Source organism: Parasteatoda tepidariorum, chromosome 9 (assembly GCF_982258835.1).
Source record: "Parasteatoda tepidariorum strain Cologne lab strain chromosome 9, Ptep-v5.0, whole genome shotgun sequence".
Lineage (NCBI taxonomy): Eukaryota > Metazoa > Arthropoda > Arachnida > Araneae > Theridiidae > Parasteatoda > Parasteatoda tepidariorum.
Window position 1 is genome coordinate 350150 of NC_141763.1, and position 72089 is coordinate 422238.

Below are 72089 nucleotides of genomic sequence, written 5' to 3' on the forward strand. Positions count from 1 at the left end.
AACTTTCTTTGTATGTTTGAGAAATCGCACGATCTAATTTATGAACTGACTCTTGAAATATTTTTTGAGCAATATTAAAAATGTGTTAGTATTTAAGTGCTTCCATTATTTTGTCCAACTCTTGTATCTAAAGTACTAATACAAAATATTTGCTACTATAAAGAAAAAAATATATTTTCTGAAAATACAGAAATTCTCTAGTACCTGGAGATATGTTTACAATGTACGACAAAAAAATGTGATGGCTCTCTTGTTTCAATGCTCAGTACCCGTTCAGTTTTAAAAGATAAATGAATAATAGCTTTTGAAAAATCCTAATTTAATTAATTATTTCAATCAATATAACTAAAAAAACATAAATGACATTTCTACACAAAATTCCGATTTGAAAGACAAAACCATGATAGTTCAAAGTTTATTCTTATTATTAATTTTTTATTAAAAAATTGTCAATACTTAAATGATTAAAATATATTTTGCAATGAAAAATAATAGTCAGAATAAAGTAAATGTTTTTTAAAGTAATATGTTTATTATTGCAACAAAGTATTTGCACATTTCTAGGTTTTAGAAGAAGTTCGATGAGTTATTATTTATATGATTGTGTGGCAACAGCCTCGACAGTGGTGTACTTGTGCCAAACACTCCTTGATTCCAGATATTAAACTAATTCGTGAAATATTATATTTAAGATCAGTGGTCTGAAACACTACATTATTTTTGTAGTTTATTGCAACCGCAACTACTTTGTTGCAAATGTAATTAACTGCAATTACAACTACTTTTTTTAATATGTAGTGACTGCAAACCACTTTGAAATTGTATTAATTACATCACAATTTTAAGGAGAAGAACTTAATTTACACCTATGTTAAAAATGGTTTTTAGTAACAAATTGGCTTGCATAAAATATAAGGAAATAATTAAGAAATACTTATTTATGTTTACAAGAGTGAGTTTTTTATTCCGAAACATCTTTTCGACTTCTTAAACAAAAATGGCATGAATTTAAAGTATGAAAATTAGAACAATACTTAACTGGGGGCGCTTAGGGAATAGCGTGCTTGCGTCTCAATGGACGTGACCCAAGATTGGATCCCAGAAATTATTGGTCTCTACAAATTCTGTTCCCACTACAGTACTTGCGTAAAATATCAACGGGTCACTGACTAGAATCCACTCGACGTCGGGATTACTGTTTTCCAGGAAGATCAATTTGTTCCAATGCTCTTATCCCCTTGTCCTCTGGATTTGGTTCAAAACTGCTAAACATCAGATTTGGATTATTTGCCAGTTGTAAAAGGATGCGCAACCATTAGGAATGAGTTTGTCTGTATAAACTATAGCGTAATACCTGTCTGAATTGGGTGTTGGAAAAACATGTGAGTGAATACTTTTGTTCAAGGCTTATGGGCATTTATACGCGTTTGTTGAGAGTGAGCATATTTCCTTTGAGTTGTGCAACAAAAATAGTTAATTTTAAGATTTACATAAAACAAACTGTCAATACCATTAAATAACTTTAAAATATTTAATTTTCATTCGTTTCTCTTCGGTCAGGATTAGTTTTCTTAATGTTCCTCTGTAATGTGTGTAAGTTTGATTTACAATCAAATTTTATTCTAAGAATTAGTGTACTGAGAATGAACGCAATTGGGGGGTTGTTAACTTCCACCGGCGAATGTTGACAATCATATAGTCTCTTTAGTAAGTGTCAGAAATATACAGGGTGTCTCAGCTAAGCGTTTCAGAACTTCTAAGAGGGGTAGGGGGCATCCTGACGACTTGAAATCATACAGCAATGTGGGATCGGAAATGCTTTCCTGAAGCGGTGACGTACACAGAAGCACCATAAAGAAAAGAGACCGTAAGTGAAAAATCGTTTTAATAATACATTGAAAAAATTATATGGCCTCCTCGGTCACCCGACCTATCATGTCTTGATTTCTGGGGTCATATGAAAACACTGGTTTATGACACCCCTGCTGACAATGCTGAGGAGTTGGTTGCCAGAATCGCAGTAGCTGCCGGAGAAATTCAAGATATGCCTGGAGTATTGCAGAATGTTCGGATGTCCATGCACCCGAGATGTGAGGTGTACATTGTAGCCGGTGGCAGAAACTTCGAACACTTAGTTTGACCCATGTGCCTAATGCTTCTTTCAATGTATTATTAAAACAATTTTTCACTTACGGTCTCTTTTCTTTATGGTGCTTCTGTGTACGTCACTGCTTCAGGAAAGTATTTCCGACCCCACATTGCTGTATGATTTCAAGTCGTCAGGATGCCCCCTACCCCTCTTAGAAGTTCTGAAACGCTTAGCTGAGACACCCTGTATACTAAGAATAGTTAAGTGTAAAAATGTGTACAAATAATGAAATTTTATTGCCGAGTGATATTATTTTTGAATGTTAGTTGCCAGCATGCTGATGGACAAAAGTGATTTTGGGCACTTTCAATTTATGCAATCTTCTATCAATAATCTATGCATTTTTCTGCAAGTTTATATATAAAACTGTGTTATAAAATGTATTTAGTTATTAAAAGTTTAAGTCATCTGTGAAAAATTAAAAATAAAAATATATATTCCACAATATTATATGCCAAAAAATACAGACCAGTCTTTCACATATGTTTTTCAAAATGTTCTAAGCTATTCATCCTGCTGAAAAATGCTATTGCTTTTGAGGGAAATTTTATAGGCCACATTTCTTTGGTTAAGCTTTTTCACTGTTGCATTTGTCGGATTTTTCATTTAAGACACTTAAGGAGAACTCCAACATGATCCTTGCCCATAATTGTTGGAAAATATTAACGCAGGAAATTTGTCTTACAATTCTGAGAAATTAAAAAAAAATTAAAATTGGGTTATTGCCAGTTATAAAAGGATACGCAACCATTGGGAATGAGTGTGTAAACTACGGTGCAATACCCATCCGAATTGAGAGTTGAAAAACTCCAATCATTGTGTGAGTGAATTTTATTTCAAGTTTATACTGAAATAGGCATTCATACACACCTGCAGTGAAATGTGAGTGAGCATATTTGTTTTGAGTTGTGTAATAAAAATAGTTATGTTTCAATTGGAAGATTTACATAAAATGGTCAATTCCACTGAATAATTTTATAACATTTAAACTTCATTCGTCCAGCTAGTCAGCCTAGTTTGAGTTCATCTAAATATTCCTTTTTGATGTGTGTTGGTTCGATTAGTAAGTTCGATTTGCAAACAAATTTTATTTTAAAAATTAGTATACTGTGAATGACCGAAATTTGTGGTTGTTAACTTCCATCGGTGAATGTTGACAATTATATATCCGCTAGTAAAAGTTCGAAATACTTAATATAGTTCGTCTAAAGTAAGAATTCCCCTCGTCTTTTGTCTGCACCCATGGTGGTGACTATGGTAACGAGGTATAACTATTTTACGTAGGGGTGTAGGGTCACTGTTTAGGACAGGTTTTGACTCGGGTCGACTAGAGAAAAGGAATCTTTTTTTCTTCGGTCTATTATGTCAGCCCTAAAGAGAATAGAAGCTATTCCGCACTGAAATGCGCTATTCTAGTTTCGTTGCAGAAGACGGCCTCAGACTCTGTAGTGGGGGAGTTATTACCATAGACAAACTAAAGTGCCTACATCCATGTTTTTTTAAGGTCAAGGTTGAATTTGCACTACTAGAGTTTAGTCTCAGTTTCTATATTTATTTTTGATATGAAGCAGAATAATGGTTTTCATGGAAATGAAAACAAATGCTATAAACGTTATAGATATATGTTGCTATGAATGACGGAAATTGGTGATTTTGAAGTTGGCAGTCACATAGTCTGTTGGGCAAATGTCCGAATTTTAAACTAGGTCTAGTTTATTGCCTCTACCCGGTATACATTTGTCCGGTATGCCCTATATCATTGTTTTTTTTTAAGGTCAAGTGCCACTTCCTAGTATGCATTTTACCGGTACTCCAAACACTGATGTTTCTCCAAATCTATTTTCATCAGATATTAAAATATCAAATTCATATAATAATACAAACGAATAAGTTAATATGAAATCGGATATAGGAAATATTTCGGACAATCACCAACATGACTATGTGATTGTTGACATTTACTAGTGAAAGTCGACATTCTCTTGATTTTGATTATTCAGGGTAACATATATATGCAACCTTAATTAATGATTCTTACTTGTTGTATCATAAAAATAACTTTACCGACTCCCATCTGTATCATATCTTATTGAACTCGTAAATTTTAGAGTTGTTGAATACCAAAATGGTGGTCCAGAACTATCTTTGGTTCTTTGTGTAGCAAAGCACTTAGGTACCAAGAGTTATGTACAGTGATTCACTTTGGTGTAAAGTAGTAGCCACCATTTTCGGTATTGAGATGATTTTAGCTCTATACAAATCAAAATTTTAATGGTTTTCCATTGATGGAACAACGTAATCTTGATGGTAACCATCAATAATTTTGTCATTAATCATTATATTTTTTGATAGTAATCAACATAAGTAACTATCACCTCAATCTAGGAATTCGATGATGTTCCAACATAAGAATATCAACTTGTTCTCATGGTTTGTTCCTTTTTAGCCATCCGTCGAATGGTTTGTTCCTTTTGAGCCGAATTTCCATCACAGTATGTTGGAAATCAAATGTTGGAACGATCATGAACAACTGTCACCTAAATGTAGGAATTCGGACAGATTTATGATGGTCCAAAGTAAAAAACCCAAATTGTTTTGATGGTATTTTCCTGAGAAAAAACAAGAATTCCCATCAGCCCATCAAGAAAATGTATAGTTGAAAAAATCACGGATCATCATGAGTTGTTGATCCATGAGAGTTATACTTCTCTTGATGGTTAAGCGTCATAGTACTAAAGTATTAGTTTCCATCATAGAATGATGGAAGTTTGTTGGTATATCGAAAACCGTGAACATGTAATGGAAAATCTTGGATGATGGTGACCATTAAATGATGTTGGACCATCATGAATCACACTGAAACTATAAAAAAAAAATTAATGCGACCATCAAAAATTTTGATATGGGAAAATTTGTAACAGAAAAACGATGTCTCTTGCAGGATAAATGGTTGTTGCAGTTGGAGGGAAAAGATGACAAAATTTGTCCTTCTCAGTGTGTTTTTATAGAGTGAATAAGAAGTGGTTGACTCTAACACGTGCACCTTTTGCTATCATCAAGCATGTCAATAGATATCACAGGTAAATATAAATATTTAAATAAATCTTTAAAAAAATTTTTTTTATTTCGAGATTTTCCTTAGAAACATTCAGGACCTTTAAATATTCTAATTTGGAGCATTTTTTTAATGGCGTGCACTTGGGCTTATTTCCTATTGGCCTCAGAATTGCTCCTCACTTATCGCTACCCATTGGGCATCTGTATCTAAGCCTCGACGGTGGAGTATCAACGTCCATGTCATTGAACCACAAATCCGTTTATAGAACTGTTTACATTTTATATCCGTCGTTGAACAGCCGACCCAATTTTGTGGGTTTACGACTACCAATGTTCAACTCCGTAGCCTTGTAATTTTGAGCCCAATCCAGAAGACTAGGGAACTCCTGGATCGAGTATTGGGAGAAATTTGCCTTCGTGGAGGACTTTTTAATGGAGCTAACCAGCATTTGTGTTACATGGAGAGAGAGACCCGAGAACCTCCCACGGTTAGCCTTACGGCAAGGGGACTCTAACCCATGATCCGTCTACCATTGAGGATATTTCACGTTAGCACTGTGGTCGGTGCAAGCCGGATGCGGAATTCGTATCGACTAGGATTCGAACCCGGTTCGCCTCATTGGATATCGCGCTATTTCCTGAGCCATCGCCGCTTGGCTGGTTACATTCACACAATCACTCAGAAGAAGGGACGGGATAGCCTGGTTGGTAGGGCACTGGATCCATGTCCAATAAGACGTTGGTCCGATCCCCGCCCGTCGACGACTCTCCATGTAGTAAATGGTGACTAATGCACGTTAAATCTGTCTAGTCACAAAGTCCTCCCTGTTCCCGTAACAAATAATACTTCTAGGGATACAGATCCAGCAGTCTCCTTGTCTTCTGGATTGGTTGGAAATTACAAGGTTACGGAGTAGAACATTAGTAGTCGTAAACCTAAATTTGGCTCGTCAGCTGTTCAACAATGGTCATAAAATAAAATAAAATCGCTTAGAAGAAAGGACATTAGAATACAGGGAGAGAGAAAGTTGTATCCATTCCTATCGTGATATTCAAACCCACAGCAACTCGCCCCTTAGCTCAGTACAGTAACCACTTGACCAGTAATCGGCAATTTGGAGTGTTATTAAAAAAAATTTTTTTGCTAACATAAAAATGCTCTTCATGAAAGTGTTAACCCTGTAGTACTAGCAGATGTTACTGTATGATTTACCAACATTTTAAAGACTCCATGTGCAGGTTACTACACAGGCAATACTAAAAGAAAACACAAATATTTTTAATTCTAAATAGAAAAAACTTCTTTGAAAAAAAAATGCGCTAAAAAACAGCAGAAATTTCAGAAAAAAGTAGTAATAAAGAAAAAGAAAATGAAGGAAATAAAAATGAAAATATGACCACCGAAGCCGACGTCTTCAGGGGGTTCAAACTAAAACCTAAAGATAGTTTTTTCTTTTCATTCGGCTTGCCTGAGAAATTGATGTCTGACCTGTGAATATGTGAGTTTTTATTTTTCAGATGATTTTGTTTGAGTTTCTTTTCTCAATTTGTTATTTATATTGCGTGTTTTTTTTCCTGGACTTCTATGCAAAACCATCGGGGGAGTGAAAGAGTTAATTTAAGCATTTGCTTCTCCCTCAATTAGAAATGGTTTTGTTTTTATGGCTACCGGGGCCAGTACCCCCTGAAGACGCCGGCTTCGGTGGTCATATTTTCATTTTTATTTCCTTCATTTTCTTTTTCTTTATTACTACACAGGCATTTACTGTTAGTGTCTAAATTTTCTTTAAGAAATAAATGTACACTTTTTATTTTCTTTAAGAACACTTTGTGTCGACAATATGAAATGAAAAAAAAATATGTAATTAAAAATTATCATGTTTTATTTCAGATTTACAATTTTTATTATATTATTTGCTAATTTAAACATAATGTAAGCTTCTAATCCGTTTGTTTAAAAAATTAGTGAAAGAGATAAGATTTAGTGTTGAAGATGAGGCTAGAGGGGACATCTTAAATAATTTTTTTTTTAATTATAGGTCAAATTTCTTCTGTGAGATATTTTAGGTAGGCAATAAAGAAAACGGACCATTCTAAATAACTTTTCATTTAATGACCGAATCTTCACGTTCTAGGACCCAATCTTAATGGTTCGAGGGGGTGACCTCAAATATGCTAATTAATTAGTGCAGACGATTTTGAGTTACGAAATCAGACTGGAAAACGTATTCGTTTTATAAATATACCTCTTTTTTTTTATACGGATTTGGATTTCTGTCCTCTTAAATATATGTGGTGGCAACAACCTGAGAAATATGGTCTTAATATTTTGATCAGGAGAACGGTGCAATTTGAACCCCTTAATGTACGGGTTCACAACCTTTTTGAGTGATGGGCCACTTTCACAGGAGGTTGACTAACGAAGGGCCGCACATGTATTTAGACATGTTGATGGCAAATGTACTAATATTTATTTTAAGATTAGTGCTCTAATTTTTTTATCAATAAACTTAGCAATATATTTGTAGAAAATTAAAGGTGTTCAATTATTAGAATTCATTCAAAAATAGATTTATTGAAATAAATAAACATTAAAGAAAATAAATGCTTTTTTTTATCATATTATGCAATACAAAAATTCATATCAAAAATAAATTCTAATAAGAAAAAAACTTCAATGCTCACAGAGTGAAAGTAGGAAAAAATTTTGTACATATTACAGGGTGCGTAGCGTTTTTAAAAAGTGCTTAAAGGTGCTTATTTTCAATTTTCGTTTTTTAAAAGCCCTTAAAGGTGCTCTTTTCATTGGATGATTTTAAAAAGTGCTTAATTTTCCCCTTTTTAAAATGAGATTTTTCCTTTACTAAGTTTATTTTCGCTTCGAATTATGTAAAAAGACACATTGACCAACACATTGACCATTATGTTCACATTGTTCTACGTTTTTACAATTCATTCAATCCTAATCTATTTCGGCGTATTGACAGTCCGTAGAGTATGAAAACGCTATTTGTTTTACGTGATTCAAAATTTCATTGATATTTGACAATTATCAAAAACAATGCCAAATCGCTTTTTTTTTTTTTTTTTTTTTTTTTGACACGACGGTTAAAACAAGATAAAACCGTCGATTGTCAAAAACTTTCCAACCCTGCCTAGTTATGATATTTTTTTAAAGTGCTTAAAAATATTTTTGAGTGCTTGAAAAGTGCTTTAAAGGTGCTTATTTTTTGTTGAATAATTCGGGTGCGCACCCTATATTAAGTAATGCAAATTTAAATTAAATATTTCAATTGAAGAAAATTTATAAGGTTTAAACAAAAGCTTAAAATAAAAGCAAAACTTTTATAGTTCAAAATAAAATTCAATACTTATTGTACTTTTTTTTTATTGAATATTAGATTTTTTTTTATATAGTAAACGTTTTCTTTCTTTTTACCAGAAAAGATCACAACAAGCAACAAGAAATTAAAATCAAAATTACAAACAGTGAGCAGTTTGAAAATTCCCATTTTTCACCACTTTGTGAATTTCTCAGCCTGCAATAACATTGCATTTAAAGTAATGAGTATTTGGCCCTTTTGTCAAACTTTAGTTGGTCAAATGATCGGCAAAATATTCAACACAGTATTTTTTAGGAAAGTATTTTTCTAACTTTTTTTTGAATTTGTATAGATATGATAAAGAATAATATAAAACCTTATTTTTAACTATATTATAGTATTGTTTATTATTAGAAATAATTTTTATACAAATTTGTTAAATTTAATGTCCATGTTTCTGAACATGGCTTGCAAATTTATCTTCTAGATGACAAGTGGAAAAACAAAATTTGAAGAATTGAAACTAGATTACTTTATAGTGAACTCAGGTTTTTGCATTTCTGCTTTTTCTTAAAAAAAAATATATTCAGATAGGTCCATTTCGTCATTTTTTCGATACTTTTAGTTCTAAGAACTGATTTAAAAAATTTTCACTTAAAAAATCTTATGTTTTTCGACATTTGTACACTTTATGTTTTTGTTTCTATCTAGCATTTCTTTTTCTCTTTTTAAAGAAAAATCTTTTTATGGACGTTTTTATTAAAACGTGTCAATTTTTAACAGCATTTCTGTTGGACTTATTCTTTTTTCTGTACTTTTTCTGGTAATTGGAAAACTGAGATGTTCAGCCTTAAAATTTTCTTTCGAAAATTAAGATCAATTTTTATTTTCTTTGCTTCCCTTTTGTATGCAAACATAAGTTTTTATGATAAGTGCGGCATTTTCAAAAGCGTTTCTGATAGGACTTATTTTTTAGCTTTGTTTTCTAAATACGTTTTCCCAGAAAATATTATACTTAGCAATGGAATTTTGGTTTCAATGTTGCTATGCTGCTAAAAAATGTCGCTATTTGGCCTCGAATATACAGTATTCGGTAGATTTTTTTCCCGCCGAATATTCGGTATTCGACCAAATCACAATTCATTACGACATTCGAACAAATCAAATTCGTTGCCGAAGAAACGAAGGAAAAATAATTAGGATTTACGATAAAACTGTACCGAAATAAAGTAACGTCCGATTAGAAATTCACGTGTCGTAATAACATCGTAATTAAATAACGGGATAGTCAAAATCACGTGGAAAAGTATAAAATAATTTTTTAAAAAATCACTTATATTTATGCTGAACTCTGCATGAATAAAGCATGTCAAATGCGCGATTGAAAATTCGCATGTCGTAATAAAATCATCGGAATTTTTTATACTATGTGGGAATGTATAGCAATAACTGCCGAAAAAAAGAAAGATAAGAAGTCACTTAGATTTACGATGAAATTGACACAAATAAAGTGAGCCGAAAGTGTTTATTTAAATGGACGATCTGAAACTCGCGTGTCGTAATAATATAGTAATCAAAATTCGGAATTTTCGAAATTACGTTGAAAAGCGTTAATACTGATTAAATAATCATCTAGATTTACGATAAAATCGGCTTAAAGCAAGCGTGTTAAACATTTACTATAGAATCTGTAAAAATTGAGTGCGTCAAAACGTGATGACTCAAAAGTGCGATTAAAAATGTTCGAAATTTTTTGATTATTTTTGAAATTTTCGCTTATTTTTAATTGTGTTTAGAAGCTCTCGCGGGCCGCACTTCCTTAGTCGGAGGGCCGCATTTGCCCCGCGCGCAGCAGGCTGTGCTCCCCTATCTTAATGTTAATTTTACTTTCATGCGTATTTCGCCACCTTTCGATTACAGCTCGTACCGGTTTCGGTTTCGCAGTTACAGCTCGTATACAGTTCTATCCATTAAGAAAATAACTTTTTGTAAATATTTAATATTTTATATTAATTTATTAAACATAAGTCTGAAACGTTTCGAACTGTAAAGTATATAATTTTTCACACCACTTTAAAGGATGTAATTTTACTTGCCAAAATACAAATTTTGAGCAAAATTGGTCGAATAGTTCTTGAAAAATCGAATTTTAAAAATATGACCTTTTCAAAATTCGATTTCTCAGTAATCATTAAATAATTGTTAGCATACCCCTCAAAAAGAGTTATGATCAAATTAAATTTTAACTAACTTATCCTCCTAAAATCTGAAACACCATAAACCATTCAACCAATAACACTGTCTGCCGTCAAATTTAAGTTTACTGTAAGAAACCGTTATACTACCAAAAAAAAATCCGTGAAACCTATCTTCTGAATAATATTCAGTAAAATATATTTTTTGCTTAACTGCGAAATAGACAAATGTAGAATTGAATCTCGCCTTAAAACATAACCCGTTATAGGAACTCGTTTAACGTATAAAACAATGCGTGTGCGACCACTGTTTAAGTTATCTTCTGCATAACTAAGAAATTCTACTGTTATTCTTAAAATTTCTGCATGTTCTTCAAAAGAAGGCACCTTTTGTTTACCACACATCTATCATGCAACCTTAAGGGATCGTGAGGATTTTTCCTTGCAAAAGTTTCGATTTTTTGAGAAGAAAAATACGTGTTATAACCTGTTTTATTCTGAGCAATTTAACCCAAGTATAAAAAAATTATCTTAAGTTACAGCAAAACTACTGTAACCCATTTAAATCTAAAGAAAATTAATTTATAAAAAGTTTATAAAATTTATAATTTATAAAAATATTTATAAAAATATTATAATATTTATAAAATTATTAAAAAATATTTATACTATTTATAAAAATTTATAATTTATAAAAAACATAACACCATAAATAATTTTTGATCTAATAATCAAACCTTCACTTTCTAAAACTCAGTCTTAATGGTTCAAGGGAGTGACCTCAAATATGGTATTAAATTTGTACAAAATATTCCTTAAGTTACGAAATCAGACAACAAAATATACTTTCACTGAAAAAACATGCCCCTTTTTTTCGTATTTCTGTCCCCCTATATATAAGGGGTATTCATTATCTAGGATATATGGTTCATATAGTTTGCTCAGGGAAGCTCTCAAAATCTTGAGCCCCTTAATATTAATTTTATTTGTTGATTCTTATTCTATATCTCGAATTTTTTTAACAAATTTCTATATTTTAAACAGAAATAGCTAGCTAAGTTTTTAATATCTTTTTGTTATTTGGTTTCAAAATTTCACGCAACGTTTTATTATCAGTAATAATCTTAAAATTTTTTAATTGTCTTAACCAAAGTTGTCTCCAAAGTTGTACCATTTTTTACACAAATTATCATTAATAGTTACAATTTTTTAATTTTACGCACCAGTCATGGAACAGTTTTTTTTAATAACTTATTGGAGATTCTAACTCTCTTAAGATCTCCCAAAAGACGCTCTCCTTAAAAGCACCATCCTTAGTGCAAAAGGATTTTCACCTCCCCCCCCCGTCTACTTTTTAAAGAAGAAATTATTTTTAAAAATGATCACAATCAGAATTTTTGAACTCCATATAAATTCTATTAGTAGTTTATTAGTAATTTCTTCAACGATTACCCCTTATATATTTTTTACTATAATTCTTCTTAAACTTTAAGCAAAATATTATACAACATTAACATAACTAATATTTCAGAGAAGAGAAAAAAAATTTGGTACAATTGAATTGAAGATGGTACTAACTGAAAAATCAAAACATGTTTGAATGCCGTAGGAAAGAATGAGTAGTTTGAATGTGATTTAGAAACTCCTCCTAGTTCAATCAGGTACTGGTCTAGATGTTTTTCATATAACTTTTGATTCGGCAGTTTTCTTTCTTTTTCGCTTAAATAATTATGTGAGTCCACTAATATTCATACATAGTTACTTCATTTTTGGCAAAAAATTTTAAAATCAATATTTAAGGTGGTGACTATGGCAAATTACAACACAACAATCTTCTAAACTTTACAACTCCTTTATAAAAAATGCTTTACAGCTTTGGCATTTTAAAGAAGGAATAATTAACTAATTATTTAATTAGTTTTGCAGTATATATATATATATATATATATATATATATATATATATATATATATATATATATATATATATACTCAAAATCTAACTCATCATACTCAAAATCATACTCAAAAATCTAAAGATAATAGATTAATTTTGAAAAACACACAGAATAATTTTTTTAAAGAATATTTTGTCCTTCCGAGTAACAATCCACTTCCTACATAAAACATAAAATTTGTTCTTTACAATATTAGTAGAAAATTGGTGAATTTTCGCAGTAGCCATCCATATGCTTGATTGTAGCAAATAAATAAAATGAAAAAATAATGCCTTACGTTTTAACTAATATTAAAAAATGTAATAAAGATTCAGAGCATTTGTGTGATTCGAGTAAAATTTTCATCTTATTAACAAAAAACAATAGTAGACTATTCATTGTGTTGTAATAAAAATGATAAATTTGCAAAAAAATTTAAAGCAAATCATGTTTTTTGCTCTTAGATAGTTTACATATGATTATTTATGCATTAGGATATATTTAGGATTATGATTTACAGTATATTGGCACTACTATATCCAAATCTTACTAATGAAGCCAATTCTAAGCTCACAACGTTTTTATTCTTCAAAAATATTCAATATATCCTCCTATAAAGTTTTACACACTTATCCAATGGCACTATTTATTTTTCAGATAATCCATGCTAATTTTAAAAACAATTCTAAATAATTTTGTAATATTTAGTTTCTGCTAAACAAGCATTTCATTTATTTAAAATAAACAGATCAATTCAATTCAATTGAAATGTAAGATATCTGAAAAGTTTATTCATTTCTAGATCTTGTAATAATTTATTAAAGATGCCTCTGCTTAATAAATTATTAAATTGTATACTAATGATTTATTAAACATTAAGGAGACCAAAACTTTTATCCGTTTCAGTTTTACTATAAGAACCACGGATGGCTCAGACGATAGAGCGGTCGCTTTCCAACGAGGTGCCCTGCGTTCGAATACCAGCGATGGCTGGTCGATGATTCCGCATCCGTCTTGCACCGACCGCAGTGTTACCTCAAAATATCATCATGGGTTAGTGTCCCCTTGCCATCAGGCTAACCGTGGGAGGTTTTCGTGATTTTTATCATTGGAAGGATTTTTTTTTCGTTAGAAGGATCATTGGAAGGATTTATGCAACGCAAACGCGGGTTTGTTACATCCAAAACAGTGCTCCACGAAGGCAAATTTCTCCCAATACTTCATCCAGGAATTCCCTTGTCTTCTGGATTGGGTTAAAGAAAAATGCAAGAATACGGAGTTGATCATTTAGTCGTAAGCTTTCCCCCCCCCCCCCAAAAAAAAAAAATTCTTTCGGTGTTCAACGTCGGTTATAAGAAAAAAATACTCCCGATTCCAAGAGTCAAGAATCCACATATGTAAAAAAGGTTTATTCAGAAAAAGAACGTTCTTGTGTTTGATTTCGTAACTTAATTAATAGTAAGCACTAATTAATTAGCATATTTGAAGTCACCTATTAAGGTTAGAACTCTTAATGGGTGTCTTCATCTGATGTAAAAATTAAGATTTACACTTTGTTTGTGAAAATCAGATCATTAGAACGAAAGTTATTAATGGTGATATCTTATCGCGTAGTACTGTTTAAATTGTTCATATGTAATGGTGGACACAATTCTATTTAATGTAATGTATTAATACATAATTTCTGTTACTACTAAGAAAGAAAAATATTTTCTGAAAATACCGAAATTCTCTAGTAACAGGAGTATATGTTTATAATGTACGAAAAAAATGTGATGGCCCTCCTGTTTCAATGCTTAGTACCCGTTCTGTTGTAAAAAAAAATTATATTTTTTGATCAGTGGTCGGAAACAGAAGGCTACAAGTAGCGAAACAACTGTATACTATTGAAACTACTGTAGTTTGCAGCGATTCATGGCAACTATTTTTAACGTTAGTTAAAAGTAGAAATAAAGTTCAAACGCAAAAATGTTTTTGTAGTTGATTGGTGCAAATTCTTCGCAGACCCGTCAACATACGCAATGATAATGCCTTTGTGGCCGAGAGTTAATAAGATCTACATCTGATGCTCGGTGCGAATTGATCCTGAGGAATCGAATTTTAAATATCTGACTTTATCCATTGAGTAAATTAGCAGTGATTCTTTAAATGTGTCTTTAGAAATGTAATTTTATTTGGAATCCTATTCTTTCTTTGCATTTTACAGGACATGTTGTATTGGTCTTTGTGAAGAGACATGGCATTGACGTCATCGATATTTTGTGATACACAACTAGTTCTGGTTCATTATGATTCAGCAATTGTAGGGTTTTTAAGAGAACAGGGTAGTTCTAAATGAATCTAGTCATTACAAACGGCTGTAACTATTTCACGAAAAAGAATTTATCGATAAAATTTTAACAGAATGTAGAAGGAACTTCAAAATTTTGTATACATGCCACAGATTTTGGTTTGCCTTGGTTACACGGACAACATATAAGATGTAATCCATTTCACGCCACACATTTTGAAGCATTTGTACAGTTGACGAAGCAAGCACATTAGAAATGTTTTTTTTTGAGTTCAATTGTTTTGGACGTAAGAAGCACATGCACCCTGTGTCCCGCAGTTGACTGATCGTTAAGACACGGTTCCCAGCAGATCACCGAAGTCAAGCATCTCTGGCTACGTTCAGTGTGCGGGTGGGTGACCACTTGGAGCAGTCAGCGTAGGGACCGAGGGTGTGCGGTATGGGTCCTCGTTAAACTGTTCTACCGTAAAGTGCTCGACTTCGCGTGCAGGTCGTTGGGCAACCGAAGTGGGGGTGCCATCCCCTCTTCAGAGGATCAAAATTGTTATGGCATGTCTACGGATGATCCTCAGGGATGTTTCCCAGACCGTTGCCAATAGCCCATTGTACAGCTCTAATGCGACGTAAATGAACAACAACATGCACCCTGTCTATCACATAACGCCATAGATAGAAATAATGGTTTGTCAAGTGCGGAGATCTTGGTGGCATTAACTCTTTTTATTGGTCGGTATTCACCGGCAATGCAATTCTTGTTAGTGCTTTTCTTAAACAATTTAACGTTTGTAGTCAAATTTCAAATTTGTAGTTTTCAATATGTCCAATCGAAAGTTTGTATGAACTGCTAGAACTTAAGACAAAATAAAAATTTGGAATAGCCCTCGTCTATAACTATTCAAATGCCGGGACCAAAACAAATGTGTAAAATCTAAAAGATAAAAATTATTTCAGACTATAAATTTTATCAAACCAACTTAGAATTAAGATTTCTTACAGAACACTATCATTAGGAAGAAACATTACACTTTCTAGGAAAAGTATACAAATTAACCCATCTGTATACAAGTAACGCGATAAATAATGTGATTTTCTGTATCATCCCGTTTTTGGCCCTTTGAATTAATAGATTCAAATATTCACTTCACATTTTCTCTTTAGTTTATGTTCACTTTTCCTGTAATCAGAGAAAACTAATTTATTATATTTCAACTTTTAAGGATCCCACAGAGAAGTGAAGGCCTGACTCATATGCCAGATTAAAACATTGCCTGACTCCCTTTCTTGAAGTTGAATACGAGGAATTGTAGCTTTTGAAAGATAAAAACTGTAAGTACGAGTAGAAATTTCCATCCATATTTTTCTTTCTTAACTGTTTTGTGCATTGCAATTTTTTAATTTTAAGCACCAGTCATGCAACAGTTTATTTTTAATAACTTATTGGAGATTCTAACTCTCTTAAGATCTCCCAAAAGACGCCCTGCTTAAAAGCATCATCCTTAGTGCAAAAGGATTTTCACCTCCCCCCCCCCGTCTACTTTTTGAAAAAGAAATTATTTTTAAAAATGATCACAATCAGAATTTTTGAGATCCATATAAATTCTATTAGTAATTTTTACAATTTTAAATGAATAGCTTTTCCAGTAAAAGATTTGGTTTCCATGTTTTATTACTTTAATTTTATTTATTCATGCCAGTGAAAGATTTTAACTTATTACTTATGAATTTATTATTTAACCAAACAAGGTTTGTTGGTTATAATACACTATAACGAAATAATTTCCATTTGCCTATTTGCAGGTTAACTTCACTCAAAACTAAATTAAAACAAGTTCAACAAAATAAATTATTCCATAGCCTCTCTATTAATGTAAAAAGTGGGATATTTTTGCATATATAATTAAATGTCTTAGCTTTTCAGTGTCTTTTAATATAAACATTTTAGGAGGCCTTGTAACTCTATAAATAGATATTAAGCAATAAAATGAAATTAATTAACAGTTTCAGTATTCGCGATCGCAACGAACTATAGGGGGCGCTGTTGTATGAGACTAATACCTGCGATTTCTATATGAATAGTCATTCAGTTACTCTGGAGACGTCGTTAATGTAGCACGTAGCATTGCAACGTTCCTTCTTTATTGTGGCTAATTAAATTTAAAAAAGAAAAATGCTTGATATTCTTTCTTATGCAAATGAAAACATAATGGTATCTATTTTTATTAAAAAAGGAATATCCAAAACACATCGAAAAAATATTTGTACATTAACAGAAAAAAATATGTATATTCTTACAAGAGTTAAAACCTAATGCCCGAGAAATAGCTTTACTAAATTTAATGATATAACATGAAAGGCCCATTTAAACTTTACATTCTATAGTTTTAAGAATCATATTACTTCAAAAATTAAAATGAACAAAAAGTATACATAAGCCTCATAATTTTATGAAATTTAGTTTTGTAAACAAAGTTTTTTGACAACAATTTTTATCAAAAAATTTCAAGTTTCAATAAAAATCATTATTTAGAAACTAAGAAACGTAAAATAAAGAATGCTGACGAAACAAAAACAAAAAAACAATTCTTTTTTGTCGCCATTTTTAGTGCTACAAAAATTCGTCTTTGGGATTTGCCAAAAACAAAACAAGATGCAATTGTATTTTTTTAGGAGGGAAATATTCTACCGAAAAAACGAAAATGTACCAATTCCCACAACATAAAACTTTATCTTGGTAAACGTACGTTTTGGAAATGTTATTTCATTTGGAATCTTATTTATCAGAGTTCATATGGCGATATGATTGTTTTGAATCTATGCTAAACTCTATATCGGCTCATTTTCCACCGAAATCCTATTGACCAGTTTGATTTTAAATAAAGTATTTTATTTTATGAATTGTAGCAAAAATTTTATGTGTAGATTAGCGGCACTTAAAAACCGCCAAATCTGTAGCGGCGGTGGCGTTAATACGTAAGTACTGAATTTTTATTCCATACTTTTCTGAATCATATTACTTCAAACATTGGAATATACAAGAAGTATACATAAACACATAATGTTATACCATTTAATTTTTCAAAAAAAGTATTTTAAGAACAATTTTTATCATAAAATTATAAACTAATAAACGGAAAATAAAGAATTCTTAGGATTAAAAAACGATTTTAAGAATTGAAATAAAAACTTTCATATTGTTTCTTTTTTTTATTATTCTTATAGTTCGTAATCAGACGTAAAAAACCATTCTGTAGAGAACCATCATCAAATGAAAAAAAAATATTTACAAGCAAATTTTTTATTGTAAAAATCATTGCACTTACCTGATTGATAATTCCCGGAGAATTCCAAAATGATAAGTTCCTTGTTTGAAAACTTTATTCTCAAATAATAGATACATAGTTTATCCCTTCATTACTTTTAGATAACATACTACACAGCAAAATTTTATAATTGATATGAATTTAAATATGTAGCTAAAAACAGAATAGCTGAATTCTAGTTAAACTTATTCTTTCAAAACTAAAAAATACTTACCAAGAAAACGATTAAAATTAATTAAGAATCAGCACAAACGGCACTATTTCAAGTAACTTGGATAATTTTTATTGTTGTTTTCCGAATTATATGGATACAGAAATATATACTATTCTATAACGAAGAAGAATATGCTATAACTATTACAATTCTGTATGTTCTGAATTCATATTTATTCACTGGAATGACGAAAGCAATGTTGACTTCCCTTTAATTCGTAATGAATTGACGACAGAAGAAATGCATTTTACCTTAATACACACATCTGTAACAGTATCCGAAATCGGAAGTCATCAGTTGCAAGTTTGTTGATAATAGAAATTAAAAATTATTGAGGAATTTTTCTTCAAATGTTTGGCGTGTTCTGTTCCTGAAAGATTTACTAATATTCTGGAGATTTTTTTCAAGTTCTTCGGCCTTTTCCTTATGGAAATTTTGTTTCTTATTTGTTGCTAAAAAATGGCGTCTGATTCTGTCAATGATTTCGATGGAACTAAATGAAAACGTGATAAATTAATGTCTGATATTTACAGGCTCCCGCTAGACGGCGTACTCGAGCGTTGCGATCGCGAATACAGCAATTAAACAGGAAATATTTTAAAAGCCTTGAAATCACGTAACACGAGGTATTTGACAAGTGTGTTCTAAATCGTAGATGACGCTTTTCTGTCCTCTGACAGAATTTCCGATTACAACAGAGACTGAATATGAACTTAAAAACCAGAAATCTGAAATAAATTGTTAAAAAAAATCATATACTGGGTACTTGTGCTCACCACCTTTAGTTTAGGCCTTTTTAGAAACTTTGTCAGAAGTAAAAACAAAATAACTTAATGAATTGGGAGATGCAAATTACTCTTAATTGGGAGATAATTTAATATTTGGAGAATAAAGAAATGCATCATCAAACTGTTTCAAATTTCTTGCGAAGACAGAAAAATAAAAACAAAACCAGTTTGATTGTCCGATAAAAGTTGGAAATATTCACAAGAATCACGTTTCAACTCCTCTCCATTTTCTTTGGCAATCAAACTGGTTTAGATGTTTTTAACCTCACTTTCCCTTTTAAAGTTATTCCCTGGACTTGGATAGCGCATTTTAATTCTTTCTTCACTAAACTATTTATTGGCGAGCACTAATTCGCTATTTGTTTTTACTACAATGTTGACTAAGATTTCAAAATATATATTAAGAGTGGTAATTACAGAACACCTTTCAAAATTAATTAACAAGCAATTTCGCATACAGATTATTACGCATACGATTACCCTTTACATATTTTTACTATAATTCTTCTTGAACTGTAAGCAAAATAGTATACAACATTAACATAACTAATATTTCAGAGAAGAGAAAAAATGTATCAAAATTGAAGAACATCAAAACATGTTTGAATGCCGTAGGAAAGTTTCAAAAGTAATCTCAAGTAGAATTTCTCTTCGTGATAAATTTTGAATTGAATTTCATGCAGAGCGACCTCGCAAAAAATTTGCAGAAGGTACTGTCAACTGTTAAAACATTAAATGAACAATATGATCATCACTTAATTAGTTCTAAGAGTTCGTGTTGAGTCTAAGAGGGCGGAATATGGCTGCTGATAAACACACAAGCTGTATTCACGTGGGTGGTATTAAAAAATCCACATGTATACTGTTTGTGAGGATTGTCTTTTTAACAAAAGTTCTTTTATTTCATAGAAGAAGATATATTTCAGAATTAAAAAAAATCACTTTTATAGTTAAAAGAAGACTTTATTTTAAAAAATTATTTTAAAAAAAACTGTAAACATTATAAAGAATACATATGACCTTTTCATGATCAATTATTACGTTCGATTTTATGCTTATGTTGCCTTTTCCCTCCCTCATAAAACGCAAATGTGGTTAAATTACAAAATAATAATTCATTGACCTATGACCATCTAAATATTTTTTTATTATCTAAATATTTTTTTATTATTTATAATTTTATTTAGATTTAATGAAAAATATATTTATTAACTTTTTAAAAACGATATTTTGTTTAATTTAAAGCCATTAAGATCGAGTCCTAGAAGGTAAAAATTATTCGATCTAAAGTTATTCAGGGTGGTCCGTTTTTTTTGCGCATTCTACCTAAATATAATTATAGGTTTTAAAAATTAAAAGTTCTAAGTGTTGGTACTTCTTTTCCCGGACATCTGTAGACGTCGATCCATTGACGGGCACCTTTTGGGAATCCTCCATTAACCCATCGAAAAAATCGTGAGCTATCTAAAAATTTTCCTCGGTTACAGCGAATTTTTGATTTAATAAACAAGAGACAGCTGGAAATTTACATAAAAAGAAAATCCTCCCAATCCTGTAAGTCAGCTTGTCTATATCTGTTTAATGGTAAATCACATGCATGCATTGTGCGGGAAAGATAAACCAATTCTTTTGCATAATAATTTTGAATTCATTTTTATTGTTCAATATACATCTTTATGAAATAATCAAGCAAGTGTTATAAGAATGCATTAAAAACTTAAGCCACCTCTTCTATGTTACTCACTTGTTTCTCTTTCTTTTGCACCATGCATATATTTGTTGTTTTTATTAAAAGTGTTTTGAATATAATTTTTTTTAATTTAATTTTGTGATTTGAAAGGCTTATTTAAACATTGCTTACTGTTTTCTTTGTAATTTTTGCAGGAAAAGTTGCGACCCTTAATTTTTTGGAAGGGAAGTTAGTGTGTAAATTGTATAATGTAGAGCGACCTAGTTCTGGTAAGATTTTTTCCCTTGTTTCATTCAAATTTTTGCGTGTTGCAAATTGCAACACACATTTTCTATGAAACTATTGCTTCAATACTCTTTAATGTTGTATAACACAGTTTTTTTATGTCATTTTCTGGAGTGATATAATCTATGAAATTTTATATCTAAATTATTTAAAGATAATCGAATTAATATTTTAAAAACCTCGCATTAAATTACTGAAAAGCGTATACTAATTACTAAAAAAAACATAAATTTTCATGAACACAACCGAAGTTATGAAATATGTTTTAACTGACAGCAATAAATGTAGGAAATTGCTAGCCCTCCTTAGTCCATCAGAAATTTTTATTTGCCCATTTTTATAAAACAAAATGTCCTAAACAAGTTACAGCTAATTTCAGAAAAAATAGTGGAAAGTTTACAAGTTATATATTGCTTTAATAAGCAATTGTCGGCTCTTTTTTTGACAAAAGAAATCACAAATATGAATTTTGCAATTTACAATGCCTGGTTAAGTCCTTTGTAGGAGAAAGTCACCACCATAAGATTAACCCATTTTCAAAAAGTTTTTGGATTGATAGGTTATAACTACATTTTAACATAAAAACAGGCTCAGTTTTATCTCCAATCGGTAACCCATTGTAGAAAAATATTAGTAAATTCTAGTCCGAATTGAATTTTTGTTAGTCCATCCACCAAAACATCATAGCAGGGCAAAATACACTCTAAATACATTGTCCTTAAATCTTCAAATTTGAATTTTTTCTTTAAACGTAACCCTTTGCAGTTCCCAGAATTCCTGGAATCAAAATATTTGCATTGTTAAATCACTTGCTCAAATGTAGTTTTTGGCAAAAATTGGTTTGACCTATTGTATGAACTACAAACCGGACTTCGTAAAAATAGCCAAAACAAGTTTTAATTAGTTTTTGAGCTAGTAACCACAATATCGAATTTGACCTCAAAATGTTATTTTTCAGTAGACGTTCTGCTAAATCAGGTAACCTACCAAAAGAGGCATGCAAAGCGATATCTTAGCTAATATTTGACTAAGAAATAAAAGTTTGAACGTACATTAGCCTTCTTCAAATGTTTACCCATCGTGGGAAATCAATAACAACAAACCAAAAATTAATTTTAAAAAAAAATTGGCTGGCGCATGTTAATATTAACCTAGAAACCACAAGTTTTAATTTGTTTCCAAGCATTTGTCCATTGTAGGAAATAATTGCACTACCCTTAAAAAAAGTTATCGTTGATAGCAAATCAAACAAAGGTTCCAAATCAAACAAATTGTAGGAAATCTAATACCCATCGAAATTGTTTTATTAGCATTACCCGTTAAAAAATAATGCCAAAAACAATTAAACTAATTTTTTGTCAAAAAACCCACAAATTTTAATTTTTACTTTAGTGGGAAAATCTTTGAATGAACTTCATTTTATTCTCAAAAATCAACTGAAATAAAATTTGCAATGAAAAGAAATGACTCAAGTTTGACCATTTGACTTAGATTGAACACCGATTTCCTTTTTACATATTTTTTTTGATACTGTAATAATATTTATATCTTGGAATTTGTACTTGCATTTGGATATAGTCATTGAGTTAAAAATAGGCAATAGTGAGTTTTATAAGTATGTAACACACAAACGAATTAAGGCCGGAAATAGGATCAAGATTAATTAAATTAAGGGGAACGTGATCATATAACAATATGCCAATAGTTGTTTTAATGGAATTCGAAAATAAATTTAAAAAATGTAATTCATAGAAAAACGATAGTTTTATGATATAAATCTCTTTTAAAGTAAATTTTAACATATGCTTGTGAATCCTGGACCATATCTTGTACAAAGGAGGTTATGTTGGGTACCTTTGAGAGAAAGGTCTTAAGAAGTATTTTTGGAGGAATTTAAAAAAAAATGATGTGTACCTTAGAAGGACAAAGCTAGAGCCTTATCACTCATATAATGATCCTGATATTACTGACTTTATTAAGAGACGAATAAAATGGGCAGGCCACTATTTCAAAATGGATGAAAATCGTACCAAAAATAGAAACTTCAATGCCAGACCTGTTGGTTCACGAAAAAGAGGCATACCGAATTTGAAATGGATAGATGGCTTAAAAAAAAAACCTTTTGGTCTTAAAAACTAAGGACTGGAAATTCGGTTGCAGGAAAAAGCTTAGCATGGAAAAAACTTCTTCAGAAGGCCAAGACCCGCCTTGGGCTGTCGAGCCATTTATGATGACGATGAACGTGATCATTAAATAAAATCGGTACAATGATGTCGTTGGAAAACCCAATAGGTCACAAAGTGTGAGGTTTGGATAAATTGGTATCACCAAATTTGAAATAAGGTGAAAACTAAAATTAATTATGATCATAAATAAATAAGACAATGACGTGCTATAGCCAGACACAAGCTTAGTATTTTACAAGGTGAGATGTTTCCAAAGTGAAGTAAAACCTGTACTCAAATCAATAACATTACTCAAAATAACAACCAATCAACAACCAAATTACTCACCGCATACAGAAATAAAAAAAATGAAAAACCATCACAAAAATGAACACAAATAAAATGGTGTATTCCCACATTCTCTTAGTTTAGCACAACATGTATTTAGAACAAATTCACAATTTTACCAGTAAAACGTATCTTTTGACGCAATTTTAACAAAAAAAAGCCTTGAATTAGAAATGGGGGACAAGAGAATTTAACATAAAGCGTCGTGCATCAGAATAAGATACAAGAAAAAGACAAATTTAAATGATGATCATTAAGATAAATGCAGAAGGAATGCTTAAATTTGAAAAGGTCTTTAATGTTAAAGAAAATTGAAGTTTTAAAAAGTAGATATTCAATTAACAGAAATGTACGGTTCGAGGATTTTATTAAACTTAAAAGCAAAGAAAAAGGATGCAAAAAAAATTTCTCTCGAATCGGACCTAAAGTGTTAAATCTTTTAAAAAAATTCGTTAATTGGTATTGATCCAAAAAAGCGATAGACTACTAAATTTAAAGAGCGAAGAGTTTGAAAATCAGACGAATCAAATTGATTAAGCCCCCCTGAAAAAATAAATGAAGAAAAAATAAAGGCGGGTATAGAGGGGCATCTCTCCCCACAGGAAGTATAATAACCGTGATGACCAGCGAAGAGGAGAGAACAGAAAGTTAATATTCTTTATAATAAGAAAAGTGAAGTTTTGCCAAACAGGATATTTAAAAAAAAATATTTGTATTTAAATCGAGAAGACAAAACCCTAATTTAAGAAAATCACTAGGGAAATTTCGTGTGAAATAAATTCTATAAATAAAAAAGAAATAAAGGATTAAAAAATTAAAAGATAAGATTTAAATAAAAGAGTAAATTGTTAACATTTCACAAAGTGTTACTGTGACAGTAGGTGAAACATATTCATAAACTAATATTATTTATAATAAATAAATAAAAAATCTCCCTTTCTTAACTTTGTTAATCATTGTTCAACGTAGTACTGCTAACGGGTATTGCCTGTCCCACTTAATACCTTCTAATGGCATTTGTGTTATTTATCTTTGCGTCCCGAACGCTAAATATTTTTATTTCACAAGTTTATTTAACAAGTTTAGCTACTTGCTGTCTATGGAATTGAACAAGAAGTTGGACTTGAGCCGTGGTGGCTCAGGGGATTGAGCACTCACCCCCCCCCCCGTATAAGGTGAACTGGGTTCGAATCCCGGTGAAGGCTGGTTAATTTGAATTCCACACCCGCCTCGCACCGTTCACAGTGCTGACTTAAAATATCCTCAGTGATAGACGGATCATGGGTTAGAGTCTCCTTTGTCGCCAGGCTAACCGTGGGAGGTCTTCATGGTTTTTCTCTCCACGTAACGCAAATGAGAGTTTGTTCCATTAAAAAGTCATCCATGAAGGTGAATTTCTTCCAATACTTGATCCAATAGTTCCCTTGTGTTCTGGATTGTGCTCAAAATTACAAGGCTATGGAGTTGAACATTGGTTGCCGTAAACTGAAAATTCGTACGGCTGTTTAACGACGGTTATGATATAAAATAAAAAAGAAATCGGACTTCAAAATTTAGCACATTGTAGAAAATAATTAGCAGACATTTGTCAACCAAAACTTTGTTACCCACTCCACCTATAAATAGTTAAAAAAAAAAAACACTGACCCAACTGAAAATAATGACGAAAGCAGTTTCTTGTTAACTTTCTTGTTAAGTAAAAATTCACGATTCTTAAAGATTCAAATTTAACAACTCAGTTAGACCCTAACAGTATATCGTAAGCCTTTGTTTGGCATCAAAAACTTTCATTAGCCAACCAACTTAAAAAAATTTCTCTTTAAAACAAAAAGATTTAAAAAAAAGTCTCACTGCGATAATGTTGGGATGGATTGGCTTAGATGTTTACTCGAAGCACACCAACTCCAAATTAATTTGTGCCAACTTGCCCAGAAAGTAAATTAAATGCTGAACATCATTGCATTGGTCATGAAATTGTAGATCCTTGATATCTATGAGCCCCTGTTCTATTGTTGCAGGAATGTTTTATTTTAACCTACCCAAAAGTGTTTTTACCCAAAGCAGTTTTTGATTGATTAAGCTAATTTTTGAACCAAAATTCTTCATAACTCTTAGCTTATTGTGAGAAATTACCATTTTAAAATTTAAATCGAAATTTAAATTAAAATTTAAATCAAAATTTAAATTTACTATTTCAAAATTACTGATCAAAAATTTAAAAAACTACAACAAAAAGAGGTCCTAACTGGGTTAAAAAAAATAACTTTAATTTTGCAATTTAACATTAATTTCTTGTAGATAAATGTTAAGCCTTCCATCCAAAAACAGTTATCAAATTAAGAAATATTTTATAACGGTCGTTGAACAGCCGATTTACTTTTTTGGGTTTACGACTGCTAATGTTCAACTCCATAACCTTGTAAATTTGAACCTAATCCAGAAGACAAGGGAACTCCTGTGTAACGTATTGGGAGAAATTTGCCGTCCAGGAGGACTTTTTGAAAACCTTTCACGGTTAGCCTGATGGCAAGGAGACTCTAACCCATGACCGGTCTACCACTGAGGATATTTTACGTTAGCACTGCGGTCGGTGCGAGCCAGGTGCGGAATCCGTATCGACTGGCCTTCGCTGGGAATCAAACCCCGTTCACCTCATTTGAAGGCTCTATCCCCTGAACTACCACGGCTCAAATTAAGATATAGTTAAATTATTATCTGAAGCACCATAAACCATTTCACCAGCACCATTGTCTGCCTGAAATTATTGTAGGAAACCGTTATCCCTCCAAACTATTTTCGGTAAAAAGCAAATTTAGCCTAAACAGTAAAGTAAGCAAATATAAAATTGAATTTTGTCTTAAAATTTAACGCATTGTAAGAAGCATTTAGATCTCCTCCGCCCTCTAACATTTCGTTAGCTAACGGCAAAAGTAATTTTGCCGTTAGCGTACTCATTGTAAATCGTTATCCTACCAAAAAAATTATCATTAGCTTCTCCAAAGTCATCAAGTATAAGAGGTAATAAGTTTTGTTATTTTTTTTAACCTAATAGTAAGTCCATTATAGAAAATCCTTAAGCAAACCATTACCCCCCGAAAAATATTTTTAGTCTATTATAGTATTTACGAAGAAACGTTTTCGATCATTTCGTCGCTTTGAAACTAAACCGTTGTAACTCAAAAAAGTCGAAAAATGAGATTTTTGTGTCATTTTGTGTAAAAAAAGTCACCCTTTTAGAAAAACAACCTGTTATCTTTATAGTTCCATAAAGTTAATTTAGAGAGCAGATAAATCGTCATCGCATTCCCGCGATTAGCATTAGCGCGGAAAGTTTGAAATCACTCTCCTGAAAAACTTGCTTTTTTGAGTTACCACGGTTTAGTTTCAAAGCGACGATTTTTGATCTACAAACTGAAAGTTTGAATTTTTTGCCTTGAAATTTAAGCTATATAAGGGAAACCCACTTGTAAATTAAAGTGATTAATGGCCAATACAAGTTTTTAATTTAAAAAAACCCGAGGCTTGAATTTTGCTTTTAAACAAAATCCATAGTAGGCAATCCTTACCCCACTAAAACGTTTCGTTTAACTTAAACTTCTCTTACAATATGGCCTTGACAAAATATTGCGATTCTTTTTCCCAGAAAACGAATTTTATCTTAATTCCGATCAAAAAACACCAGTTAGAACTTTGTCTCCCATTTTAGCAAATTGTTAGCCCTTTAAAAAATTTTGTCCACCCGTTCACCCAAACAAAATCTAATTTATCTAAAGTTTATGTAAAGTTAATTAATTTCAAGTTCATATAATTTTTCTCAAACTGCAGTATTTAAATTTTACCGAAAGCGCCAGTTTTTTGTATAAAAAAATAATAATAAAAAAAACCATTATCGCACCAAAATCTTTGGTTAGCTGCCTCGCCAATAAAAAATAATAACCAAAAACAATACCCAAGCAACAATTTTACTTTGGCTCCAGTTTTGTCGTGCAATATGAAAAACAATGCAAGTGCTTCGTTACTGATTTCAATAAAAAGTGGCTTCGCAACTGTTTTCTCTCTATTGCTAATGCTATAAACGCTGAAATAGATTTTTCTAAAACTGATAAAACAAATTTCATTTTTGAAAAACATTTATTTCCGATATGTAGCTTATAATAGAAAGATGCCAAACATATCTCAACTTGAATTTTTTTTTTGTCTTTATTAATCTTTTGAAACTAAATAGTTTTTCTTTGTTTGATTATTACATTTTTTATAGTTAATATAAAAACTTGTTAAAATTGCGCAGGCTTGAAAGAAAATTTTATTTTAGGATCATTTTTTTTAGATCATTCACAAAAACAATTTTACAAGGCAGATGCGTGAGTAATTAATTTTTGCTTATAGTTTTTTTCACTTTCAGACCTAACAAAATTCATTATAGAAATATAACTAGTAGTAAAAAAAAAATTCAGATGCCACAAAAAATTTTTTTTATTCTCGAGTGAGCTACAAGATGAGCACAATATTATTTATAACTTAATCTTCAAAAACGAAATACATGAGACTTAAAGTATAAAAAAAAAGTGAAAATAAATTTTATTAAACAGAAAAACTTTAAAAATAAAATTTGCAAAGTTGTTTAATATCAATTGCATTGTGGGGAGAGTCATATCGACAATTCATCTATGAAAAGGTACCCCAACATTGAAGCGAGTTAACATATCTTATATACTAATGAATTAGAAATGTGCTTATGTATTGGTAGACACACTACAGCATCACAAACGTCGGTGACAGCTAAAAGACATTTCCTTTACTTCCAAGACTACAAAGAACATTATTATTAATCTTGATTCAAAATAAGATTCTGGACTGATGATATAGAAATAACTGAACTCAGGGGCGCGACAGCCCATAGAGGGCCAAGGCCTACTGTGCCCATCTTAGTTTTCTTGACCTTGGGCTCTGGAGTGCAGGAGCAGATGTTCCGGTTAGGGGGTCAGCCGAGCACGAAACCCCCAGTGTTTAGTTCCCATGGTACTCATTCATCAATCCTACTGAAGGGATGAAAGGCTGAGTCAACCTTGCCCGGCCCAAGGATCGAACCAAGGACCTGTGGCTCCACTCAGCCACCGGGCGTCATGATATAGAAATAGCCCCCAAAAATTCAATGGGTAGTTTTGTCATTCAGATATAAAAATTAACTAAATTCCAATTTCCACTTGAGTAAGTTTGAAAGTTTAGTCTGGAGAAGTTCGAAATTTGAAAGCGAAACAATTGCCTTAAAACCTTCAACTATAAGACTTGTTTCAGATTTAACGAATTTTTTTAATATTCATGACTATAGTTCTATTTTTCTTCGACTCAATCTCTTCATATTAATAAAATAGATTTATCAATTATTCTGTCAATTGATTAATAAAATTGAATATTAATTTATGATATTAATTAATAACTTAATTTATCAATTATTCATATAATTTACTAATAAGTATATATCACGTTCCCTTAGTAAATAAGAGAAGTAGGTATTCTATAAATCATCTCTATAAAAATTAACATTCTGGCTCTGTTTTTTTCTGAAGAATCCCGCTGAAAATAAATATTAAAACAAAAAAAAATGAAATACGTTTGGCAAAATTACTATATAAAAAGTCGCATCTATTGGACCAAGATCCAAAAAAAGTGCATCATGATGAATGCGACATTAAATATACTAAATTACCAAAAAGAAACAACAACAAAAAAATTAATTATTTAAAAAAAATCATTTGTAAAAATAAATAAATCGACACGATTGTACCATCTTTTTAAACTGTTTTGATATCAAGTTCATAAAGTATTAACCTTTCATACAATAATAGCAAAAACAAATGCAACTAAAAGAATAAATTTTGCTGTAGAAACAATGAATTTGCATGAATAACATCCCACTCTGATTTCATTCAAATTTAGCAGCTCACATGGACCACTTAAAAAAAAGAGAGAGAAAGTGAGATAACTCTGCATAACTTTTGTTCTAATGATCGGATTGATGAAAACTAGTAAGTGTCGGTCTTAACAGCTCAAAAGGGTGAACTCAAGAGCTAACTAATTAATGCTAACAATTGACTAATTAATATATATTATTAAATTATGTTATAGAATCGGAGACAATACATTCCCTCTGAACTTTTTTCAAATTTCCAGTGAATTTTTTAACAACTTTCATTAAATTTTACTAAGATTTTTTTTAAACTACTATCTTAAAATGCTAAAAATGCAGACTATCAAACACAAAATTTTCTAAATTAAAATTTATTTTCACTAAGATTCAACTTTCTTGAAAATGAGATGATTATTTGTGTACAAAACATATAATTAATTTATAGGTATATGTATGTATAATAAAGTACATTAGTTAAAAGCTTGTAAAAGTATAATTTACTTACGAATAATAATGAGAAATAAATTGCTTGATTGATTTACTTATAATTTCCATCCAATCAGTTCTTAAAATTGAGCCTTTGGAGGGTATAAAAATAATTCACATTAGTAATACAAATCTATAATAACAATATCTATTATAAAACTGCGCAGAATTGATGCAGTTTTGATAGGTACCAAATTGACTAATAAAATACACTGTACCATAAGTATTTTTGTTACCTATTAAAACTACACCAATTACCATAATACCGGTAGTGCTTATTACCAAATTTAAGGAAACATTGACGTTAATAAAAGTACCCTCTTGTGATTAATTATTTCTGCTGTTTTCTGATTTCCATAACAGTAGACGGTTTTAGACTTTGTCCTAAGGGGAGTTCTTTAAATAGACGAACTATAAGTTACAGTCTCGTTTTTCCCTGCTCTTATGATCTTTTGCACCGTGCACACTTACATTTTGTAAAATATAAGTATCATTAATTTTTTAATGAATTTTTTTATTGAATTTTATGGTTTGAAATGCCTATGACCATATTTATACATTATTTTGTTTGCAATTTTTACAGAACAAGTTGCGGCCTTCTTTTCCGATAATGTGATACTCCATTCTCATGTTCTATAAATTTTAAGATCTGAACCATCATAAATTCAATTTTAACTTCTCAATTAAGATTCAAAAACAATTCTAGTTAGAGTAATACTATTTATACTTCTATTTAAAACCCTTAGTAACGTTGCTACCGGTTCCTTTTGCTTTTTTCCGCTCAAAACAGCAGATTTTAGAACATATTTTCTAAAACTTTGATTCCAATAAGGATGAATTTTGATGAACACTATCTTTTTCATTTTCCTTAACTTAAAAAGAGCTTTTTTTATTCAGAGTGGAAAATTACCATCAAGAAAATTTTTCGCTTTTATGCATACATGGCAATTTTCTAATACATGGCAATTTTCTTACTTTTAACGAAAGTAAAAAGTACGTATTTTTACACGCTGGTCATTAATTGTCCCCCTGTCCAATCAATGCCCATCAAACATCAAGGGATATGCTTAATTAACTAATATTTAATCAGTTGTGAAAATCTCTTTGAAAAAACTTTTTCCGAATCTGTAGAATTGATTTAACTCCTACCCCTTTGTAAATTTTATTTTATAACCGTCGTTGGATATTCGACCCAATTTTAGGGATTTACGACTACTAATAACAAGCTTAAGCCCGTCCCGCCCCCGTAAGGGGGCATCCGGGGGCACTCCGAAAGTTCGAAGTGAGCGTAACAGTTCAATTACATGAGCAAACATATTCAAAATTTTCAAATTAGAGTTTTACCAAATAGGTGGAATATTAAATATGAAATCCAGAAAACGGTGCTACTTAGAAATAAACTAAGGAAACAAACATTACAAAGAAAATAAACAGTAACAATCAGAAGAGATATTGATGTCGCATCTTCAGTAGGGGTGCAAAGTTAATAAAAGGAAACAATTTCACATGGAAAATAAAGGATGTTTGTAACTCAGAATATAATTATGGCTGGCACAACAGTACTAAAGTTATCAAATTCCAGTAATTATTATTATTATTTTTTTTAAACAGAAAGGACATATATATACCATATATAAAAACTCTAGGAACACAAGTGATTAAAATTTTCAAAATGAGGAATCACATAGGGGCAGAGATTGACAAAGCATGAGACTAAAGCTCCAAAAAAAACATTTTAAGAGAAAATTCAAGTAATAATCAAACCATAACAGGTAAGTTAATAAGCCGTGATTTAGGTGTATTTTTCCTAACAAGAGGCAGCAAAAGGCCATCAGGATTCAGGGAGGTGCCTTGTTACTAAACAATTTTCTTATTATTTCCTCAATTCCCTTTTTTATTTTAGGGTTTGACCAATGCTGCTTTATAAACTCGTAGGTGGTTTTTGAATGAAAAAATTTCTCTCTAATGTGCTTAAAATTTGTACACTGGATTAAAATATGTTCCCAATCCTCAACAAGCTGACAGGTACTGCACAGCTGAGCTCCCCCTAAAAACCTGGCTTGATGTTGTCCATGACAGCCGTGATTAGTTAGGAATTGATTTAAAAAGAAATTCCCCATGATTTTCCTCGTTTGAACTTTCGGGAGGAGCTCGAATGTGTGCTTTCCCTTTGTGAAGCTGTCACTCCATCTCTCCTGCCATTCAATCAATTTTTCGCGTTCCAAAGTTTTTCTTGCAGTCCGCCTGCTAGGATCTTCAAACAGGTCGACCGTTGATCTCTCACAGGCTAATTTGGCTAACCTATCAGCTTCTTCGTTGCCCTTATGTCCTGCATGTGCTTTTATCCAATGTAAAGCGATATTGTTTGTGAATTCTTGTTTTATTAAGTGGACTAAATACTCTTTAGAGTTGCTGCTTTCCAAAGCTTGCAGGCTAGACAGGGAATCCGTATAAATTGAGATATTGTCTGTAATTCTTTGTTCTTTAAGCCAACGAATCGACTGGAGAATGGCCCATAATTCAGCCTTAAACACGGAAACGTGATCAGAGATGCGAAAGGTTTTTCTTTCAACAGGCTCTCCCTCCAGATAGGCCACGAAAGCGCATCCTGTCTTAAACTCATTGTTAACTAATATTTTTGATCCATCTGTAAATAATTCTAGTCCTTTATAAGTAGGTAAATGCAGTTGATATTTAAGTAAAATTTCTTCAGCCGGATGATAAATATAAGGTGTAGGTATTGGTTTATAGATTATATGTTCTTCTTCATGTTGAAAAATATTATTAAGTTGAGCTTCTATGTTTACTGCCATATCTAGAGGAATTGTTCCAGCAAGTACTTGGAGAGAGTCAGTAGATGCAGTCTTGTATGCCTTAGTGATAGATGGTAAAGAAGTTCTTTCCATTTTTTTCAATCTATTAATGATTCTTACCTGTTGGGAAAACCAAATTTCTGCTCCATATAAGATAAGTTTCTGAGTGCTGTTTAGGTAGATGAATTTCCGAACATCAGGGCCAATCTTTACGACTACTAATGTTCAACTCCATAGCCTTGTCATTTTGAACCCAATTCAGAAAACAAGGGAATTCCTGGATCAAGTATTGGGAGAAATTTGACTTCGTGAAGTATTTTTGGATTTAACTAACCCACATTTTCGTTTCATAGAGAGGAAAGCACGAAAACCTCCCACGGTTAGACTGTCGGCAAGGGTCTAATCCATGATCCATCTACCACTGATCATATTTTACTTCGGCACTGTGATCGGTGCGAGACGGATGCGAAATTCGTATTGATCAGCCATCGCTAGGGTTCGAACCCAACACTTTATCCCCAGAGCCACCACGACTCCCCTTTGTAAATTGGTGAGAACAAAGAAAAAATACATCCACAGAGGGCCAAGATGAGGAATCCTTATAATAAATACTAAGACGTCTATTGTTTGACAACTATTTTAAAGCCATCAAACAATTTAAGACTCCATTCTTTTCTGGAAAATAAAAACAGATGTGAGATGTATGTTTAAAGATGCATGTAGTTAATATCGTTACAGTTTGAACATTTAAAAAAGAAAAAATTTGGATTTTTATTTTATCCTGAAAAGTAAGAATGATTATGTAGTCTTTTTCTAAACATTTATATAAATGCATTGAGTCTTACCCGATTTGTTTACATCCGTCAGATATGTTAAAATTTGCTACAACTATACGTTTCTTAAAATATTAATACAACATTAAAACAATTTTTTTTGCAATTGCGTATGCCATATTCAGTTAAAAGTGTTATAATTTTTGTTAATTTTTTACTATTAAGTTGAAAAAATATTAAAAAAACTTCGTACTGAAAAAACCTTTCGTTTAGTAGATTTGAAAAAAAATTTTCTTAATTTTTTGTTAAAATAGATTTATTAAAATTGTGTTTGAAAATTTAATATAATACAAATATAAGTATTTTTTGAAATTAAAAATAATATTACATAATTTTTAAAATAATTTGATGTTAATTGCAATCTCTTCTGAAAATATTTTTATTTATCCTTGGAATTACTCCATGCATGTTGGGATTTTAATGTTTGGATTAGGTTCAAAAATTGCACTCCATCAAGCCTTTATGACAAATCAATTTTAAATATGGGCATTGGTAAATCAAAAATAAATGCAATTAAATAGTGTCGTTGTTCATTATTTTGCTGTTGAAATTATCTTAATGATAACAGCAACTAATGTTGAAATTTCAAATTTTTCGTTCTATGCATTGAAATTTCTTGTGAAAATATTAAGTAATTTAGTGTTTATTACATGCCAATGGCCCTGTTAATTAGGCTAAGAAGAATTTATTTTTGCTTCATTCATAACTTAATAGATTTCCAGCTTTATCGCTGTTATTTTTCTAGAAAGTTTAGCAAGAAACGCATCATCAAACTTTCATATTGGTTTTACATTTAGTCACCGAAATACTCTTCAAAATCTCTTTTTCTTAATGTTATATCTTGAATCGTATATTCAAAATTTGATTTCTCAAAAACTATTCGAACGATTTTGTTCGATTTTTGTATTGAAATTTGAAAAATTAAAGTTATCAAATTAGTTTTAATTATTATTTAAAATTAGATACTTTAAAATTATGTAAGGTTTTTTTTATACCTCAGAAATCAAGTTTTTTTCGGTTATTACTTAATAAAATAATAAATATTTATCAGATATTATTTTTTAGCCTGAATTATCTTCCGATAATTAAATTTTATAGGTTAAGACATAAACTATTAAGATTCAGTCCTAAGAATCCAGAAAAAAATATCAGATCATTAGATCATACGTTATTCAGGATGTCCACTCTTTATTTTGCACATTGTATAAATTTAGAAAAATAGTAAAAACACTAGCTGTTATTTTAATCGCTATTTTGATTTTTTCGAAATTTTCTTTGCAATACAATTTAAACAACAGCGTTGAGCGCTTCAATATTTTTTAAAAAAAATTTCATAAGAAAGCTTAATTCTTTTTTTTTTTTGGATGAATATCACAATTAATATTTTTTACAATCGCTGTTTTATTTAATGATTAAAAAATGAACCAAAATAGGCAGTTATACTTCATTAGTAATTGCTATAATCCGTATTACCAAAAGCAAATTATTAGTTTACAGATCAACCTGACTAAAATTTTTATCTTGCCCACAAAATAATATAACATAACAAGAGCAAACTGTTAAAGATTTTGTTCTTAAAATGACAAATTTGAATTTTGCCATCAAATGTTAAACCCAAAGGCAGTAAACCTTTTCTTCCACCACAAATAGTGTTTTCGAAATGCTTGTCCATTTTAAGCATTAGTTAGTAGGGTAGCTATAAAAGTTGGCCTTTTCTAAGAAAGTCCAAGCGGATTTTCTTTAGGAAGCAGTCTTTTATTTAAAAAAAAAAGCTGACTTTTATTGGACAGTTTTAATTTTATTTTTATCTTATTTTTCTAAACCAATGTGTGTGGAGCCGTGATAGTTCAGGGCATAGAGCGTTTGCCTTCCAATGAGGTGATTCAATGAGGTGAAATCCCGATTGCTGGTCGATATTAATTCCGCATCCTTCTTGCATCGACGTATGTGCTGACGTAAAATATCCTCAGAGGTGGTAGGATCATGGGTTAGGGTCCCCTTGCAGTCAGATTAACCGTGGAGGGTTTTCGTGATTCTCTTCTCTTAATAACGCAAATGCGGGTTAGTTCCATCAAATTAGTCACCCAGGACGACAAATTTCTCCCAATACTTGATCCAGGAGTGCCCTTGTCGTCTGAATTGGGTTCAAAATGACAAGGCTACGGAGTTGAACATTAGCAGTCTTGGGTTGGCGATTCAACGACGGTTATAAATAAATGAATAAATAAACCTGTGTGTATAAACGTATTGTGCCTTGTATTTAAATTAAATTTATTGATTGCTGTTCAGTAAAAACTACAAATATTTTTTTTTATAATATAATACTTAATGATATCTAATGCTGCTGTTCGCAATAATACATGTTAAAATATTATGTTATAACAGATAATGTGACAGAAGCAATCACTATTTTACCCACTGCAAGTTGTATGAAGATTTAATAGATACTTTCATGTCTTCAATTAAAATTTAAACTTCTACAGCTTGAACTTGGATTTTAAAAATATATGAATAATTTAAGTTTTTATTAAATTATAAATATCAAGTACGTGGTGCAAAAAAATCGAACCACTCTGAATAACTTTTCATCCATTTATCGGATTTTAATGTTTAAAGACGCAAACTAAATGTTTTCCAGGAGTGAGTTCAAACAAGGTAATTTGTGCGGACGATATTTTAAGTTCTAGATAATCTGTAGATTTTTCCATCGAATTTTAGATAGTTAGTTAAACGTTATGCCAGGAAAAAGTTTCGTATGCTAAGCACCAAAAAGGGGGGAAATATAGCTTAAATAAATTTAAATAAGTTTTTGACATCAAACTTCAAAAGGTTGAATTTAACTACTAAATTTAAGGCTGTAGTTCTATATCATTAGCAATATATATATATATATATATATATATATATATATATATATATATATATATATATATATATATATATATATATATATATATATATATATATATATATATATATATATATATATATATATATATATATATATATATATATATATATATAATCTTATACCAAATAATTACTGCAGAACAGCGTTTTGTTAAGTTTTAAAAATTCTGCAACTTTTTGAAGTGAAGTTTAACATTTGACCACAAAGGCCTAGATTATATGAGAATATCGTAAGTTATAACAGTCCTTAAAACTTTTTATCAGCCAGCTAGCTTAATTTTTTTTACCACAATAAGAAAAGAGTCCCGGTGTCTCAGTGGGTCAGGAACTGAACTATCTTTGGGAAAAACGGTGTTTGGGCTGCTTCATGAAACCCATACAGATTCAGGTCGATTTCCATTCGATCGTCTGCGGAAAAGGCGATCTGTGTTGAATGCTGACTAAATTGCCACTATCGTGCCTTGGTCTACGAAATAACTAACCATTAACCTCCATCCCCCCTCAGCCAAGAACAATTTTGTCTATAGCAGAAATGCTTGCTTCTAGCCTGCTTACATGCATTTTTGAAACCATAACAGCTTTTATAGCTGATTAAGCTTATTTTTTTAATCTGATTTTGTTTCGAACTGTTAGGTCATGTAATATTAATCTCATACATTAATCCGCAGAAAGTTTTCGTCAGCGCACCCATAAAAAAAAAAGCTTTAGCAAGAAGTTTAAAGTAAGTTTTCTCCAGGAAAGCATAATTTTGAACTTTTCTCAATGCGCTTACCGATTCCTTTTGTTTTATAACCGGCATCAGACAGCCGATCTATTTTTGAGTTAATGTCTACCAGTGTCCAACTGCCTAGCCTTGTAACTTTGAGAACATCCCAGAAGACAGGGGGAACTCTTTGATCAAGAGTATTGACATAAACTAGCCTTCGTGAAGGATTTTTCTTATGGAGTAGAATACAAGAAATGCGAAACATGAAAAGAAAAACCCCGAAAGCCTCTCACACTAAGTACAAGGGAGTTCGAACCCATCTACCAACAAGGATATTTTACGTCACCACTGTCGTCAGTAAAAGCCAGGAGTAGAATTCTTAACGATCAGCCACCTGTGGAACTTGAGCCAAGGTCACCCTTTTGGGAGGAAAAGCCCTCTATCCCCTGAATCAGCGAGACTTATTGTCTAAATGCATAATTTTATCCATTGTAGGTAGCAAGCTTCAACAAAAAAAAATGTGATATGAATTGTTTTTACATTTACAAAATCCGAAACAAAGCATAACCCATATTAATCGTTAGCTGCCTTTCTCTCACAAAAATATTTTCGTTAACTCATTGCTCAAACTAAAATTGTAGCCAAAGTAAGATCTGCAGAATTTTTGACAAGTTATAATTTTGTCTCCAATCATCAGACTGTTGTGTGAAATGGTTTTCAACATGCCAAAAAAAATAGATTATGACTGAAACTAGCTTTACTTTTTTAACGATAACTAAAAGATTAAATTTTACCTCCAAACGCTGGTTTATAGTAGAAAAATTTAACCTGCGATAGACAACCTATTGCAACAAAAATATCGTTGTGGTTATTTTTTCCTAATTTTTCATAGATATTCCTTACATAACTGAATCAGTAATCTAACGAAGGAATTAGCTTAACTCACTTGCTATTTTCGTTAGCTCAGCAACAACAACAAATTATTGTTGAAACAATATTTAAAGAATTTTTACTACTAGTTATTTTCAAATAACTTATAAATGTATAACCTAAAATGGCTTAAGCACAGGCGTCTGATGGATAACTATGATAGACGTAATATGGCTAAAATATGCGGTGGACCTTAGGAGACGTCTACGAAACAACTATCTAAAAACGTCTCTTAGAAGGATTCTCGTAGTCGAAATTTAGACGTAGGATTGAAGCAAAATGAATAACTTGATGAATAAACACATTTAATAACTCCTATTAACAATTTATACAATATGAGTTTTAGTTAAATTCAGCATCAAATATTTATACGTACAGCAACAAAAAGAAAAAACTCGCCAAAAAGCAATTCTAAAATAAGGAATGAAAATGAATGTTAAAAATTGCTACCTTTTTTCTAGGTTCGCATAAACAATACTTATTTTTTACGTAAGTTCAAATGACTTGCTTTAGTTCATTTTATGTTCTCATGGCAACGATTGCTTTTGGTGTTCTAAAAGTTTAAATGTTTAAAGTAAGTTATGCTACTGAATCCAAGATTTTTTTTTAATTAAATGTGATAAATAAATAATTTACTGGAATAAATTATTTGAGGAGCATCATTTGAGCCAAAATACCGTTTCATTGAGTTATCTCCTTGAAATTAAGTTTGAAAAGTAAGTGTTTAGTATCTGTTGGTCTATATTTGTAGTATACATCTATATTTGTAGTATAAACTCGAACACAATATCGAAAATTATTTCCTAAAGTTTACAGTGATTTTGATAAAGAAGAGTCTAAAGCAATGATACAGTGATGACAATGATAATTTCAACGTTACCCTCACAAGGTTAGATCATTATAGGCTATCGTTAATCTATCAAAACTTTCTGTTTTTTCGAACGTTAAAAAAATGACCAAATCAAGTTATCGAATTTCTGATTATTTTACTTCAAGCTAGAATTTTGATTCAAACGTTAACAAATTTTGGAGCATCGCTATGACACTCGTCAAAAAGTAGTGAAACTGTGGTTTCGGTTGATTCATAATCTTAAAACCAAAAGTTTGAACTTTGTCTCCAAAATGTTAGCCGATTGTAGAAAATTATTAGCTCACCAAATATTTTCGTTTGCCTAAATATGGCCATTTCGTTAGTAAAAGAAAATTATGGCCATTTCTCAAATATACGGTGATGAATTTGAAATCGTTGGCAGTTAAATTCTTTTAAAATGTCCATCTGTCCGTGATAAATGATATTATCAATTAGATTATTAAAGAGATTCAATTAGATTATTAAAGAAGAGCAATAGGAAACTAACACATATTCCTCGATTGAAAAAAACGAAGAAATTTTTTGAAAACTTTTTTTAAATTTCAGTATTAGTATTTATTCGCTTTTAGCTTTATTACTTTCGCATGTCATTCATAATTCATGCATTTGTCACCTCTGCGTTAAGCTGCTTGAAAGTATTGATTCCCCAATATGGAGAGAAAAAAACTAATTTGTGCGAAACCATCTCATTTCAGTCAATAAGAACTAATCGTTTTAAATTTGTCTCGAAATTTATGCCCACTTTAAGATGTAAATTAATTTTTTAACTCGGCAAGTGATTCATTTGTCGTGTAGGAATGAACAGAAGAAAGAAACCGACAGTCAATGCTAAACAAGTAAACATCTTTCATGAGAAAAACCAATTTGGCAGAGACAAGAAAATGACCTGACTGCGAAACATCAACTCAAAAAAGAAACTAAAATAATACTTTGATAGAATTAGTGTTATGCAAAGAGTAAATCTAAAAGAGTCACCAAATAGTATGATTGATGATAAAGCTATCCATACACGATTGAAACTGAATCAGAAAAGATTTCGAGGAAAATTAAAACTCTTACAAATAAAGGTTAAGCTGAAAACATTAAGAACCATACGTAATTTTCATCATCGAATCAAAGAGTACGAGTATAAGTGCAAAAGGGTAAGAATATAATAATTGAGGGTGTCTTGGCGAAATTGGGATCTTATGTTTAGCGCCATTCCTATTTGCGCGGAACACTGTGGTAACAGGAATGGCTGCCAAAGCATTATGATATTTCATTAAAGTATTGGAAAATTTCAACAAAACATCGGATAAAGCTTGCAATGAACCCAATATAAGCAAAATTAATAAATCCAATAAAAAGGATTTTGAATCGAAACAAATATTAATGGAGTAGTCGCAGAAAGAAAAGGAAAAAAAAAACTCACTTCTTGATTAAGCTTAAATATTCTCAGATTTAGATGCGCAGAATTATCTAATAACAGTTAGATACTATCTAAATTTATCATGAATAGAATCTGTGTATCTCCATCGCCACATAAATTCGACGAAATACGAATCGAAAATAGCGTCTATAATACCGGAATAGCGGTGACATTTTTTTCTTAAATCCCTTTTAACGACTGCCCACATACCTTCGATCTTATTGACCAGATTCAAAAGTAACCTTACCAGCAATATCCAAAGTAGAACTAACGGACCTCTGAAATTACATGCCGTTGAACATTTAAAAATAACGCTAAATTCTTAACCAATCAGAATCACGATTGGGTTTCAACATCGCCCAGCTTAGCGATCGACCGCGATCACAACTTGGCGAGAATCAAGGGGCACCCTCAAATATAGTCTGCCCAAAATTATTGTACTTGAAAATTGAAAAGCATTGGTGTTAAACGAATTTAATTGTAGAGAAAAGTGATTGTGTTCCTAAATAATATTTTTAAGTTATGTATATAAATAATTAAAAAGATTGTTGGATCTAATTTTGTGAAGTTTAAAACTGTTAAGTACTATTTTGTTTGGTTTCAAAACTAATCAAGATAAGATAAAACAAAGCATTTTGATTTTTTTTAAAAAAAAGATCTAATTAGCTTCAGTCTTTAGAAATGGCTATATATTTGTAAATAGGTGCTTTCGTTGTTTATATTTCTTGTGAAGTTAAAATATAGTATTTATTTACATTCTAATCTTTTTTTTTGAATATTTTAATTTGATATCTAAATTGATGAGCAAATGAATTGTTTACCAATGCTTACTGCTTGAGTCTAAAAATAATTTAGTAATTTTAAGTTTTAGAGTTTAATATTGTACAGCAATTCTAGTTTAAAAAAATCGTGTGTCGCATTTAATTTGATATTTAGAAACTTTAGTTTAATGTGATATGTTTTAATTGCATCATAATGCATTGATTTCAACCTAAATTTTGGAGAAATAGTATGTACATAAATAAGTTCATAAATAACTGTTCCTTTGTTTTCTCTGGAGATGTTCTTCAATGGGGAGAGGAGTTATTAAGTGTAAAACAAAATCTGGCTAACACAAGCATGAAATAAAAAAAACACTTAAAGAGATCACACAAAATAAAAGAACAAGAGAATTTATGGAGAGAGGTTTTGTATTTAAGATTCATACGAACCGGTTACATGTTTTTTCATTTATTTTGCTTACGGGTTTTTTTAAAAATATAATTTAGTTGATGTGTGTCTGGAATGAGTTGTTATAAAAAGAGCTGTTTATATAATGTAGTTTGTTTCGTTACAGTACCCGTACACGTCTTCCAAGATGCTTCAGTAACTGGAGTCCGCTAAGGTTCTTCTTCCTCAAGGGCGTCTTTTTAGAGGTGCTGTGAGTGCATCTTCATGGACGATAATGTTTACACCTTTTCGTACAGTGGCTGTCACAGAACTGTTTGAGAGAGAAGATATTGGACGCATGGAATGGCCGACGAGGTCCCTGGATTTTAAGGCAATTGAACATGAACAGCACTACAGCAGGATTGGGCAGCAATTTCTCAAGAGCTTCTCAGCAACCTGGTCCTCATCATGTGCAGACGATGTCAATCCTACATAGATGTGATCATTACTAGAGGTTAGAATTTTATTGTCAATCCCGTGTAACATTGACGTTTTGGTCATTTGTATAATTATGTTTTCAGCTTTTTTTTAAGTACCTTATTGAATTAGTAACAAATATGTTGACACTGTCATTTAACTAAAATTAAGAAATTTAAAATTAATATGATTTTTAAAAAGGCAAGCGAAGCTTAAGTGTTCCTTCACTGGTTAGTTTACCCTACCTTATTGTTCCTGTGGATTACATTTTCTTTTTCGGCAAGTTGTTTACTTCCCCTTATTCTTACATTTTCAGGATTCTATGGTATGATTTTTATCAATTTTCAGTACTGCTGTTCAAACTTACATTCTAAAAACCACTTAGTCCTTAATTTATGCACACCAGTGTAATATAGTTTTATGAATACCGTAAATCATATAATTCAGATGTTGTAAAACGATGAGGCCTGTCCTATTGAAAGATAATTTTAAAATTGTCAGACTTGAAATAACCGGGAGAATGCGAGAATATATCTTTTTTTTTTTAATTTCAAAATAAAATTCAAACGAATAGAATCTCTTATTCAAAATAAATAATTAAAAAAATATCGCAGTGCACTAGAAAATTTCGTAACTCCGTAAAGTTTAGATTGAAAAAGTTTTATCCAATTTTTGATTAAATCAAACTTCTAGCCAACTTTTGATGACTTTGAACAATTTTTGAAGTTATGTGTGTTTGTAAGACAGCACTTCTTCAGGGGATAGCACTTCTTCTCCAATCGCAAGTCTTCGTTTACTTGAAATCATATTTCCAATAAGTCAATGAATGCTTTTTTGAAAGTTTTTATGAAGTGTTCAGCAACAGTTAATAATGTGTACCTCACTAAAACATTAAACAGTGATGAATTTCACAGGTTTTTGATAAACTTGAAAAAAACTTTTGATTAACAACTTTTTTCGATAATTTAAGATGAAAATTAAGAGGAAGGAAATTTTTAACGAAACAGTTTTCTTTTTCAAAATTTTTTCAATACCTTTTTTTTAAAAAAAAAGGTATTGAAAAAATAACTTTAAAATTCCTTAAAAAATTCATCAATTATACCCTCCAAAAAAAAGAGAAACTTATAAAAATTTAACCAGTTGGAAATTATCCTGACAAAAATAATCAGAATTAAACCTATGTATACAGATAATTTTACCAATGTAAAATTATTGTTTAAACAGTGGACAGTGTTTTTAAGCGATGATGGCTTATTATAAAAAAGGTGAGAGAGGGCATATGAAAGGATAGGTAAGTCAGGGTGCCCTTCTAAAAAGGCGTAGGGACGAACACTGTATACATAAAAGAATACTTCATGAACTAATACCTCGTCCTTAAAATTTTGATGATCATTTGATTTTTATGTTTATTTATTTTTGAAACACAAATTTTACTGATTATGCAGAAATGTTTTAGTTTAAATAGAATTATTTATATTTAGCATTTATGTTTGTAAACGTGAACTATTCCATTAAAAAATATTTGAATATTTCTAAATTTTCAAATGTTTAAATTTATTGATATTGTAATAAAAAAAACTTTTATTTTTAGTTTAAATTTTATGCTTTTGTATTTTTGTGATAATACCGTTTTTCCAATGCATTCTAACTTGCAAGCTAGGTTTTCTTAATTTTCTTCTTTTCTCTTTTCGCAAAGATTAACAGCGAAGATTATGGAGAAGCATTGGCTCTTGCTCAGACCTCTTATTTAGATACTGATCTTGTGTACCAGTGTCAGTGGAGAAAAATGCCACCTACTGTTGAGACTATTCATGATTATTTGGTAAGACTGACATTATTTACCTTCAAATTGTTTCTCTATTTAACACATTATAAAGTATTTATCATTATGTTTTACAGGAATCGTCGTTGAACAATAAGTTTTTTAATCTAGTTAGTATAAATCTAACATTTCAGTACTAGGTACTCTTCTAAGGATGTAGATCATCTTTTTCTCTTTCAGAAAACTTGATCGATTAAAAAGTTTTAAAGAGCGCAGAAGAAGGTTTTTCATTGGATCATAACAGCTTGAGATTATGCTAGAAAATAGAATTAGTGAAGACATTAATGTTATATGCTAAAATTGCACATTTTAACTGACTGTAGATGAGTCGAACAGTCTCTTTCTGGGTTAGCTGTTTTTTAAACCACAGTTTAAATACAACTTTATTTTAAAAGAAACCAAGATTAGTTTTTTTATAGAAATAATTTGAAATAAGTGATAATATAAGTAACTTAATTTTCTATTACTTATAAAAATACTTTAATTTAAATTTCATCTAATGAAAAAATAGTAAGTATTCCAAAAATATATTTTATAAGGAGTTTATAGCTAATATAAGTGTAATAAACATCTGTGATTTCTTAATGTGTACGTATTTATAGCTCTTCTACAAATATATATATATATATATATATATATATATATATATATATATATATATATATATATATATATATATATATATATATATATATATATATATATATATATATATATATATATATATATATATATATATATATATATATATATATATATAAATATATAATAAATTTACGAGTGTAAATTTAAAGCTAAGTCATCAGCTTTTTCTCTTTCAGAAAACTTATCGGTTAAAAAGAGCGCAAAAGAAAGTTTTTCATTGGATCATAACAGGTTGAGGTTATGCTAAAAAATAGAATTAGTGATAGAATTAGATAGAATTAGAAATCTAAGAAATAGAAACTTCTAAAAAGTCTTAAAATAATACAGACCATGAACAATTGCATGTTCTGATAGTTTTTAAAATTGTTTAAGAAATGTAATTATAGAATGAGTTAAACTTTTAATCTTGTTAAGTAATTCATTTGTATTCTACCATCCAAGGGAAAGAGGTCCTTTTCTGAATTTTATGTTTTTTATTTTTCAGATTTTTTAAAATTTTTCTGTTACCAGCGCAAATAAATTTTTATTTTATGTAAGCTGTATTATTTTACTTATGATTCTAATACAATATTTTCAAAATACAATTCTTATATAAAAGAGTATAATTCTGGACGATTGAAAAATATTTTAAATTAATTTATATTACCAGTATATATTTTTTTTAATATTATATTATTTATAAGCATTGTTATGGTTAAAGCTTCATTGTGTTAAAAATAATTTTCAAAAAAGTAGTTTATTCTTTATTTATTATTAAATCATTAGTGCTAAAATTTATTTATTGCTTAAGTATTTAATATTTATGCTACTATGACGTTAATAAAAATTAATTATGCTTATTAAGCAATAACGCATTACAATGTAGTTGATAATTAATTAACAATGCTTAATAAGTAATGTTCAAGAGTAACATTTTCATCAAACTGATTCACATGAAGAACTCATTCTTTTATTTACATTATTAATATTATACTTTGATATCAAATTTTTACATGTTTAGTTGAACTGTAATGTCATTAAAATTTTAATTGAGTTATAATAATTTAAAAATTTGGTATTTTTGTTCTTCGTTCTCTTGACTTTTCTTGATGCTTGCAATTTATAATGCATGATTAAATTTTAAATATTTAAAAAGAGTTTAAGAAATACTTTATCACAGCGTTTCTCAACCTTTCAGTATTCGCGGCCCAGTTTTCAATCAGAATTTTCATCGCGCCCCCCGCTTACAGTAAAATATATACAACAATAATGTATATTGAGTATTTTGAAATCTGTTTTTAAATAATTTTTAACTAACTGCCAAAACGAAAGTAAAAGCGAGCCAACGTTGGGAAGAAATTACATCTTGCATTTTGCCAAGCGGGCGGTGAACAGATGAAGCCAATGAAAGCGAGGAAAATTTAAATATTATATTTGAAATGAAAGCCAAACAGGGAGTAACGTTAAAAGAATATGAAAGTAGAAAAATTCGTTAATGAAAGTAAGCCTAGACTGGGTGAGCTAAATTTAGAAACAGGGAATAAATTTTTTCGAATAATAAAAGCAATAAAGCAGAATTATGACTAAACAATAGAGAGAAAAAATAAGTAATTTTTGTGGAAAGGAATCTACACCACCGATGGCGTCTCGAGCAGACGCAGAGAATATGTTTTCTCACAAGAAGGAAAATGTTCGAGAACGCAAGTTTTAATTCCAGCCAGTTTCATTCGAGTTGATCGTTCTATCGTTATCGAATCTATGTGTATGTTATGTATATTTTCATGTTAATTGCAATTCACCGTATTAAATATTCACTGCAGCAGTTTTATGCACACTCATGGATACATTTTTAGTGGACATAAGCTAACATTAGACGATAAAGCATCAACAAGTACACAAACGAGGGTGGTTCCGAAAATAAAATCAAGAAAATAATCTCAAGAATACTTAAATTTTGGGTTTACCAGTAGCTAATAAACTTAAACGTTATTTGGAAAAGCTTCATAGTGAAATCGAGAGAATTCTTCTCATTAAAACTAAAATCATGTAAGAAACAAAAATCGTTTTTTACTGAAACTTTGTCTGCGAATTAAAAGGCTTTAATTACAAAGTTTCATATAAAATGCAAAGTTTCATATAAAATGGCTAGATGTAAAAAGACTCTCACTATTGGTGAAGAGCTTATTTTACCAGCAGCAATTGAAATACACTGGTTATCATAAATTAAGGAAAATTCACAAAAATCGCGATAACTCAAGAAATTACACATGGAATTTTATGAAACTTACCCACAATATACAACACATAGTAAGGTATTAAACAACATAAAAAGAAATTATCAGACATTAATAGTAGTATAGAAATTAGCACATGTATAAAATAAACAAATTGGAAGTATCGGTTTGCAATAGAAAAAGTACCTTTAATATGGAATATGATTGCCTCTAGAAGCAATACAGCACAAACAGCGATGTGTGATGCTTTCAATTATGCGGTCTATCAGTTCAATAGGAAGTGAGAGCCATTGCTCTTGTAAAGCAGTTGCAAGCGTGGCAAGGGTCTGAGGGGGCGGATTGATGGCAGATACACGCCTCCCTAGAGCATCCCAAACGTGCTCGATAGGATTCAAGTCCGGGGATCGAGCTGGCCACTCCATGCGAGTAATTGTTTCCTGTTGAAGATAATCATCAACAATGCGAGCTCTGTGTGGTCTTGCATTATCGTCCTGTAACAGGAAGCAATCACCAATTGCCCCGGCATATGGGCGCACATAAGCATCAAGGATGTTGTCTCGATAAACCTGAGCATTCACGGTTCCCCTTGGAAAGACATGGAGGTATGTGCGCCCTCCTAAGGATATGCCTCCCCAAACACAGACACTGCCTCTTCCGTATGCATCTCTTTCACGGATGTTTGATGGATGATAACGGGTCCCAGGTTCTCTCCATATCAAATAACGTCTACTGTCACTTTCTAGACTAAACCTGGACTCATCCGTAAAGAGAACAGGCCTCCATTGATCTGACGTCCAGTGGACATGTTGTCGGGCCCACTGCAAACGGTCTCTCCTATGGCGTGATGTGAGCGGCACGCAAATGGCTGGTCGTCTCGCATACAGACCACCTTCGTGGAGCCTTCTGCGCACAGTTGACGTTGACACCAACCTTCCGGTGGCTGCAGCAAGAGAGGATCTAAGATGTGTCGGAGTAGCGGTTCTATTCCTGCGTGCACTTAATGTCAAATATCGGTCATCGGCACTGGTCGTAACAGTTGGCCGTCCTTGACTGAACCTCCTAGATGCCGAATCTGTGGTTTGAAATTGCCTCCAAAGTCTATGAACCACAGATGGACTCACATTTAGCCATCTGGCCACTTCTGATTGACTCTGCCCTGCCTCTAGTCTCCCGATGGCTCTCCATCGTAGTTCTTCAGGCAAATGATGCCTAGAGGTCATTATTACGAATTGGCTATCTCAGATTTTCAATGTCGCAATCACAGTAAAATTTGTGTGCTTTCTCTCAAACTTGGACTTTTATGCTCCAGGCAGATGACGTAAGCCGAGTGCAGCGCCACTAATTTGCATATTGCAATTTTACTCAGCTACTCTTAGTGGACAACATATGCAAATTTTGCACGGTTTGGCTTACTTTTGAAAGAGTTATCGCTATTTTTGTGATTTTTCCTTAATTTATGATAACCAGTGTAGTAGAAACTATATTTGGAGATAATTTTTCAAAACAATTGCAGTCCATACCTCTTTCAAATGATATTGTTGATCGTCGAATTGGTGATATAGCTGAAGATGTGTTGTGTCAGCTTTTCTATAAGTTGCGTGACAAATTATTTTCAATACAGAACGATGAAGCAACAGATAGTAATAAAGATTCTCATTTAATTTCCTATGTTCGATTTTGTGATAATATGTCAGTAGTGGAATAACTAATTTTCTTCAAACCAATAGAACTCAAAATAACAGATCTCGCATTATTTGCTATTTTAAATGATTTTATGAACGAGGCAAACATAGAATAGAAAAATTGCGTCAGAATATGCACCGATGGTGCTCGTCTAATGTCAGGAACATTCCAAAGTATACAAGCACTTGTAAAATAAAAATCGCCTCAGTGCATCTGGACACATTGTATGATCTGTGGAGAAGCTTTGGTCTTCGAAAGAAATGAGTCCTGCTCTGAATATTGTGTTAACTACGGTTGTAACAGAATAAAAATGAAACCCCGGAAATCGAGAATCTTTTCCGCACTTTGTAAAGACATGGGTTCAGTACAGTCAGCGTTACTATATTGCGAAGCAAGATGGTTATCGCGTGGGAAATTTTTGCAACGTGTTTATGAATTAAGGAAAGAAATCGTCATTTTCCTAGAAGAAGAATACAGGTTGGAAGCCGAGACTTTTCGCGATTTATTTGTGATGAAATTGAGCTATTTGGCAGACATATTCGAGAAATTCAATAACTTGAATCTTCTACTCCAAGAAGTAAATACACACATGTTGGATACGAGTGATAAAGTTAATGCTTTTTGTAGAAAACTGGAATTGTGGAGCAGAAATTTAAAGCAAAAAAAACTAACAATGTTTGCAAATTGTGCTAAAACTTACAAGGCTAAAGAAGAATATCTATAATTTGTTTTTCTAGATATTGAAAATCATTTATCCATGCTGGCAAATAATTAAAAAAAATATTTTCTTGCTGACGACAAACTGATAGAAAGTTACGAATGGGTTAGGGATCGATTTCATGACTCCTGAAGGACTCTCAATTGATGAGGAAGAAAAGTTAATGGACTTCACGACAAATGGCTGAACCAAAAGACAATTTGCTTTTGTGATAGCTTCTGGTATTTTCTTAAATTGGGTATTTTTATATTAGTTAGTTAACTCCAATGGTTAGTTAATTCTTACTTACTAGTTATGGTTAGTTAACTCTTTTGAAAGAATTAACTCAGTAACTCATGATTTATTCTAATAAGTTACCTCAAAAGAATCGCTAATGACATAACACAAGAACTATCAATGTAAATAATATATAAAAAAAAATATGCACTCTAAAGAAATATCTTTTTTAAAGTCGGGAGACTTGTCTCCACTAGCAACACTCTTAAAGAGTCTTTTTAAAAGACGTTTGCCATTTGCCAGACATTTGCAAGTGTCTTTTCTAAGGATGATTTGAGTAAGTGAAAAAGTGATTTCAATATATGGGCCACCTTAGGGGCAAAAGCTACAATTGTGAAATTGTACTATAAAATAAATGAAATTTTATTTTACAATTAAAAGTATACGTGATATGTATTAGAGATAGGTGTAAGATTTTACAAAAAAAAAGGAAGAACTTTAGCCACACAGACTTAACCAGAAAACTAGGAAAAATCCTTAAAGCTTAGCCATGGACACCTTTGGCTCACCCACCCTAAGTTTTGATTTAATAAGTTATTTTACTTTAATAAGTTATTGAATGTGCCGAAATGTATTTTGTTTTCTATGCGTATGTGTGCTTTCCTTCCCGTCAGTTGATCATTTTTTTTAAATAATATTTTCTCTAAACATCTTCGCGCCACCCCTCTAGCTTGCTAAGAAAAGCATTTATTTTATATTTTATAATTGACATTAAATAACAAATCTATAGAGGATCTAATAGACTTTTAATTTTGAAGCAAACTCAGAAGACAAGAGAACACTTGATTTAAACAGTTAGGCAAACACCCCCTCATAAATCACTTATTGAGAAACACACATATCACATTTGTTTATATCAATTGTATAAATAGCTTATTGTTATGAGTTAGTTGAGAAAATTTCCCTTGCTGTTTGCTTTGTTGAATGTATTAAGTACATTTAAATATTTCTAGGTTTATCTTATAATTTTATGATGAGTTTGATAATGAATACATGGACCATTTTGCTTATAACATCAATTATGGTGCTGGTGAGATTTATTGGACAAGAAGGATAAAATAGCAGAAAAGAGAGCTGAGTTATTGAAAGAGGTTACTTTTACAAAGTAATTATAGCTCTTAACTCCTCATACTTTTCCTATAATAATTGATATATGATAACTGAGACTTAGATTGATTAAAATGATGTATGCTAGAATTGATAGTAAGATTGATATTTAGATTATAGCTTATTTTAAATTAAGTTGTTTATGGTAAAATTAATGTGAAAAAAGGGTTGTACAAATATATCATTGTATTGGCATAGTTAAGGAATTTGTTTTTACTTTAACAAGATTGTTGAAGTTTTCCTTTTTGTGTAACATTAGTTAATATCTACTAAAATTTTCATTATGAAGAAATTTGCATGTTTTAGTTAAAAATATTATTCATTTAAATATTAAACAATTGTATTGTAATTAATGTTTTATAATATGCTGCTTTATTTAAATGCAAACCTTAAAATTTAATTATGCCCAATTTTAAATAAACTATTTTTTTTTTAAATCCATACAATTTTGTAACCATTTTAGCGAAAACAATATAAAAAATTATCTAAGCTATATTATTCCGAAGGTGTAGGAGTAATCATAGTGAAACATTGTTTGCGCACATTTTTCAAAATTACTATAAAATAACATAAATTGATTAGATGAAGACCTCATAGGTTAAAAAGTGATTAATCCATTTTGCTCAAGTAATGTTCAGCAATTTCTGAACAATTAAGTCTTCCTTGCAGAAATATGTTATCATAATTATATATATTTTAGAAAAATCTGCTTTATCTCCGAAAACTATTATGACTTTTTACAACAGGGTCCACACATAATCAGTTAGTAGCAAAATATCTGTTATTAATTTTCGGACTTAATCTGGAGCAGAAGCTTATAAATTATGTTGAGAGGCTATAACTGCTTATGACGTTTCTTTTATTTCTACACTTATTCTTAAATTTTTTCTCACAATGTTTTGTCTCTTAAATTTATGTATTTCTAAAGAAGTAATGAGTTTCATAGATTTTAAAGTGTCATTTAATGTTTGATTAAAATAAAATTTTATTGTTTTCATTTAGCATTCTTTCTCTCTTTCTCTTTGTAGTTTAAAGGCAATTAAACACATGTTTACATTACTCAACAAATTTATTTCTGCTTTTTTATACTAATATTTAAACTGATATATATTATCATGTCTAGACCATAATGCAAGAATAATCAATGTTAATATTTTAAAATTAAATAAACTAAGGATTTAAAATTCTTGAAGAAATCTTTTAATTAGCACTACAAAGTTGAATGATATAACTTTTCTAGTCTGACTTTTAAATTTGAATTGCTTCATTGTTCTTATCAATAAAATTTAGCCCTTTTCTACTGAAAGACATTGCATTTTGTCAAAATTTAATATTGATCTATACTTTTGGGTGTAATTGTTAATTCAGTGTTATTGTTAGTTATACGACTGCTATGAAAATAGCGTAAGAAGTAATTAAGAAGAATTTGTACTCTTCATTTACCATTCCCTTGTGAGATTTAGGTATATTTACAGTAGCTGAGTTATGTATATTTATTCCCTTCGAGAATAGAGGAATAAAGTTTAAAAAAAAATTTTTACTGCGAAAATGTAAATGACTAAAAATGTTTAACCACATTTTACATTAAATATTCCTCTATTATCTTTTGTTTTACTGGTCACTTTCATTTTGAGCCTCTAAGCATCAATATTTCAATCAAAGTCATACATATTTTTTCCTGCTTTACTCTGATAAATAATGCACAAACAATTTATTTCTTGAGAGAGTTTAAGAAAATGCAAAGTTAACTCTCTGAAATAAAATAAAGCTCAAGTACGGAGCACAAAAAGTACTCACCTTGAATATCTTATGATTATACAAAGATAGCATATTTCATAGAGAAAGGTTTAATCTGGGTATGTAACCTTTTGGTGTTTGTAATTTAAAATATTTTCAGGACTTATTGTTTAGAATATCTAAAGTATGCCCCTCAAGATAGCCATAGTGGCTCAGGGGATAGAGCGCTCACCTCCCAATGATGTGAACCGGGTTTGAAACCCGGTAATGACTGGTCAATGCAAATTCTGCACCCGGCTCACACCGACCACAGTGCTGATGTGAAATATCCTCAGTGATAGATTGATCATGGGTTATAGTCCCTTTACTGTCAGGCTAACAGTGGGAGATTTTGTGGTTTTTCTCCTCATGTAATGCAAATTCAGGTTAATTCCATCAAAAAAAGTTCTGCAGGCAAATTTCTCCTAATACTTGATCCAGGAGTTCCCTTGTATTCTGGACTGGGATCAAAATTACAAGGTTACGGAGGTGAACATGGTAATTGTAAACCTAAAATTTGGTCCATGGTTCAATGCGGTTATAATGCAAGATTCACTATGTTCTCAATCGATGTCATCTCTCATTCAAATTTTTTCATTCATCAAAATTTAACAACTATTAAGCCAATAATATTTTATCTTTGATTATGAATTAGGGCTTACGTCAAAATTAACGATCGCCACAGGGTGGCTAACTATTACAAATAGTGATTAGAAACTTGTTAGCCGGTCGCCACCTTTTATTAAAAATGTGAAATATGTGCACTTTATTATTGGTTTTTTTGTTAAATAAATATGGAATTAATATGAATAATTCATAACACTTAGGAAATTATTTCATTTCACACTTGTTTTTAAAAAATTTTCTTCATTTTTCAATTGTAATATTTACCATATTTTGAGAGATGCTTTAAAAGAAATGCCTGATATTATTTATTCACAATTTTTAACCATTTAAAATTTTCTATTTTTGAAAATGTTTCTACAGTTAAAAATGCTACAACTGGCTGTTGCCAAAGTTTCCTAATTTTGATCTATACAATTTAACAACTCCTGAATATTTTATGAGCATGGGCCTCAAGAATTAAAAATTATATTGCCCTGCATATCCTAGGTTTGAAAAAAAAATTTTTTTTTATAAAGTTTTAATTTTGAATTTTTTTTTCATTTAGGTAGAAAATATAAGTCTAGGTATGTAAATATATTAGACTAGATAGTTCAATAAGAATACCATAAACCAAGGATTTACCTGAATGAGGAATACCACCTAGGATTCAATCAGAATACAATATCAATAAAGGGTGCTTCAAATTTTTAGCCAAAATTTGCTAGATGCTGCTGTGGTTTATTATTTTAATTAATGAATGTGAACATCGTCAAGCTTTTAACTTTGTTTAAGTTGTTTTTTTTTCTCTGGATAATTCTAGGTGGTGCTTTTGCAGCACAAATGATCCCGATCCCAATGTGGCCTGGAAGCGACCATTCAGTTTGCTTTTCACTCTAATTGGGAAACGGTAGCAACGCTTTTCACTTATATGGGAGCAGAAGCATTGACCCACCACCTGGAAATACTGAGTTATTTTCCTGAGACCTTCTGATTTCCAGTCTCTGTTACCTCCTTACAAGTAAGTTCCTATTGTGAATCTCTCATAAATTTATAGATTAAATGTTTGTTAATACAGTGTGCTATGTACGGTGTGCAGTATAAAGAAGCAAGTACCTTAATAACATTTGATCTAACGGTTGGATTTTCATGCTCTAAGGAGCGATCTGAATCAAATCATTAAGATAATCTCTAAGAGGCTATCTAATTAAGATAGCATATTAGTAAATGAAGATCCAATCATTAAGTCAGAAAATATTGAAGCGTTTGCTTTCTTAATATTGTTACTTTAGGAATGAAGCTGCAAATATTGGTCTAAGTTCCTTAAGAAAAGTAAAAATGACAAGTTAGTTCCTATTGTGGATGCTTCATAAATTTATAGATTAAATATTTATTATAATTTGTTTGTTAATAGTGTGTTATATACAACTAAGAGGCTTCGCTCCTTGCTCGCTTGCGCTCGCCAACCCTCGGAACTGCTTTCGCAGTGCATTTCGGATTGCTTTGCAATCCGATGCTCGCTTTACTCGCTCATCGGATACGTTCTTAACGTCTAGCTTTTGTATACTTTTTTGAACACTGAAGTTCCGAAAACTTTTCACTGTAGAAAATTCTAAACCAGTGCATTTCAATATTAATTTGAAATTGCAAGCAGTTCACATATTCTTCTTAATCACACTATTCTAAATTTCAGTTGTTGAGAAAAGTGACTGTTGTAAGTTTTGTTTTAAAGTCTTTTCCACCAGAGGGCTAAAACCATGTGTTGTTAAACAATATGAAATAGTACTGAACGCCGGATGTAAAGCATCGGCTTCGATGAAGATAATTTTGTGAGAAATTTTTTGATAATTCGATGAGAATTCACCCGATTAGACATATGATGCTCGCTACGTGCTCTTGCGCGCCTAAGCCCATCAATTAAAAATGAAAACTGTTGCCAACGCCAGAAAAGAAATATCATCGGTTTTATTGATACATACGTATTAGCGTTTTATATAATATATATGTGCAAAATAAAGAAGAGAGCACCTTTATAATTTTTCATGCACTAAGATGTTATCTTAATAATTCTATTGATTTAGCATCTTAGCAGATGAAGATAAAATCGTTAGGCCAAAAGATATAGAAGTGCTCATTTTTTTATTTTGCCCACTATACTGTTGCTTTTTGTATAAAGCTACTAATATTAGTCTAAGTTCTTGAGAAGAAAAAAAAATAAGAGTATTTATTTACTAATTTAAAAGACCATTGACTAAAAGATTGCACTTGTCTGAAGGAGGCTCTACCAAGCTGCAGACCAGGGGCCAAGTTAGCCTCACTGCCTTAACAAGTGGCAATCATTTTGTGCTTTCAAAACAAACAAAAAATGCTTCTAATGACAGTTAATTATTGTTTTACATACTGTATACAAATGATATATGCATTAACTTTTATATTGCTGAAGGCATGATAGATGTTATGAACTTAATATTTCTTTTTTTATAATTTATAATCTTTAGTAATTTTTTAGATTACCATCAATTCTATTAAAAAGAAAACTTTGCACCTGAGTAGTGCAACTTGTAGTCCTTAAAAAGTTATTGGATTTAGTTTTTAAAAAAATATTGTTTTTATTTTGTACTATAAGATATTTTAGTCTTTTCCCAGCATTTGGAAATATTTGTCTTTTGAGCTAAATTATTTCTTCAAAGTAATGATAAATGAAATGAATTTTTTTATTCTCTTTTTTTGTTCTTGGCAGTGATTTAGATATGGTTTTTTATCCGTGGCATGAACAAAGGCTTAGAGAGCCTGACTGGTGTGAAAATGAATTTGACAAGTAAGTGTTCTCTTTATTAGTTGTTAATTTAAATTCAACTTTTTGAAATCAAAATTAAATAAACCAGGCTTTTATAACTGCCCGGTGTTATTTTAGCTGTTTGCCCAAATCACCCTAGTTGTGCAAATTCACAAAAGCAGAAACCTGGTTGAAAGAATGTGATTTAACATTTATTTTATTTTCGCTCATTGTGAAAAAATTACGGGTAATTTTTTCACAATTTTACAAAAACGGACCTTTCACAAAATGTCTGGACAGACCCCTGACATTTATCCCTAAGATGTGCTGCATTAGACTTATCATATTCTTAAAAAGTGGTAGTACAATGCTGTCGTTGGATAGCCTAATATGTCCCAAAGTGTGAGGTTCGGATAAATAGGTATCACCAAATTTGGAATAAGGTGAACACTAAAAATAATCAAGATCACAGATAAATAAGACAATGCCCTGCTATATCCAGATACAAGCTCAGCATTTAACACGGTGAGATGCTTTCAAAGGGAAGTAAAACAGGTACTCAAAACAATAACATAAAGTACTCACAGCTTACGGAAATTAAAAAAAAATAATAAAAACCATCACCAAAATGAACACAAATAAAATGGTATGATCACACAATCTTTTTATTCAGCACAGCATTTATTTAGAACAAACTCACAATTTTACCAGTAAAGCATATGTTTTGATACAATTTTAACAAAAGAAAGCCTTGAATTAGAAATGGGTGACAAGAGAATTGAACGTAAAGCGTCGTGCATAAAAATAAGATACAAGAAAAAGATACATTTAAATGGCTATAATAAAAATAAATGCTGTAGAAACGCTTAAATTTGAGAAGTTTTTTAATGTTAAAGAAGATTAAAGTTATAAAAAGTAGATATTCAATTAACAGAAATGTACAGTTTGAGGATTTCATTAAAATTAAAGGCAAAGAAAAAGGATGTAAAAAAAAACAAAAAAGAGTAAATTCTATCGATACGGACCGAAAGTGTTAAATCTTTTAAAAAAATTCGTTAATTGGTATTGATCCAAAAAGCGATAGACTACTAAATTTAAAGAGCGAAGAGTTTGAAAATCAGACGAATCAAATTGATTAAGCCCCCCTGAAAAAATAAATGAAGAAAAAATAAAGGTTTGGTATAGAGGGGCATCTCTTCCCACAGGAAGTATAATAACCGTGATGACCAGCGAAGAGGGGATAACAGAAAGTTAATATTCTTTATAATAAGAAAAGTGGAATTTTGCAAAACAAGATATTTAAAAAAAATTTTTGTATTTAAATTGAGAAGACAAAACCCTAATTAAAGTCAGTTGGAAAATTTCGCATAAAATAAATTTACACTGTTACATAAAAAAAGGAAATAAAGGTTTAAAAAAAATTGAAAGATAAGATTTAAATAAAAGAGTAAATTTTTAACATTTAACGAAGTGCTAATCTGACACATATTCATAAACTGAAATTGTTTATAATATACTTTTTTTCCATTTCTTAACTTTGTTAGGCGTTGTTCAATGCAGTTCGTTCAACCGTCTCTCTAAATAACTTCGGACAGCATTTGTGGCCCCTGTTATCTGCATAAAGAACGCTAAATATTTTTATGACCAAAATAAGTTAACCTACTTTTTAACCAAAGAACTGAACATGAAATTTGACTTCAAGCATGGTGGCTCAGAAGGTAGAGCGCTCACCGCGTAATAAAGAGAACTGGGTTCGAATCCCAGCTGTCTAAAGTCTGGTTTATTCGAGTTCCGCACCTGGCTCGCACCGACCACATTGCTGACGAATAATATCCTCAGTGGTAGACGGATCATGGGTTAAAGTCCACTTGCCATCAGGCTAACCGTAAGTGGTCTTCGTGGTTTTCCTTTCTATGTAACGCAAATGAGGGTTAGTTTCATCAAAAAGTTCTCCCAATACTCCATCCAGGAGTTCCCTTGCCTTCTGGATTGGGTTTAAAATTACAAGGCTACGGAGTTAACGGAGGAGAACAGAGTTACAAGGCTAAGAAACATTGGTAGCCGTTAACTGAAAATTCGGTCGACTGTTCAACGACGGTAATAATATAAAATGAAAATATAAAGAAATTGGACATTGTGTTCAAATTGTAGCCCATTGTAGGAAATAATTAGTGAATAATTAGGAAATAATTAGTGTACCCACCAAATATTTCCAACAATGAACCACCAAAACTTTGTTATATCGGCTAAAAATAACAGTGGATGCAGTTTTTTTAAACTTTTTTGTTAAGTAAAAATCCACGATTTTTAAAGTGAAATTTCAAATTTAACGTAATTAGCCCATAACAGTGTATCGTAAATTTACGTTTGGCATCAAAAATTTTCATTAGCTAACCAACTTAAAAACAATTTCTGTTTAAAACAAAAAATTTTTTTTTAAATGCTACGATATGCACTGCAAATGCTACGGTGTCACTGCGATAATGTTGAGAAGAATTAGTTTAGATGTTTAGAATTAGCTAGCCCACCAACTCCAAATTAATTTGTACCGGCTTGTCTGTAATGTAAAAAGAGGTCATTTAAGGTGGCCACTCTACAGGACAATACCTGGAAAATACAGGAAATTCACCAATCACCTTAAATAACGGGGGAAATGCAGGGAATTTTGAGTTTTTCCTTAAAAACTGGGAAGGTACAGGGGATTTGGTTTCTTATTTTTGTCTTCTAATAAGTGGTGACCACTGAATGCGCATTCTATGGCATATTTAGGGATGACATTTCTGCTATACTAAACTATTTCATTTACTATAGCATTATTTGTTTTAAATTGGTTAAGCTGTTCAGTATTTCTTTAAATTTTTCCAGCAATTAGGGCTAGTATAGTTAGACTAATATAGATTAGATAAGAGCAGAGTGATTGTGTGTTTTCTCTTAATATATTGTGTATAATACGCTCAGGGGAAACACGAATTTTTTTCCCCTTCAGATTTGAGTGGCAACTCTGTCATTGCATTAGTCGCGAAATTGTAGATCCTTGATCTCTATGTGCCAAAGGTCACACGGGAATGTTTGGTTTTAACCTACCTAAAGAGGTTTTTCTGGCCAAAGTTTTTAGCTGACTAAGCTAATATTTGAACCAAAATTCTTCAGTGTTAGTTTGTTAGAAATTACTATTTTATGTTATCCCACAAAAATTTTCATTAAGCCACCCATTGAAAATTAAAAAAAAACCGCTGTAAAAAGAGGTATCAACTGGGTTAAAAAAATAGTTTAAATATTGCATTTTAAAGTAATTTATTGTAGATAATTATTAAGCCACCCACCAAAAACAGTTATTATCAAATTAAGATATATTTTATAATTTTATTACTGTCGTTGAACAGCTGACCCAATTTTTTGGGTTTACGACTGCTATTGTTCAACTACGTAAACTTGTAATTTTGAACCCAATCCAGAAGACAAAAGAACTCCTGTATGAAGTATTGGTAGAACGTGGAGAACTTTCCTGATGGAACTAACCCACATTTGCTTCACATGGATAAGAAAACCTCCCACGGTTAGTCTGATGGCGAGGGAACTCTAACCCATGATCTGTCTACCACTGAGGACATCTGTCTACCACTGTAATGTGAGCAAAGGTGAAATTGAATTTTGTCTTAACCCTTTGTAAGAAACCTTTAGATCACGTCCGTCCACCAAACATTTTCGTTAACTCATTGCTTAAACAAAAGTAATGATCAGAATAGATTTTAGGTCATTTTGATGTAGACCTAGGAAATAACCGACCAAGATTTAACTAGTCTTTGATCAAAAGTTTTAATTCTGTTTCCAAACGTTGGCACATCGTAGAAAATTATAACCAGAACATCTTTCAGCCTATTTCTGATCTAGAAAACACAAGTTTAAATTTTATTTCAAGTGATGACCCATTGCAAGAAATCTCTACCTTATGCGCCTTATTGTTATAAATCTAAACAAATTTTTGCCGACTTCTGAAGTATTAAAAGGTAAACAATAGTGAAGGCCAATAGTAGGCAGCTGCAGGAAATAATTATCCAACGTTTGCCCACGAAGGTTTTGTTTGCATTTCGCTAGCTCACTTTAGCGGGGGAAAAACTTCATTAACCGAACCAGCAAAAAAAGTTAGTCAAACACATTTTATAGCTAATTTCTAATCCACTAACCACAAGAATGAATGACGGTTCATAACTTGCAGAAATCTTCACCCAGGTTTACCAATCGGAAATTTCTGTTGAAATTGAGAAAGAAAATTTTTATTTTGGGAATACTTGTTTTTAGGTCATTCACAAAAACAATTTTTCAAGCAAAATTTATTTTTGATGACAGTTCTTTTCACTTTCAGTCCTAACAAAATTCATTATAGAAATAAAAGTAGCAATGAAAAAACATTTCAGATGTCATAAATAATTTCTTTTATTCTCGAATGAGCTGCAAAATGTGTACAAAATTATTCATAATCTTCAAAAATCTTCTTAATCTTCAAAAACGAAATACATGGGACTAAAAAGGAAGCAAATGTGAAAATAAATGAATGAAAATGCATATTATATTCAACAGAAAAACTTCACACTTTAAGAATAAAATTTGAAAGGTTGTTTAACATCAATAGCACTGTGGGGAGAATCATATTGACAATGTATTGTCAGTATTCATCTATCAGAAGGTACTACAACATATTAACTAGTTACTTATCTACCAGTGAATTCGAATTGTATTTTGTAGTGGTAGACATACTACGGTACTCATACTCCCCCACCAGAGTTTTTTCTTTCGTATAATTCAATGAACGCATACCACTAGTTGATTCATTTCCGCTTCGTGAGAATCCGGGAGAGTTGTAATAAGATCACCGTACTTTTGAGGGCTGATCGTGAGAGCTGTAATAAGTTCACTCTCCTGTAATGCCATTTGAAGTAAAGTGTATCAGGCCGACGTTGTGTGTGATCGAGACAGAGTAGCAACAGCTCGAGAAAGTGGATAATGTCGCAGTCACGAGTAGCAAGTCAACTTTTCAATGTAGACGATCTTTGCGAAGTAGGCGTGTTCATAACGAAGTTTCTGTGACGTCCAGGTCACCAATGTGGGGCGAGTGATATCGACAATGTCAACATCCATCTATGAAAAGGTACCCCAATATACAGTCATAGCTCTGTCGGTTGGTCGGGGTGCCCGAGTCCGGAGTGGCCCTTTACCCCATGAATTAAAAGACCATTGTGGTGGTTCCTTACGGTCCTCGTAGCCTAAAAATAAAAGTAGAAATCATAGAATAGAAGTCAACATAGAATCGAGTTAACATTTCTTACATACCAGAGAATTGGAATTGCTGTTTTGTATTGGTAGACGCACTGCGGCATCTCAAACATAGATGGCAGCTAAATGACATTTGTTTTACTTACAAGAGCACAATAAACATTATTAAACTTGAGTGAAAAAAAATATTCTGGACTGAAGATAAAGAAATATTACTTCTCGAAAACTCGAAAGGTAGTTTTATCATTCAGATATAAAGATTAGATAAGTTTAAATTTCCATTTTAGTAAGTTTAAAAGTTTAGTCCGAAGAAGTTTGAAATTTGAAAGCGAAAGAATCGCCTCCTAGTCTAAGACGTGTTTCAGATTTTAAAAAAAAAATTATATTCAGGGCTACAGTTCAATTTTTCTTTGACTTAATCTCTTCATATTAATAGATTTAGCAAAATGTTTCATTAGCAGATAAGAGAATCCTGGGCAGTGTATAAAGTTACGTATTGTATATCCTATAAGTCATCTCCATAAAAATTGACACCCTGTCTCTTTTTTTTCTGAAGAATCGGACCAAAACGAAATATAAATAAGAGAAATCAAACATTTAGCAAAATTACTATATAAAAAGTCACATGTATTGTACCACGATCCAAAAAAAGAGCATTATGATGAATGCGATATTCGATACACAAAATTATCACCGGAAAAAAAGAATAAAAAAACTTAATATTTTAAAAAATAAATAAATAGACACAGATGTACCATCTTTTTAAACTGTTTTTATGTCACTCATGCGCGTAAAATATTAACCTTCAATAACTCAAAAACAAATGCAACAGGAATAACTTTAGTTGTGGAAACAATGAATTTGCATCAACAACAGACCATTCTGATTGCATTCAAATCTAGCAACTCATACTCTGAATAACTTTGGCTCTAATGATCGGATTTCTGAAAACCAATAAGTGTGGGTGAACTCAAGCGCTAACTATTTAGTGCTAACTATTGACTAATTAATATATGTTAATATATATTATTTAATAATGTTATAGAATCGCACACAACACGCTCCCTCTAAAATTTGGTTTTTTATTTTAACAATTATCAGTTTCTAAACAACTATCTTAAAATGCTAAATAAATTGTTTGATAGATTCACTCATACCAAATAGATCTGTAGTATGGGTTCTTGGAATTGAGCCTTTGGAAAGAAAGGGGTCCTAAAAATATTTCACATTAGTAATACAAATCCATATGAACAGTATCTATTATAAGACTGCACAGTATTGATGCAGTGATAAACTATTTTTGCCATTTTCTGATTTTCACAGCAGTAGACTCCTTTAGACTTTGTCCTAAGGGGAGTTCTTTAAATAGACAAACTATAAGTTACTGTCTCGTTTCTCCATGTTCCCATGATTCTTTGCACCATGCGCACACGCATTTTGTAAAATATAAGTGTTAATTTCAGAATGACAAAGTGTTAATTTTTGAAATTTATGGTGTGAAGTGACTATTACCATATTTATACATTATTATATTTGCATTTTTTGCAGAACAAGTTGTGACCTTCTTTTCAGAGAAAAAGAAAACGATAACATTGATTAAGCTGTGTAATGTGTTAGACCATTAATTCAGGTAAGAATTTCATTCTCATGCTCCATAAATTTTAAGATCTCCACCTGTTTCGATAGAAAAAAAAATTCAATTAAATTGTAACTTTTCAATTAAGATTCAAAACCATTTTTAGTTTTAATTCTAGTGGCAGTAATACAATTTATGCTTTTATTAAGAACTCATAGTGTCACTTATTAACATTTCTACCTGTTCCTTCTGCTTGCTTTTTTTTTATTCGCAAAACTGCAAATTTCAGAATACTAGTTACATATATACTTAAACTTTTGCTCCAATAAACGTGACAACTAGTTTGAACCAATCAAACAGTTTAAGATTGAATACTCACCCTTCTTTTCTGGGAAATAAAAGCAGATGAGAGATGCGTGTTTAAAGATGTTCCTGTCTTTACAGTTTGAAAATAAAAATAAAAATTGAAAGCAATTATTTTCTAAATATTTAAATAAATGCATTGACTCTAACACGATTTGTTAACATCCTTCAGATATGTCAAAATTTGTCACAATTATGGTATAACATCAATGGAGGGATCATAAAGCATTCCCCATCCTTAAAATCTAATTAATTAAGAATTATAATATGTAAATTTTAAATATTACTTTTCCATTTTCATTAGTAAAAATTTTTTGTGATAATTTATAGAAATTTATCTCGTTAACAAAAAGGTTTTTTTTAATGTCATAAACAATTTAAAGCCTTTTGTTTCGTAAAATAAATAATACTACTGTAAAGCAATTATTTTTTTTCAATTTTGCATGCTATTTTCAGTTTAAAGTATTATAATTTTTAATATTTTTTTCTTACTATTAAGCTGAATTAATGTGAAAAAACTCAAGTTTGTTCTAAAAACCTTAGGTTTAGTAGATTTGAGCATATTTATTAAAATTACTGTTAAAAAAGTCGATTTATTAAAATTGCATATGAAAATTTAAGATAACGCAAAAAAAGTATATTTTGAAATTTAAAAAAAAAATGCATGATTTGTTTTAAATAATTTAATGCTATTTGCAATCTCTTTTGAAAAAATTTCTATCGATATCCTAGGAGTACTCCATGCATGTTCTGATTTTAATGTTGGGATTGGGATCGAAAATTCCATTTCATCAAGCAATTCCCTTCATGGCAAATCATTTTTAAATATGGGCATTGGTAAATCAAAAATGATTACAATTAAATAACGTCGTTGTTTATCGCAATTGCTATTGGAATTTCCTTAATAAAAACAGCAACTAATGTTGAAATTTCAAATTTTTCATTCTAAGCATAGAAATTTGTTGTGAAAGTTAAGCAGTTTATTACACGCCATAAACCTTGTTAATTGTGCAAAAGGAATTTATTTTCGTTTCATTCATAAAATTAGAGATTTCGAACTTTATCGCTAATGATTATTATTATTTTCTTTTTGGAAAGTTAAGGAGGAAACGCATGATAGAACTTTCATATTGGTTACCCTTACATTTACACAGAAATGTACCTCAAAATCTCTTTATCTTACAGTTATATCTCAGGGACGCATATTCAAAATTTGATTTCTCAAAAACTATTAGACCTATTACGTTTGAATTTTATGTTGAAATTTGATGTATTAAAATTATCAAACGAATAATTCATAGACAATTTAAAATGCTCTACTTTAAAATTATGAGAGATTTTTATACCTCCGAAATCAAATGATTTTCGGTGATTACTTAATAAAATAATAAATATTTATCAAACATTATTTTTTAGCCGGAATTATCTTCGGATTATTGAATTTCATAACTGTGAGTGCAAATTTCGCTTAGCTATTTCTATTGTATCGAAATATGAAAAAATTTGAAACATTGAGGGGTTCAAACTTCTCATAGCTATCCTGCTCTTGAAATTATTTTTCCCAGATAACTGCTTACCCAAAATGTGAATTTCAGAAATTCAAATCCTGCGGGAAAAAAGGATATCTTATTCAGAGTGTTATTATTATTTTGCACAATGTATTGATTTAGAAAAATAGCAAAAACAATAGTGGTTTTCAAAATTTTATTCACCACTTAGATTCTTTTCGAAATGTTCTTTTCAATACAATTTAAACAATAGAGCTGAGCGCTTTAATATTTTTAAAAAAATTCATAAGAAAGCTTGTCTTTTTTTTGGATGCAAGGAGAACGCTATATGTTGTTTGTTGTTTTCGTTTTCATGGATCTTTAAATCACATCAAAGGTCTGGACTACTGCTGCCGCCAGCTTCGGCGCCACTTGACTGTAAAGAATAGCTCTCTGATTCTCTACAGTCAAGAATATATAAGTATCGAATGCTATATAAATATCGCAATTAATAATTTTTTTACTATCGAAATTGTTTTATTTAATGATTAACAAATTAACCCCAATAGACAATTTAATTATTATACTTTATTAGCAATTGGTCATAATCCGGATAATCAGAAACTTCTTAAATTTTTAGAAAAATAGTAAAACCAATAGCGGTTTTCATAATTTTAATCGCCACTTTTAATTTTTTTCAAAATGTTCTTTGCAATACAATTAAAACAATAGCGTTGAGAACTTCAATATTTTGAAGAAAATTTCATGAAAAAGCTTAATTCTGTTTTGGATGGATGGAGAGTGCTATATTGTTTATTGATACCTCGTCCCGCCCTATTCAGGGCACACGAGAGTAGAACAAACATTCTACAGACAAAACATACATAAAACACAAAAAATTACATTTGCAGCAAGTATAAATGACATATAAAGAAAAAATTAAAGTATGAAAATAATTTCAAGATTAAATGCAAAGGCATAGTGAAATGCCTCAAACAAATGCATATTTTAGAATTTTGAAAGAAAAAATGCAGAGCATTGCGACATCGAGATACGCATAGGAATTTTGATACACTTGTTAAGTACAAGAAAGTAAATGTAGATTAGTAACTGGAAAACATAAGTAGATTATTTTGACTGCTGTCGAAAGTGTAAGGCTCTCAAGGAGAGTGCTATATAAATATCGCAATTAAATTTTTTTATGATCGATGTTTTATTTAATGATTAAAAAATTAACCAAAATAGGCAGTTATACTTCATTAGTAATTGTCATAATCCGTATTACAAAAAGCTTCTTAAATTTTAATTATTTTACTGCTTCAAAAAATTATTACTTTTTCAAATATTAGTTTCCTTCCTTTAGTTTAATTTCTAAGAAAGTGTGATAATTATTTCAACATTGTCCCTTAAAAAAACAGAGCATCATTTTCCTAACCATTAAAAACTTTGCAATTTAATTGTGTTTCATTAAAAATCAGCTAAGTTGTCGCTGCATTGTTTCATCTGATATAGTAGTGAATGACATAAATATTAATCTATGACTTAATATTGTGAATTTACTGATAAATACAACATCATTAAAGTTTGTATTGCTATAGTTTTTTTTTTTTTTGAAAATTTTTGATCTTATATGATACAATCTTTTACTATATAGTGAAAATGATTAATTCTTCAGATAATCCTTTTATCTAGCATTTTACAAAATAGATAATAGAAATAGAAATGAGGGGGGGGGGCGATACGAAATTTGTCACAGGAACTGTTTCCCCTAGAAAATCAAACATTTTTTGCACAAAATTTAAATTTTTTGGCATTAGAGATTTAAAATATAAAAGTTATGCTTCGTTTAATTAAAATATATTATGCATTAAAAAATTCTAAATTTTGTTTATTTCATCGATTTCGATTTATTTGAGAAATATTTTTTTCTTTTTGGAATTTTACCATATACTAGGCCTCCTGTTTACTGTCACTCATCAACCCCGATGATTGCTTCGCAATAATTGCTGTTTCTTGACATAAAATAGCTGAGATTATTCAACTAAAAATATATGTATTAAAAAAATCAACTGTGTCGCCACTTCCCATGTCCAAATATTTACCTTAAAATACTATTAATATCTATTAAGTGAATATAAATAATTTTTCTAAATAATCATTTTTTGAAATAACCTTTAAAAAGTATATTTAAATAACAAATTTTTTGAGTTCACAACTGTAATTTACTATTTGTGCTTAACAAACGAACGGATATATATATATATATATTTAAATAAAAATTTTGCATTAATTACTTTGTGCATGAAGTTGAAATCTAAGTTCTAAATCATACAACGAATCTCTTTAACCGTAATAGTATATTGATGAAATTTGCACTGAAAAATAAAATAATTGTAAAATGGTTAATAAGATCGGACAACGATTTAAGTAACTTTAATTTAAAATGCAACTAGCAATTATGTTGTTCTAATAATAATAACAATAATCTAAAACTCTTAATTTAGAAAACAGACAAAATCAAAAACGTAATAATAAGAGTACGGGAAAATACGTTTAAATTAGGAATTTAAAGGAGAACAATATCTTTGTGACTTATATCAATTTTATGCTGATGACAGCCAAATCAATATGAAAATTAATGTGGGAAAACTGGATCCTACCACGTGATTTTCCAGCCTATAATAATGTACCGACAACAATGGAAAACTGCGACACCATCATTAGATTTTTATGTATATTTGGAAACATTTAATTTATCATATGAATAAGTTTAATGATAAAACTTTTGTGCTCAGTTTTTGATTAAAAGTGATTTCAACACTGAATTTGAATATGCCAAATTTAAATTTCTAAAATTACTTTCTTTTAACTTTAAAAAAACGCTAATTATAGTTTTTTATTTAATGGTTTTCAAGGAAGTTACTTGTGTATATAAATACATCTTTTAAATAAGAGATCACACAAAATAAAAGAGCAACAGAATTTATGGAACATCAGAAAGGTTTTGTATTTAAGATTCGTACAAACCGGTTACATGTTTTTCCATTTATTTTACTTACGGTTTTTTTTTAAATATAATTTAGTTGATGTGTGCTTGGAATGAGTTGTTATAAAAAAAAGCTGTTTATTTAATGTAGTTTGATTCGTTACAGTACCCGTGCACGTCTTCCAAGATGCTTCAGTAACTGGAGCCCGCTATTGTACCAAGGTTCTTCTTCCTCAAGGGCGTCTTTTTAAAGGTGCTGTGAGTGCATCTTCATGGACGATAATGTTTACACCTTTTCGTACAGTGGCTGTCACAGAGCTGTTTGAGAGAGAAGATATTGGACGCATGGAATGGCCGACGAGGTCCCCGGATTTTAAGGCAATTGAACATGAACACGTGTGGGACGCACTACAGCAGGATTGGGCAGCAATTTCTCAAGAGGTTCTCAGCAACCTGGTCCTCATCATGTGCAGACGATGTCAATCCTACATAGATGTGATCATTACTAGAGGTTAGAATTTTATTGTCAATCCCGTGTAACATTGACGTTTTGGTCATTTGTATAATTATGTTTTTAGCTTAAGTAGGGTAAACCAACCAGTGAAGAAACACTACCCAGTGAAGGAACATTTCATATATATTGATTAAGAATAAGAATTTGAAAGTATTGCTTTAGATTGATTGGCAGCAATAGCTTACTGCCAAACAATAGGAAGTCATCTAGCAATGTTTTGGATTGCCTGGTCAAATAGACTTCTCTGGAGAAATTTTTGAATTTGTTATTATCTCTGCAACACCTTGTTTCTTCGAAAAAATTATAAGGGAAGTGTTTGTAATAATATGCTTGAAGTGGAATTAATTGCATACAATAGTTTTATTTTTCTCACTGGGAAAAAGAGAATTCAAAATATAGTTATTGAAGTTACGTTTTATTTTTTTAAAGCATCATAGCATAATGAAGTACTGAGATAAGGGGGTGTTTATTCACTGGATCACCAAACGATGAAAAACCAGTGAAGGAACAAGTGTTCCTTTACTGTTTTTTCTTCTAAGTTAATGAAAATAAAAGGTAAACTTTAATTTTCTTGTACCTTTAGTGATGTTCCGCATCAAAAGTATGATAAAAATACGAAAAACAACTTCTAACCAGTGAGGGAACAGGCATGTTCCTTTACTGGGCATAGATTTCCTAGTGAATGAACAGTATGTGTTAATATGTTGACACTTTAATTTTCAAGTCATGATTACAAAAAAAAAGTAAGCATTTTCCGAGTATATATATGTTATAATTTCAAGCATAGGCTTGTTTTTAAATATTTGTATGGCTTATAAATTCATAAAGAGCATAAAAAAATAACCAAAATTAAGTGTTCCTTTACTGGGTGTTCATTCAATGGTAAGAGCTCTTCCTTCACTTGGTCTTCTTACTACTTGTTATTTGAACCTCCAAAACTTTAAAACAATATTATGTAAGTTCTCTACAATTTTTTTACATAATTTTCAATTAGTAACAAATATGTTGACACTGTCATTTAACTAAAATTAAGAATTTTGAAATTAATATGATTTTTAAAAAGGCAAGCGAAGCTTAAATGTTCCTTCACTGGTTAGTCTACCCTACCTTATTGTTCCTGTGAATTACATTTTCTTTTTCGGCAAGTTGTTTACTTCCCCTTATTCTTACATTTTCAGGATTCTATGGGATGATTTTTATCAATTTTCAGTACTGCTGTTCAAACTTACATTCTAAAAACCGCTTAGTCCTTAATTTTTGCACACCAGTGTAATATAGTTTTATGAATACCGTAAATCATATAATTCAGATGTTGTAAAACGATGAGGCCTGTCCTATTGAAAGATAATTTTAAAATGGTCAGACTTGAAATAACCGGGAGAATGCGAGAATATATCTTTTTTTTTTAATTTCAAAATAAAATTCAAACGAATAGAATCTCTTATTCTAAATAAATAATTAAAAAAATATCGCAGTGCACTAGAAAATTTCGTAACTCCGTAAAGTTTAGATTGAAAAAGTTTATCCAATTTTTGACTAAAACAACCTTCTAGCCAACTTTTGATGAATTTGAAAAATTTTTGAAGCTATGTGTGTTTGTAAGACAACACTTCTTCAGGAGATAGCACTTCTATTCCAATTGCAAGTCTTCGTTTACTTGAAATTATATTTCCAAGAAGTCATTGAATGCTTTTTTGAACGTTTTTATGAAATGTTCAGCAACAGTTAATAATGTGTACCTCACTAAAACATTAAACAGTGATGAATCTCACAGGTTTTTGATAAACAACTTGAAAAAAACTTGTGATTAACAACTTTCTTCGATAATTTAAGCTGAAAATTACGAGGAAATAAATTTTTAACGAAACATTTTTCTTTTTCAAAATTTTTTTCAATACCTTTTTTTTAAAAAAAAAGGTATTGAAAAAATAACCTTAAAATTCTTCAAAAAATTCATCAATTATACCCTCCAAAAAAAAAGAGAAACTTATAAAAATTTAACCAGTTGGAAATTATCCTGACAAAAGTAATCAGAATTAAACCTATGTATACAGATAATTTTACCTATGTAAAATTATTGTTTAAACAGTGGTCAGTGTTTTTAAGCGATGATTGCTTATTATTATAAAAGGTGAGAGAGGGCATATGAAAGGATAGGTAGGTCAGGATGCCCTTCTAAAAAGGCGTAGGGGCGAACACTGTATACATAAAAGAATACTTCATGAACTAATACCTCGTCCTTAAAATTTTGATGATCATTTGATTTTTATGTTTATTTATTTTTGAAGCACAAATTTTACTGACTATACTGAAATGTTTTAGTTTAAATAGAATTATTTATATTTAGCATTTATGCTTGTAAACGTGAACTATTCCATTAAAAAATATTTGAATATTTCTAAATTTATTGATATTGTAACTAAAAAAACTATTTTATTTTTAGTTTAAATTTTTTGTTTTTGTATTCTTGTGATAATACCGTATTTCCAATGTATTCTAACTTGCAAACTAGCTTTTCTTAATTTTCTTCTTTTCTCTTTTTACAAAGATTAACAGCGAAGAATATGGAGAAGCATTGGCTCTTGCTCAGACCTATAATTTAGATACTGATCTTGTGTACCAGTGTCAGTAGAGAAAAATGCCACCTACTGTTGAGACTATTCATGATTATTTGGTAAGACTGACATTATTTACCTTCAAATTGTTTCTCTATTTAACACATTATAAAGTATTTATCATTATGTTTTACAGGAATCGTCGTTGAACAATGAGTTTTTTTTTTAATCTAGTTAGTATAAATCTAACATTTCAGTACTAGGTACTCTTCTAAGGATGTAGATCAGCTTTACCAAGATTAGTTTTTTTTATAGAAATAATTTGAAATAAGTGATAATATAAGTAACTTAATTTTCTATTACTTATAAAAATACTTTAATTTAAATTTCATCTAATGAAAAAATAGTAAGTATTCCAAAAATATATTTTATAAGGAGTTTATAGCTAATATAAGTTTAATAAACAATTGTGATTTCTTAATGTGTACGTATTTATAGCTCTACTACAAATATATATATATATATAATAAATTTATGAGTGTAAATTTAAAGCTAAGTCATCAGCTTTTTCTCTTTCAGAAAACTTATCGGTTAAAAAGTTTTAAAGAGCGCAGAAGAAAGTTTTTCATTGGATCATAACAGCTTGAGGTTAAGCTAAAAAATAGAATTAGTGATAGAATTAGATAGAATTAGAAATCTAAAAAATAGAAACTTCTAAAGAGTCTTAAAATAATACAGACCATGAACAACTGCATGTTCTGATAGTTTTTAAAATTTTTTAAGAAATGTAATTATAGAATGAGTTAAATTTTTTTCAATCTTGTTAAATAATTCATTTGTATTCTACCATCCAAGGGAAAGAGGCCCTTTTCTGAATTTTATGTTTTTTTATTTTTCAGATTTTTTAAAATTGTTCTGTTACCAGTATAAACAAAATTTTTTTTATGTATGCTGTATTATTTTATTTAAGATTCTAATACAATATTTTCAAAATACAATGCTAATATAAAAGAGTATAATTCTGGAAGATTGAAAAATATTTGAAATTAATTTATATTACCAGTATATGTTTTTTTAATATTATATTATTTATAAGCATTGTTAAGGTTAAAGCTTCATTGTGTTAAAAATAATTTTCAAAAAAGTAGTTTATTCTTTATTTATTATTAAATCATTAGTGCTAAAACTTATTTATTGCTTAAGTATTTAATATTTATGCTACTATGACGTTAATAAAAATTAATTATGCTTATTAAGCAATAACGCATTAAAATGTAGTTGATAATTAATTAACAATGCTTAATAAGTAATGTTCAAGAGTAACATTTTCATCAAGCTGATTCACATGAAGAACTTATTCTTTTATATACATTATTAATATAATACTTTGATATCAAATTTTTATATGTTTAGTTGAACTGTAATGTCATTAAAATTTTGATTGAGTTATAATAATTTAAAAATTTG

At 30.6% G+C, this 72089-nt stretch overlaps 1 protein-coding gene and 1 long non-coding RNA gene across 2 annotated transcripts; one reads left to right on the forward strand and one right to left on the reverse strand.

Moving 5' to 3' along the window:
- The first annotated feature begins 5090 nt into the window (after nucleotides 1-5090).
- LOC147803203 (uncharacterized) lies at nucleotides 5091-21231 on the forward strand. Its single transcript, XR_015428884.1, has 3 exons — nucleotides 5091-5229; nucleotides 16168-16276; nucleotides 21157-21231. It is a non-coding gene; the product is annotated as an uncharacterized LOC147803203 (long non-coding RNA).
- Nucleotides 21232-29592: 8361 nt separating this feature from the next.
- On the reverse strand, nucleotides 29593-33060 carry LOC147803204 (uncharacterized). The gene is made up of 2 exons (XM_087150471.1): nucleotides 32178-33060; nucleotides 29593-29621 (listed from the first exon to the last, which is right to left on the reverse strand). The coding sequence occupies exons 1-2, from the start codon at nucleotides 33058-33060 to the stop codon at nucleotides 29593-29595; spliced, it is 912 nt and encodes a 303-aa protein (XP_087006597.1).
- Between the last annotated feature and the right edge of the window lie 39029 nt (nucleotides 33061-72089).

Excerpts from the sequence above, each read along its gene's own strand:
- LOC147803204 (XM_087150471.1), bottom strand. The coding sequence starts at position 33,060 with ATGGAAAGAACTTCTTTACCATCTATCACTAAGGCATACAAGACTGCA. Across the intron at positions 29,622-32,177 it reads AGCTCAGCTGTGCAGTACCT|TTGCATTTGTTTTTGCTATT; the intron begins GTCAGCTTGTTG and ends TTATTCTTTTAG.